Genomic DNA, 58,494 nt, shown 5'->3' with positions numbered 1-58,494 from the left:
GGGTCTGGCCAGGCCCAGGGTGGGCCTGGTCAGCGTCCCTGTGAGCCGCAGAGGCCCCTCGTGGGTCCCGCGCTCCCTCGGCGCGTCCCCGTGGTGTATGGAGTCGTATGCCGGCAGAGGAACGGTTGGAGGGGTGGCTTCACCCCAGGGCTCCCGGCTGCCACTGCTCAGGGTGTGTGGTCAGATGTCCCACAGGTGTCCCTTTCCCAGCCCCTCATCTCCACTCTCCGAGGAGGATGGTGGGATGACAGGCACACAGCTAGCGAGGGGCGGCACAGGAAGCGGCTGCGTCCTGAAATCCGGCCGGATCCTCGAGCTCAGGTCAGCAAAACCCCCTTATGCGGCCACACACTCCTACCAGCTCTCAAGACTGGACCTCCAGCCACTGGGGAAAATGGGGCACTGAGATTCACAGGAAAGAGGAGCTTACCCACCAGTGACCCAAGCGGAACCCTGGTGAGAACACCAGCAACTCCAGCTTATGGGGATAGAGCAGCCCAGGCAGCAAGAGAGGTGTGCCGAGTGCGTGAACTCCTGGGTCCCCCTTAGGAGATAGAGGGTGCAGGGCAGCGGATGCATTAGACCTTCAGTGTCTAATTGGCAAACTGTGATGTGCTTGGAAGCAAAGCATTAAGGTACGCGTGGGTTTTTCATTCTCCGCAGCTCTGTACATATTAAAGACCCTATTCTTGTGTGTAGATTGCAAATGTTTGTCCTGGACTTCTGTTTTGACTTCTCGTTCCGAGTGTTTTGAAATATAAATTACTGATACTTGTGTGGTCAAATCATCAGTCTTTCTTGCTTGTTTAATTAGATCTTTACCGTATGCAAGGTGAGCTCCATGAACCCTTCTTCAGCCTCCAGCTAGCTGTCCCCCACCTGCATTGTTGGGGTAATAGCACGTACATGCATCATATAGTGTGAGGTTTTTAAAAAGTGCCCCCCACTTTTTTTTTCTTGCCATGAAAAAACCCTCCCTTCGGAGCTTAAGGGCGAAGTGGGACATGTAACAGATTGGCCGGGGGTGGGGGCGGGGACAAACACCTTCTGCATCCTGGCAAGCCCTCAGGGGAGAGGCGTGTGCCCCAGAGCTCCCATCCTTGGGGATCAGAGGGACAGTTATTCCAGGTCCTTCCAGGCGAACCCACAACGCACCTCTCCTCTCCAGCATCCAGGTCCTGCGCTTGGGATGGGCCAGCACAGCTGTTTGGGAGAGCAGGGAGAATCTAGCGCCCCTCACCCTGAGCCCGCTCGAGTGTCCAGGCATTCCCCGGATGCGGGAGGTGCTCAGGGGACGGAAGGCACGGAAGGACAGCCCTGCCATCAGGTGTGACCCTGGGTGCTGCTTTCAGGTGGGGACAGGCCTCACAAAGGGCCCTTTGTCCTCAGCTTCCCCGGCCGAGTTGCATTGTTCTCCCCAGAGAAGGGCACAATGGGGCATTGTGCAGAGCAGAAAAGGGCCCTTGTCCAGCATCCAGCTCCCTGGGCTCCAGGCTCCCTCTCCGGGTTTACCCAGGGTGGGCGAGGCCATCAGAGAGGTCTTCTGGGAGCTCATGTTCTATTTCCTCCGGGACCCGCCTTGCTGGGAGCTGACTGCAGAAGTCCAGCGAGTCTGAGGGGCCAGAACCCACGTGAGAGTGGACCTCACAGAGCGGGGCTCCGTGCTTGCCTGTTTCTGCCTGAATTTAATCAAAAGTGCACAAGTATATTATTCGGCATCTACTGCAATCTAGATGAACCTCAAAAACACCATGCTAAGGGGCGCCTGGGTGGCTCAGTTGGTTAAACGTCCGACTTCGGCTCAGGTCTTGATCTCACAGTTCGTGGGTTCGAGCCCCACGTCGGGCTCCGTGCTGACAGCTGGGAGCCTGGAGCCTGGTTCAGATTCTGCGTCTCCCTCTCTCTCTGCCCCTCCCCTGCTCGCACTCTGTTTCTGTCTCTCTCAAAAATGAATAAACGTTAAAAAGAAGTAAAAAAATATATCATGCTTAGTGAGAGTACCAAACACACAAGGCCACATATTGTCTGAGGCCACTTACACGAAATGTCCAGGGCAAGCAAATCTGGAGACAGAGAGTAGATCAGTGGGGGCTGGGGGCTGGACGCAGGGGGCAGGGGGGCAAAGGGAACGACTGTTCATCTGTTCACGGTTCCCTTGTTTGATGACGAAAATATTCTGGAGCTAGACCGACGTGATGAAGGCTCAGCATTGCGAACGCGCTGAGTGCCATTGACCCGTACGTTTAAAAATGCTTAAATGTGAGGCCATGTGAATTTCGTTTCAATAATAATAATAATAATAATAATAAACCCTACGTTGTATCAGAATCTCCTAGAAGGCACCCTTTTTACATTTTGGAGTAAGTCCTGTCATTTACAGCAAACTTACCTCTTCAGCTAGATTAGGGGGCATCTTAGGGCTTTCGCATATTTAGATGTGGGTGCATCTGATGGTCCGAGGAGGCACTCCACTCAAAAACACATCTTGTCTTGTAAACCCTGAGGCTCGTGCTGGGGAGGCACAGGATGGCTCCGGCACACGAGGGTCTCTCCAGAACAACCCTTCACCCACACCAGGAGCCCGGGGCACGGGGCTCCTACGCCTACATTTGCAAGCCAAAAACTATACGAGAAAAAGTCAAGGTGGTTACAGAGGGACGGGTACGGAGCCCCGCGTGGCCAGAGCCAGAGAGGAAGAGCCCAGAAAAAGACGAGAGGGGAGACAGGGAGGCTTCCCTGAGAGGATCCGTCAGCTCAAGACCGGGGCTGGTGTCAGAGAGACCCGCGGACAAGCCAGAATCCCTGCAGGGGGGCCCGTCCGGGGGGGCCCATCCACGGCTCCTCCGGTACAGCCCAGAGCCGAGGCGCACACAGGCCCATGGGCTGGCCGGACTCCCAGCAGCTGCGGGCGGCTTCACGGAGGAATGAGCCCCGCGTCGGCACCTCGTCCAGCTGTCCCCAGGCACCCTGGCTTGGCAGCCCCCGCTGCATCGGGGCAATTGTCCCCGATGTGCATCTGCAGCTGTCTCTGGCACCCACGAGGACCCAGCTTGGGCCCGACCGAATCACCCACCCTTCATTTACCCCAATTTTTCATGTCCCGACATCTGTTGATGGGGGAACAGAACCCACGGGCGCAAACATCTGTCACTTTCTCCTGGAGGGGTGGTCAGTTTGGGCGGGTCCCACCCTGACTGTGCAGCGGCCAAGACCCCGGGTGATGCTGGCAGGTGCAGGTGGGGGTGGGTGAGCAGGTGCTGGGCCATTTGCTGGTTTTCTGGAACTGTGACTCACGGACGGCTGTTCCGCTTGGCTCGCCCGTCTCCTCTCCTGGCACCCTCGGCTCCGGGCCACGAGCACTGTCACGCCTGCACCCCAGCGGGAGAGGTGGCCCCGCGTGGCCCTGCACGCTGGTGCGCCGTGACTGCGAGGCGAGAGGACAGCAAAACACCCCGGTGCCGTTACATTCCGTGGCCGTAGAGCCCTATGGGGCCAGAGAATGTGCCGCGAAGTGTTTTCTCTCAGAGTGGGGTCCTGACGAGGAAGAAGTTTTGGAAACCGCCCGGGCCGGGGGTCACAAACAGGAGGCCTGCAGGCCGAATTCTGCTCCCAGAGCTGTGTCAGTCATCAGTCACCACAATAACGCCGCGTAGCAAACAGCCTTGAAGCTGTTGTGTTGGCCGGAGGTGCTGCCCGTCGAGCGGGGCTCAGGTGTGCATCTGCGGTCAGCGGGTCCCTGGCTGGCCCTCGGGATGACCGGGGCCTCTTTCCAGCCACCCACAGGCCGTAGGACTCCTTACGGCCTCACCCACAGCGGATTCGACGCTCCCCTCCCGATTGGGCTCCAGAAGGGACCCACATCCAAGGCCCCCAGTTTGGTCCCAACCTTAGTTCGTAGGTGAGACTGAGGGCTGGGCTGGGGGGGCTTGTCCCCAACACCGTCCATCGCTGGGTCTCACCTTCCTATGGCTCTCAGCCAGTGATTAAAGCAAACACTTCATTTCTGAACAGGATGGGTGGCGTTCTCCCTGAAGAGGGGAGGTAGGCCCAGCGGTGGGGACGGGCTCTGGAAGTTGCTAGCGTGGAGTCATGAGGGGTCACAAACGGAGAAACAATAAACACGAGGCGCTGGCTACCACAAGCCCCAGCACCCGTGCAACTCAGCTCATGCAGGGGCCACGCTGACTCCGCAGAACACACAGGCATTCCGGACCCCTCTGCTGCCCAGAGCAACCCCGGAACTCACCCGAAGTCAAAGGGCCACAGGGGACGTCATCAGGTCCCGTGACCTAGAACGCTCTCCTTTCCAGAACTCCAGTGCCTTCTCGGGGAGATCCCTGCAGCTCCCTCCTACCCCCTTCCACACCCTGAGGACAGGAGGCCGGGGCGGGCGGCCAGCTTTCACGCTTTGCTAGAACGCTTGGCCAGCAGGGGTCCTTGCGGGTTTGCAGCCAAGGAAGCGGGCCGGGTCTGTGCCAGCCAGAGTGCCAGGCCCCAAGGGACTGAGGCAGAGCAGCTCCACAAACTGCCCCTAACCTCGAGCTTCAGGGGGCAGACCTCCACCAGTCCTGCTCTGAGTCTCCCTGGTGGGCTCCAAACAACCACCAGCTCTCCCACTTTGCTCAAGTCTCCCGCCCGAGAGTGTCTTAATTCAACCCTCCTTCGCCAAGTTCAGAAAAATAAATACTTGGGAGACAGCGGAACTCTTTTGACAGGGTGTGTTTTAATTTGCCTCTGGCACCGCCGCGTCTCTGGAACCTTCCGCGGTGGCAGAGCCATCCGGGGCCCCTCGCTCTGAAAGAGGATTTTTCTCTCTGATATTTTCATTTCAAGCTAGCATTGGCCTTTTCCGGTCATAACGGACACAGGGCTCTGCTTCCGAGGGGTCCCGGCTTCGACATCTTGAACCAGAAGCCTCATTAAATCTGAAAGTTAAGTTCGGAAGGACAGGCATAGCTCCCGGCAGCCTATTTGGGCTCGAAAGCTGGTTTTCTGGAGTCACCTTCAACGTCCTGGCTCCCCTCCTGCATGGGGGTTGAGAAGCCCTCCCCCGGCCCCACTGCCTCTCAGAGGAGCCCAGGGACCAGAACCCAGAGGCGCTTGGTGCACAGGGGTTGGGGCTGGGGCCCAGGTGGTGGGGAAGGGCAGGGGGCCTGGGGACTGAGGTCCAGGGGCAAGAGCCCATAGGAGCCAGGGGGCCCATGGTCCAGAATGAGGGTAAGGTCTGGGGCCCAGGGGAATGAGGGTCCAGGAGGAGGGTGGGGTCTGGGGTCCGGGGATCTAGGAGCCTGGTATCACACAATGCCCGTCTGCATAGACGAGGCTTACGGGATGGAAACGTCCAGAGGAAGGCCCAGGCAGACCCCAAGCCTCTAACACCTCAGCGGACTCAGTTTCCCCGCAGGTGGTATGCTGGTGCCTGGCCTAGACGCCTGGCACTCGCCTCTACCCAAGGAGGGCTCTGCATGCAGGCCCCAGGACCCTGCCTGAGGACGGTTTGGGCTGCGGAAGCAGTCTCTGCTTGCCATCAAAGATACACACTGAGACCCGAACGTCGCCGGTGGAGTCAGGCCCCCAGGCCCAGGACGGGGAGAGGAGAGATGGATGGGCACAGCCGGAGGCCGGGGGGTCGTGTCCAGCAGGGGGTGAGTGGAAGCCAGAGCAGAGCCCACAGCTGTTCCCGACACATCTGCACAGCACATGTCACTGGGCAGACAGCGTGCGCCGGGCTCAGCCCTCCGGGCTAAGCATTGCCCTCTCCCCCGATCTTCTCAAAGAACCGCCACAGGAGGGGGTCCCACTGCCCTGTCCTGTCCCCGGCCACCCCTGGGCAGGGTGGCTTTCCTGATCGGCCTCAGAGCCGGTGACAAGGTGCAGCCTGGAGCACATTCACCCCAACCCGGCGGTCGGGAGGTGTCCTGAGGACCAGCACCCCCCACGGGCTGGCCCAGAACACCCTGGTCCTGCAGGCAGGGGAGGGGGGAATCTGGGCACGATCTCCCGGCGGCCTCTGCACACACAGAAGGCGAGGGGCAGACACAGCCAGCTTCCAAGTGGACATCAGCCCAACCGAGGAAGGGCTTTGACCCAAACCAGAAGGTCCACGCCAGCTGGCAAACTACGTCGGGAGGGGTGTTTCAACAAAAAGCTTGGCCCGGAGCCCTGGGAGTCTGTTACTGGGGGCCACTGGACTCCTGGCGCCCCTGTGAGCCCCCTCGCCTCTCGCTCCGAGACCCAGCAGGGCAGGACGGGGCTGTCTTTGCGGAGCCACTGCTCAGAGCTGATCGCTCATCTTTGTCCTGGATGTTTGGTTTCTGCAGACCAGCCAGTAATTAAAAGCACCAATTAATCTCTGAGACCGAGCTGGGGTTCCCAGGATGTGATGCCAACTGCTTCAGGCTGGCTCGCTGAGAGGCCCAGGTCACGGCTGCAGACACACAGGGGACACGCCGTCCCTGGGGCTCACGGGCCCATGTGGCCCGCGCCCGGTGCCTTTCTCTGAAAGTCTGCACAAACCGTGGACGTGGCCTCCCTGGCTGTCCAAGATGCGGGCCAGGCTGAGGGTAGGCAGAGGGTAACGCAAGGAACGAGAGCGGGATACCGTCCTCCATGGTGGCCTCCTCAGCAGCCCTTCCTTCCCATTCAGCCTCTCCAGCGCCACACATGCACACACACGCGTGCACACACGCAGGTGCACACACACACACAGACTTCCTATGCACCCCTAGAAGCCAAGGGCTGGGGAGGTTGGGGGCCCTTTGCCTGGAAGAGGTGTCCCTGGGGCCCTCCAGGCCCAGACTGGCCAGGTCTTGTAGGCTCTCAGGGTGCACATCAGCCTACACTTCCTTCTTCCCAGGTGCCCTTGGAGCCTCTGCCAGGGGCCTAGGTCTAGAATCTTCACGTACATCAGCCATCCCGTGCTCTAGGGTCTCAGGGCCTTTGTACATGTTGTCCCCCACTACCCCCACCACGAGGGAGTGGCCTTTCCTCTTCAAGCAGTTGGAACCTTCAGGTCTCAGCTTGACGTCACCTCCTCAAAGGTGCCTTCCGGGACCCCCCACCCCCCAGCATGGTGAGTGTCTCAGCTCCATGGTGTTTGCCCACAAAATCCCCTGGCACAAAGCAGGTGCTTCATCAATCCTGGTGAAGACAGGAACCAACCACAGCCACACCCTGGGGCCCACCCGGGGCCTGCCTACCAGCTGAGGACATGAACTGAGGGCAGCACTAACGAAGGATGAGTCTGGAAAGCACACCGGCAAGTATTACAGGCCTTCCAGAAGGCCAGGAGGCTGTGGGGCACTCCTGGAAGCCACCCCATGTGTGTGCGGCCGGCCCTGGGCTGACGAGCTGGCACCTGGGTGCCGCCTTGTGGGGAAGTGCACACGTATGCTCTCGGCCAGCCGGGGGGTCAAGGCCTGGCAGGATAGGCGCCTCCCCAACCATTCTGCGGGAGCTGTGGGCTGCACGTAAATGACAGGCGCTCACCGGCACCCCTCCCAACCCCCAGGGTGCTCAGTGCAGCCCAGGGGACGTGAGGGTGGGTCCTAGGACCACACACCCCGCACCAATGTGTGACCTGGGTTTGGCACTCTCCCAGCCCGGCCTCTACCCTCCGAGGATCCCAGTGGCCACCTGTCCGTGACTCTCTGTGGGCCGGCAGGAAGCAGGGAGAGGCTACCTTACCTGGTGTCCCCAGTGCAGCCCCGGGTTTCATCGTCCTTGGAAAAGCAGGGCTCTTCATGAAAACCCAGACATGGTGCCCAATGTCACACTGGGTGCAAGGAGGGATGGGGTGGGGGGAGCGTGGACGGGGGAGAGAAGGAGAGTCTGGGCCAGGTCCGCCAGCCTCGACACTCCATGAAACTCCTGCTTGCACTGGCAGGGGGCAGTAAGTTCAAGTTCGGGGGGTACCCCCAGGAAACCTCCCCTTGGGCCCTCCCTGAGTCCTCCAGCTGCACAGTGGGGACCCCAAGTGGAGGGCAGGACCTCTGAGGGGAAGCCAGCACAGGCCAGCAGGTAAGGGTGTTCCCTGGAAGGTGACAGAGCAAAAGGAGACCAGACACAGGACAGGAGGCAAGAGGACAGGCCACTCCCAGAGGCTCTGCCTCTGCCATCAGGTGCCCCCCCCCCGCCCCCAGGGCTGTTCACCTTAGATGCAACACCCCCAGTGGCACTTTCCCGTAAGGCAGGAGATCAGGTTCCCTGGGCAGCAAAGCCCACTGAGAAAAAAAAAAAAGGAGCGCCTTGGGGTCACCTGCAAGTGGCAAAAAATCTGGGCAGGCAGGCACCCCCCTCCCTCTTAGGCCCTGAGGTGTCCCCACACAGGCACCTGCATGTTTTAGATGCAGGGCTGCGGGGTCCCTGGGCAGCCCCAGGGCCCGTGAGGCGAAACCTACGTCCCTAGATGGGCAGCTGAGATGGACAGGGCTCCAAGGCCCAAGTATGAAACCTCTTCTTCTCTGAAGAATCTGCAATCCAGGGGGGCAGGGGCTGGGGGGGAGGGTGTCTTGGGGGGGGGAATGAAAAGGGGCGCGGTCAGAGGCGCGATGGCGGCCCCTGAGTTGGAAAAGGTGCACAGGAGAGATGCTTCAGCCCGACCCACGCACTAACTTTCGACTCGGAGTTTTCGGGTAACAGACCAGCGCCTTCTGCTGCGGGAGAGACGGGGAGCCGGCCTTATTCCTCCGCTGCGGACGCCACTGGCCCAGGCATCCACAACTCCGAAGAGGGGCGCGCGCCTGGGGGACCCGGCTCCCTTGCCTAGGGTCACTGAGGGCGCGCGGGCCACAAGCTCGCAGCCGCACGTGTTCCCACTCGGCCACCCGAGGGCCTGTGGCGAAGCTCTGGGCGGCCGGTCCATCGTCTCCCGGTGGGTTTGGCGAAAGAATCTGAGCCGCCCTCGGGGAATGGCAGGCCCAAGGCCAACTCGCGGGGGCGGCCTCGGGCGGGGACTCGGAGCCGCGGCCCGGCGCTAGCGTCCGGAGAAATGTCCCCTCTCCGACCCCGCCGCCCCAAGCCGGGCGGCACAGCCCACCCCCTTCCCTCCTGGCTGGCGCTCCCATCTCCTCCACTGCAGGCGCCCGAGGCGGCCCTCACTTCTCCAGACCACCCAGGGCCGCCCGCCCGACGGCCTCGGCGCTGCCCACCCCCCCCCTCCCCGTCCCCCCGCTCCGGGTCACGCCCGGAAGGCCCGAGGCCCCCGCGTCCGGCCACGCCATCCGCCGGGCGGCCCCAGGGACTCACAGCTAGGGTCAGCCCAGTCCCTGCCCATCGCTCCCGCCCCCCCCCCTCCGCTGCCTGGTTCCTGGGGCCGCGCCCCCGCCCGCGCCTTCTCCGCTCACACCCGGACAGGGCGGGGGACCAGGGATCGCCCAGCTTCGGGGCGCGGCCTTTGGGCGCGCTTTACCTGGACGTGCGCGGCGCGCAAACTCAGGGCGCGCTGGAGGATCCTGTCCGGCGCGCCGGCCCTGCGGGCGGGAAGCCCGGGCTTTGAAGCTACGCGGCCGAGCCAACCCTGCCCGGGGCCGCGGGCTGGCGGCAGTTGACCCCGGCGCCTCGGGTTTGCGGGCGAGACGTCGGGGCTCAGGACCGGCTGTGGCGAGGCGCTGGCGGACCCGCCTCCCCGCGGAGCGGGCTTTCTCGGGCTGGGCGAGAGGGCCGAGGGCGGGACGCGCAGGAGCCGCCGCGCGCCCGGCAGAGGCACCCGGAGCGCCCCGCCGTTCCGGGTCCCAGACCCCTTTCCCTCCCCGCCCCTGCTGGAAAGGGGGCCCGCGGCGCGGGGCGGTGCCGGGAGGGGCGCGCGGGGGCGCAGAGGGAACCGCGGCACTTTCTTCGTGTGGGGGAGGGGCGGGCAGCCGGGCTCCGCCCCCCGGGGGCAGCGGGGCGCTCGCGGGCCAATGGGGACCCGGGCAGGGGGCGGAGCCTCGCGGCCGCCACTTAAAGAAACTTGTTGCGGGTCCTCCGCCGGGACGGAGCTTCGGCGGCGGCGGCAGCGGAGGGGCCGGGGTCGGGCTGTGGCGGCGGCGGCGGCGGCGGAGGGGGCACGCAGGTCGGGCCACCGCGCGGCGACCTCGGGTCCCAGAGCGGCCGCAGCGCAGTCCGAGCAGAGGCCCCGCGGGTCCCGGTGCGCGCCCCTCCGCGCGCGGCCCCGATGCTGGACATGAGCGAGGCCCGTGCCCAGCCGCCCTGCAGCCCGTCCGGCACCGCCAGCTCCATGTCGCACGTGGAGGACTCGGACTCCGATGCGCCGCCGTCGCCTGCCGGTTCCGAGGGCCTGGGCCGCGCGGTGGGCGCGGGGGGCGGCGGCCGCGGCGACGCGGCCGAGGCGGCGGACGAACGCTTCCCGGCCTGCATCCGCGACGCCGTGTCGCAGGTGCTCAAGGGCTACGACTGGAGCCTGGTGCCCATGCCGGTGCGCGGCGGTGGCGGCGGCGCGCTGAAGGCCAAGCCTCACGTGAAGCGGCCCATGAACGCATTCATGGTGTGGGCGCAGGCGGCGCGCCGCAAGCTGGCCGATCAGTACCCGCACCTGCACAACGCGGAGCTCAGCAAGACGCTGGGCAAGCTGTGGCGGTGAGTGCGCGGTCCCCAGGCCCCGGGGGCGGGGACGGGAGCCCCAGCCGCGCGGGCGGGCCGGAGGGGGTCCTGGGGTTCGCAGGGGCTCTGGAGGTGGCCCCGCGCCCGGCCTCGGCCCTGCTCCCAGTGGCTGTTCCCAGGGCGAGTTCCAGCGGACTACCGCCCTCCGGCCGCGTTGACTGCCCCCCCCCCCCGGGGTACGCAGGTGGTCGGGGCCACAGAGGGCTGCGGGGCGAGCACGCAAGCCCTAGCGCACTCCCTCCCGCCAACAGCCTGCGAGAGGGGGACCCCACCTGGGATTGGCCCCCAAGCCCCAGGCCTGTGCCTCCCTGAGGAAAGGTGGCTTCTGTCCCGAAGCGGGACACGGTATCAGGCGAGGTGGTGCTGGCTGGAGGCGCCCCTCTTTCTAAAGGGCTCCCCTCCACTCTGACCGCCATGTGCAAGAAGTCAAGGCAGACGGAGGGGGTGCACGTCTGCCCCGCGGGCACCTTCCCGACAGCTGCTCCACCGTCTGCCCGCGCTGCGCCCTTCGGCAAGGAAAGCCTGGGGATGCAAGAGTGGTCGGGCACAAGCATGCTTTGTGCTCACTTGGGCATGGTGGAACCGGACGCTTGTGCAGAAAGTAGGGCCACAGCAGGGCTGCTTGCTGCTCAGAGCAGCCCGTCCCCACCAAGGTGGGGGGGGTCTCCTTGGGTTCACATGGATGGCTTTGGGTTCCGGACGCCGGTTCCCGTCTCCTGCCCCTCTCCTCGTGAGCGGGCCCTGGGAGTTTGCACGGATGTCCTCTGTGCCCTGTCCCACAGGCAGTTGGAGGTGAGCTCCTGGAAGGGTTTGAGGGGCCCGGCGTGTGTTGTGAGCCTCAGCGAGGACCACCGGTTTAGCCAGTGTTCCCGGAGGTCTGGGAAGCCCAGATGCCCACGGAGTCCCTCCCCTCTCGTTGCTCGTTCCCGGGAAGCCTCGTCTGATCCACTGTGTGTTCTCAGCTGGGTTCTGCCTCCTCCCCCGCCTGCCTTAGAAAGCCCCAAAGGGAGGGGACTTACACAGTCTGGGGGCAGAGGGAAGTAAGAAGATGATGGAGATGGAAAGCTTTGGGTTTCGTTCCAGCACGTTCCTTTGACCCTCACCAGAAGTCCTCGCTGGCCCGAGCCCCCGTCCTCAGAAAGGGGGGCGCCCGCCTGGTGTCTGCTGAGGTGCGGGAGCACACACAGGCCTCCCTGTGGGCGTCGGGGGGGGGCGGCGTGGGTGCCCTCACCGTGCCACCTCTGCCCTTGGTGCTGCAGCTTGCTGAGCGAAAGTGAGAAGCGCCCCTTCGTGGAGGAGGCGGAGCGGCTACGGGTCCAGCACAAGAAGGACCATCCGGATTACAAGTACCAGCCGCGCCGCAGGAAGAGCGTGAAAGCAGGCCAGGGCGACTCTGACTCCGGAGCCGAGCTGGGCCCCCATCCCAGCGGTGCCGTGTACAAGGCGGACGCGGGCCTCGGTGACGCGCACCACCACGGCGACCACACAGGTGGGCGCCTGGGGCCCCACAGCATTTGCCTGCCTCAGCAGGAGAAGTGGGGGGTCTGGCATCCTCTGTGAGATGAGCAGTGGGGTGGGGAGCAGGGGCTCGCTCCCAGGGCTGGTGTCCGCATCGCCCCAAGGTCCCCCGTGCACACGGGGGTCTGCTTAGCCCCCTCTGAGCCCTGACGTCCTCACAACTTTTCCCTGGTCGGGTGCCGCATGACGTGGGCGTTTTCTGCTCCGCCTGGAGGCGTTTCTGCTTCCCCTGGCCTTTCTGCGGGTGCTGACCCAGCACTCACTCGTGTCCCCTGTGCGGTGGTCAGCAGCCCAGCCTCAAGATCAGATGGGCTGGAGGGGAGCCCCGGCCAGCCGAGCAGTCCCCGGGAAGCTGGCTACCGCCGTGAGCCTGGGGGAGAGTGAGCTTTGTGTGCGTGGCCTCGTGGTCACGTGCAAGGGGCCGGGCACTTCCTCTCCTTTCCCCCCATCTTGGTCTTCTGGGGTAGGCGTGGGGGCCTCCGTGGCCCAGCTCTTCCTGCAGAACAGCGCTTAACGGAATTTCCTCGGCCGAGCAGTGAGGTCTGGGTCTGGCTCTGCTGGAATTTCTGGGAAACGTACAGAAACAAAAAGCCGTTGATTTCTACCTGCGGCAGTCAGCGGGCTGGTTTTCCTCCTGGGTGTGCGTCGCCAGCCGGCCGGCCCCCCACAGAAGGGGCATTCATGCCTGAAATGTGCTCTGTCCCCAGGGCAGACCCACGGGCCGCCCACCCCGCCCACCACCCCCAAGACGGACCTGCACCACGGGGGCAAGCCGGAGCTGAAGCCGGAAGGCCGCCGTCTGGCAGACAGCGGGCGCCAGAACATCGACTTCAGCAACGTGGACATCTCAGAGCTGAGCAGCGAGGTCATCGGCAACATGGACACCTTCGACGTGCACGAGTTCGACCAGTACCTGCCCCTCAACGGCCACTCGGCCCTGCCCGCGGAGCCCGGCCAGCCCGCCGCCGGCTCCTACGGGGGCGCCTCCTACTCACACTCGGGGGCAGCCGGCCTCGGGGCGTCCCCTGTGTGGGCCCACAAGGGAGCCCCGTCGGCCTCGGCGTCGCCCACCGAGACGGGCCCCCCGCGGCCGCACATCAAGACGGAGCAGCTGAGCCCCAGCCACTACGGCGACCAGTCGCACGGTTCCCCGGGCCGCGCCGACTACGGCTCCTACAGTGGCCAGGCCAGCGTCACCACGGCGGCCCCGGCCGCGGCCGCCAGCTCCTTCTCCAGCTCGCAGTGCGACTACGCCGACCTGCAGGCCCCCAGCTACTACAGCCCGTACCCCGGCTGCCCGTCCAGCCTCTACCAGTGCCCCTACTTCCACCCTTCCCGTCGGCCCTACGCCTCGCCCCTGCTCAGCGGCCTCTCCGTGCCGCCCGCCCACAGCCCGCCCGGCAACTGGGACCAGCCTGTGTATACTACCCTGAGCAGACCCTGAGGGCGCCGTGGCCCGTGGGGGGGACTGGCGTCGGAGAGGGAGAACCTTTATCTCAGCAAAGACAGAGCCTCGGGTCTTCCGGAAGGGGTGCAGAGGCAGAGGGAGAGGAGACGGCGGCTCCGGGCAAGGGCCTGCTGACGTCTGCGGGCAGCCACGCTTGGAGCCCGACGCCCCGTTGCTTCCAGATCTCCCCGCTCCCTTCGGCCAACAAAGCCCTCTTTTCCTTGTCGCTGGCTCTTGGCGGTGACTGGTGACTGCGCGGGGGACGGCCGTCGGGCCTTCTTCCCTGCAGACAGCAGCCCCTTGGTTTTGCATCTCAGTGGACCCGAGGCAGCCACAGCACAAAACAAAAAGGAGGGACGAGGCGCGGGGGCTCCGGCCGCCCGTCTCCCGGGGTCCCCGCCAGCCTCGCGCCGGGAGCCCACGGGACCAGCGGCATCCGCAGCCTGGCGAGAATGCGTCTGTGGGAGCACCTCTCGGGACCAGCCCGTCAGCTCCGAGGGGCTCCCACAATGCAGGCTCTACCCAGCGAGGTTTGGCTGGGACTAACGCTTCCCTCGTTTTATTTTATTTTATTTTTTAAGTTTTGTTTTTGAAGCTTAAACACGTTCGATTTGTTTTTGGAAGCTGTTGAAACGTATTTATGTTCTGTATTATTTTATCTTTAATTAAGTAATTTGTGCAGAAAGTAGGATTTCAGACAAAACGGAGGCCGGGTTGCTGAGCTCCAGGGCCAGGAGGACGCGTGGGGTGGGGGCCCTGGGGCTCCAGGCCCCGGGGAGGTGGCCGGGACCCTGAGCGGGGAGAAGGGATTGCCTCGTCGTGTCTGTGCCCGGGTTGGGGGTGCCGTGGCACCCGTGTGAGGTCGAGGCTTAGAGGGCATGGGTGTCCCTGGGCCCCACCCCTGCTCACAACGGTGCCAAGCCGGGGACGGGGTGGCTGGAGAGGCACATTAATCTCGGCTCTTAGGACCCAGACGCCACCTACAAGCTGTGAAACTAAAACCTTCTCCACTAAGTGTTTAGAGTCTTAGCTTTAGACGAATAATACCCGATTGACGCGTACCTGCTTCCGCTGCGTGCCGACCAACGGTAATCGCCTACTTCATGGAAACTTGTGCCTTTAAAACTTTGTACATTTGAAGACATCCGAGAAGTTGCTTCTTTTTACTTTTTCTACTTTTTCCTACCTTTTTCTAGAAAAAAAAAAAAAGAATTTGTTTTGCATATCTCTTTCTGGGGGTGGGGGCAGGGAACTACAGCAAACTCATTTTTATGCAAAATCCGTTGTTCCGCGTGGAGTTTGGGCTTCCGCTGTCACTTACCTGCTGTGTTCGGCTACTTTCTGACCAAGCAACGCTAACTTTTGTACAGACCAATTTGATAAAATTAAAAAAAAAAAAAAAAAAAAAAGCTTTTTATCTACTCAGGCTGCGTTTTGTGTGTTGCTTTTCCGTAAACCTGGCGGACGGGGGCTCCGAGAGAACGGGGTCTGGTTCGAGGGCCTTGGCGGAGGCAGGAGTGCAGTCTACCCCGAGCCCTCCTCAGAGGATGTGGGCATCCGGAGCCCCATGGAAGGCAGAGACAACGCTTCAACCCTGGGGCACAGCCAGGCCCCCCCCCCCGCCCCCTGCAGGGGCTGTGTCTGGATTTGAACGGATCTCAGAGGCCCCAGGAAGCCGGCCATGCCGCCAGTGTCTTCTTTCCCCAGGGGCCTATTCAGTAGGCAAAGCGGGTCCAGATTCGGGGCCATGGTTTCCTCCCAGGCGAATCCCAGAGCGGGTTTCTGGGTGGCTGGCGGCATTTTTTGGGCGCTGGCGCGGAGCCAAGCTGGGAGCTGGGTGAAAGCTGTCCTGCGAGAACCAGGCAGGGCCGTCTGGTTGGCCGAGTGTCTGCAGGGAGGGATGGTTGTGGGGGGCAACCGCAAGCAAGGGGGCAGCCTCACCCCTTGGCGGGGCCTCCCCGCAGCTGGTTCAGGGGCTGCGTGGGGCTGGGGGCACCCACCTCCAGGCCCTGCAGGTGCTTCTGGGGCATCTCCGGGCCCGAGAGGAAGCTCACACTTCTCGCGAGAAGCCAGCTACTTGAAGCAACTCCCTCTGTGATTTTAACGGGGTGGTCCGGGTAGGGGGGCGCCCTTCCCGTCCCCTCGTCTGCCAGCCGCCCGCGTGGCTGCGATCCAGGGCGCGTCCCTCACCCCGCGCTGGAGAGCCACGTCCGGGGCCTGCCAAGAGTAGTGTTTGGGAAGAGCTGCCCGGATTTACGAGGGTTCGTGAGGTCTGGGGCGTGCCAAGCCTCCGGGGCGAGGCGGGGTCTGGGAGGGGGCTGCAAGCCAGGCTCACGGATGCCCCTGTGGAGCCAGTCCAGCACATCCTGCATCCAGCCAAGGGCCGTCCGGGTCCATATGGGCCTCCAGGCTCTCACGTGGACACCCCAAACCAAGGAAAGCCCCTGCAGCCGGCTCCCTGATGGAGGGAGTGAGGCCGCCCCGTTGCCGCTCTGGGGTTGACTCGGGCCCTGCCAGGTTCCTGAGGGCCGGGGTCCCTCCCGGTTTGTTTGGGCTCGGAGGGGCTCCTGCGTGTTAACTCCCCAGAGGCCCGGCCCCTCTTCCCACCAACCTGATGATGGTGCGAGGGCCCTTTTGGCCCCTGTGCCCCAGGCAAGCCTCCCTGGGGGTTCCCTGCGTCTGAGCTCACGGTGACAGCCATCACCTGTCCTCTCCTCTCCAGACGCCCCACCCCTCCCCGGGGGCCAGGCTGGTGGCCTCCCCTCCACAGCACTCTCAGACGTTGGAGGCTGAGCCCACAGCCAAGCGTTCTGGGGTTCACGGGGCCCCTGCTCCCCGAAATCTGGGTCCCCAGTGGCCTTGTGAGGAGGTGGTGAGGCGGACACCCCCGGGGGTCAGGGCAGCTGGGAGGGGTCCCTGGGACTGCCCTGGTCCGCAGGCTCGTGAGGGTTTTTCCAGCCAGCTCCCCCCAGACAACACTGTTCACAAGGCTGGCCTCACCCCTCCGGGCCCCAAGTCCAAGCTTGTCCAGAGCCCAGTTCCCACTGAGCGCGCTCCGTCGGCCCATCCTGGGGATGAGCTGGCGGGAAAAGTTCCTCATTTTTCATTTCCTTCCCCAGAGCTGAGTGCGTTGCCTCTGACCTCAGCTGAACAGAATGCCCTATTCAGAGACAAAGGGGAAAGGGCGTTTATGACCCAGACCCTGCTCTGATAGATTGGGAAAGCCCCTCCTGGTTCCGCGTATAATTGCTCTTCCTGGGACGACGGATCGGCTTTCAGGAGCAGACTTTGTTTGGATGTGAGTTCACGGCCGGCGTGGCTGTCAGCTCCGGGGAGGCCTGTGTCTCTGAGCCGCTGCCTGGGGGAGACCCGGGGCCCCCCTCCTCAGGCCTGCCCAGGGGAGAGGGGGGCAGTTTCCACACCCACCCTGCCTGCTTCGCATTTAGGGGACAGCACCCCAGGGCAGGTGTGAGACTCAGGGTCGTGGCCTGGTGCATGGACCCCGATCTTTCCCCCTCCAATGTCTGGCCCAGGGCCTCCAGGTCAGCCCTGGACAGAGGACCTTTATGGACCTCGTCTCTGGCTGATCAGGGCTGCAGGAGCCGTGGGCCACACGGCAGGGCTGAACCGACTTGTTTCCAGGCCACTGGACACTAAAGTCTTTAGCACCCTGTGTGGACACCCGTCTGGGATACATTCCACCAGGCTTCATGGAAAACTGGGGCTGACCATGAGCCAGTGCTGCAAGATCCCCTCCTCCCACCCCTAGGGAGACCCCAGGTGCACACCCCAAGGCTGGGGGTCAGAGCTGCTGCCTCCCGGGACTTGGTAATGACCCATTCCCAAGGGAGGGCAGTGTATAACCACCCCGGTGTCTGCTCCTCTGTCTCCCTCTGGGCCAAAGCGTGCCTGCATTTGGGGTCCTACATCCTAGAGACAGCAGATGTGCAGACCAAGTCCTCCCAGGATGGGGCCGTAGAGGCCCTGGGCGCCCCGGGGGCTGCAGGAGCCTTCCGAGGAGAAAAGTTGGGAAGGGAAGGAGCAAAAGGGGGAGACACGCGAGGCGTGGATCTGCCTTCAGGTGAGGGTCCTCCAGAGCTGCGAGCTCAGCACTGCCCACCCCCAGCCCATTTCTGTCCCAGGAAGAGTGGGGATCGGGGCCCTGAGGGTTTCCCTGTCTCCTGCGTTCCCTGCTGGCCTGGGGGCTCCTGGCTGCCCGGCGGTGTTTGGGGGCGCTCTGTGAGCTCAGGACCTGGCTGTGACCCAGTGGCTGGAGGTTCTGCCACTCGCCACTGATCTCTACGTGCCTCCTCCCGTGACCATGTGACAGTGACGGCCGAGGATGAAGCTGGCATGGCCATGGCCAGCACACAGACACGTGACAGGTCCCTCCCTGCCCCGTCCTGCTGGCGGGCTTGTCCCTGGAGCCCTGGGGTCCTCGCTCCCTTCCCTCGCGGTGACCTGTTGCCTTGGCTGCCCCTAGCGCAGCCCTCCTGCCTCCCCCACCCACGCTGGGCTGCCCTGTGTATGTGGGGGGGTCCCATGTGCACCCCCCACCAGCAGCCCCACCAGCCCCAGCCTTCCCAGAGGGGCCGGGGCCAGAATTCAGTCCCGCCGAGGCTGGCTGCCGTGGGAAAGCGCAGGACACTTCCCGAGGCCTTTCCAAGAGGCTCCCCGACAGGACAGGAGTGGGAACAGCCTGGGCGGCTGCGGGAGCCCCCCCCCCCCCCCGCTTACCAGGTCCCCCCAAAGCCGAGGCGGGGCCACACGCCCGGCCGGTCGCCAGGCCCGCCGGTCCCTGCAAAGGGTTAAGGGGCGCGCGGCCCGGTGGGAGTGCGGCGGTAGCGCCTGCGGGCCGGGCAGAGCAGCCGGGCTGGTGCGCGGCCAAGAGCAGCGGGCGAAGGCGCTGCATTTTAATGAATCATTATTGCCGGGGAGGCCTTTGTCTTTCTTTATCCGGTGCACAATAAAAGAATTAATTAGACAGAAAATGGCAGGGCAAGGAACTGACAAGTCATTAAGGGCTGCTGAATGACCGATGAGGTGCGGGCTGGGGTGGACTTCGGCTCCGGAATGATAATGGCCGGGCCGGGTGCTTTGTATGCGCGACCAGCCGGCCCCTGTGCGGGCATTGTGGGCCCTGCCATTGTGGCCCACGGGGCGGGCCGGGCCGGCCCGAGTCCCCAGAGGCGAAGCGGGCAGTGGGAACCTACGACAAAATTGCCGTATTAATTTTTGTGGGCAGACACAGCAGTAAATATTTGGATGCGTGGGGACTTGGGGATGGGTGTTCTGCTCCTCAGACCCTACTTCCTGGCTCGGGGGGCGGGGGTGGAGGGTGGCAGGGGGTGCTCCCCACACTGTGAGACCAGAGACGCAGAAGGCAGGGGTGGGGGGAGGAGAGGAATGGGAGAGGAAAGAGGGGGAGACCCAGAAGAAGCTCTTCCCGGAGCCAGGCTCAGCCACACTTAGCTGCTGTCATGGTTATTCAGACGTCACCAGGAGAAAAGTACCACCCACAGATCCGGCTCCCCCCCCCCCCCGAAAAACTGGGTTCCTCAGCGGGTGGAGGGCAAGAGAGGAGCGACGGTGAAGTAGGAGTTCATCGGGGCTCCCGCTGCCCACAACGCCTGGCCCACGGGGTGGGGGCTGGATTCGAAAACCGGCCGGAGCCCCCTCCCTGGTTTCCTGCTGCTTTGCAGCTCGTCTGACCCCCTTCGGTTGTGGTCTCAGGGTCCTCGCGGGATGGATGGGGGTGAGGGGTAGAAATCCCAGACAGGTGGGGAGAGGTCTCCCTCGCCCCAGGGGTGATGAGAACGTCAGAGAAAAAGCAACGTTTGTCGCTGAGTCGGTCAGCAACCCTTCCCGTGCGGGATGTGAAAGGACGGGGCCACGACACCTGGAGTGCCTTCAGCAGGGCTGTGCCCGCATCCTCTCCTCTGGCCCGCACGACATTCTGGAGGGGCCCGACTGACAGATGAGTCCCTTGTTCCAGGACTTGAACATAGGGTTGGGCGGCCAGCCTGGGTCCCAGTGCTGTCCCTGGGCCGCTGAGACCAGAGGACAGCCTCTCGGGCAGCAGAGGGCAAGTGCTGGGCGTCCCTGGGTGGAGGGGGCTCCACCCCAAGTCAGGCTGCATGGAGCAGAGGCCACACTGGTTTCCAGGTGACAAGTGTCTGTCTTCACCACTGGGAAGCACTGTCACTGTCTTTGCAACTCACGGCCTGAAGTCCCCTCTCAAACTTGTGAGTGAGCCTGGGTGGACCAGCATGCCATGGGCATCGCCCCTGAAGAGGGGAGCCCCCCCTCCTACCCACTTCCTGAGGCCACTCAAGTCCTTTGAGGAACTCATTCACTAATGGGGGAGAGATGACGGTGGCCAGAGGGCCTGGGTGACTCTGGCTCTAGAAGCCCGAGTCTCCCACCTTTTCCCAACAGGGACAGAGGGTCAAGGCAGAGTCAAAGTTTACCCTGACGCACACTGCCTGATGCCTGGAGCTTGGGCTTCCCGGGATGCTCAGCTTTGGGCAGGTTACTGGCCTCTCCGGCCTCCGTGGTCCATCTGTAAAATGAGAAGAAGAACGCCCACCTCCCCAGAAACGGTGCTCAGGGAGACAGGGGATGCACACGGGTGTATGTAGCACATCACCCAACATTGATGTTGAGCTAAACCGATAGGGCTCACACTTCCGCAGGGAGTTGGCCTGCCAGCCATGACAACCAGCTCTATCTGTCCTTCCATCCATCCATCCATCCATCCATCCATCCACCCATCTATCCATGCACCCATCCATCTATCCTCCATCCATCCATCAATCTATTCATCGGTCCATCCATCCTTTCATCCATCCAGTGATCATCATACAGCAGGTACAGGGTTCAAAGGAGAGGGAGACTGACCTGGAGAGCAATGAAGGGTCACATAGGACAAGTGCAGAGACTGGGAATCCATACAGGGACCCAGCCTGCTCCGCGGGCTGCCAGGGAGGCTCCCTGTGGAAGCTGCATCTCGTGAGATGTTCCCACAGAGGCTTGTCCTTGAGCAGCGGCCTGTGACCTCGGCCCTCATCCAGTGTCGGTCCTGGCAAACAGCATCATCCTTCGCTCTTCATTCAGCCCCCAGGATCCATCTGGACCCCTGGGGCCAGTTCCTTTCTCTCTGGTCCTGAGCGAGCGGCAGCACCGAGGGGCCGCAAGGGCAGGTCTGAGCCATGCGCCAGGCAGGCAGAGCTGGTGGGCTTGGACCCAGGTGCAGCCCCTCACAGCTCTGGGTCCCAGGGCTTGGCGAGCAGTGTGCCCAACTGACACAAAATTTCCCCGGGCATTTCCAGTTCTGGCCCCGGCAGTCACAGAGAGCCGGGATGGTAGTCACCTGGTAAACGGGTGTGGAACGTTCCACACGGTTCGCGCCTGTCTGTGGTGTGGGTGGGGAGCGAGTGGAGGGCAACCCCATCCCCACATGGGCAGCGTGCCCCCCAAGTCAGGGCCGTGGCTGGACCTAACTTGCATCCATGACCTGGGCCATCCTGGACACAGCCAGGCTCTCGGTGAGTGTTTGCTGGATGAGCAAACCCGTGAGCGCACGAAGGTGCCGCCACGGTGTGCGTGCTTCAGATGGGGTCCAGCGCCGCTCCTCTCAAAGAACTAGAACCACACAGACAGAGGCGGGCAGAGCAGCCGCGTGGCAGGAAGCTCGGGGTTATGACGTCCCCGTCAGGCGGCAGTGGCTAACGCTGACGAACGTGACCTTCAGGTACCAAGAAGCAGCTGAGGTGTTTGTCAAGCTCTCCCGCACAAGGTGCGGTACCTGCTAGGGTCGTCAGAGCTGAGAGGGGGGAGGGAGAGTGTGGAGCTCTGCAGAGGACGTGGGCCTCGCCCTTCAGGGCAGTTTCCAAACGGGCTGGCACGCAGGTGCCCTATAAGCTGCAGGTTCCTCCCGGGCGTGTATACACTCATCCAAAATGGGCAGAACTGGAATGTTCCTTGGAGACTGCCCTTCAAGTGAAATCGACGAACTATGACCTTTCACGCATCGGGATCCGACTCAGCAGTGAGGAGAGTGGAGGCAACGTGGAGCCTCCCGTAGACACAGGACATTTCGAGACTCCGTTTATGGGAAGTCGTAAAGTTTTGCTTGGGTTTTGATTTTGTTTTTTAAGGCAGGGCAGTGAGAAAAACACTTCTGGGAGATTTCTCCCCGAATCGGTCCAGAATTATGCGGATCTGCCACGTGGAAAGCTACGTCCCTGGAATGTCTCTCCACAGACTCGAGGTCCAGGTGCCCCAAGTTCCACATTCTGGAATGTTCCTCTCTATTCAGCACATGGGAAGAAAACATCCTGAAGCAGGTGCACGGCAGCGACGATGGCCTTCTGTTAATTACTGGGGCACCGGGAGCACTTGTCGTCCCCTGAGGGGGAGGAGGGGACAGGGAGACGGACCCACTCACAGCTGCCCCCAGATCCTCCAGGAGCTGGAAAGTCATCCACTCCTCAGGAGGCCATGAGCACCCCAGCGTCTGGGCTGGGGGCAGACAGGTGTGCAGGGGGCTGGGGACGGGCTGACCTCGGTGCCGAGCCGAGCACGGAGGGCTTCCGGCCGGGCCCCTGCCCAGCCGCCGTGATCTCAGCAAGGGCTCGGAGGCTTGCTGGGCTGGCGCCAGTCTTTGCCCTATTTAATACATGAGGGGACACGGCCTGACAGGTCTGTGCTTTCTCCACAGTGCCCCTGCTGGCTGAGACCCCAGGCCGAGCCCTGGGAAGAGGACAGGGCAGGGCAAGGCCCCGGGCGGCGAGATGGGCTGGGGGCTCTGCTGCAGTAACCGGGGCGCCCCACACCTGTCCGCCCTCTGCACGGCGCAGGGTCGGGCTCTCTCTGGGAAGGAGAAGGGACCCTTGCCGTGTCCGCCGATCGGAAGGGAACTTCCTCCTGGGCTCTGTCTCCCCAGTGGTCCCATCTGCCAGTGGCCAGCCCGCAAGAGCACACTGGCCGTGCCCACAGAGGAAGCATTCTTGGCTGTTCCTGAGGTTGACTGGACCTGAGGCTCTGGACTCCGGCTGGACTCCCCCGGGAGGGCAGTGGGCACACTGGGACGCCCAGGGCAGCCCCGAGGCCAGGAAGGGCCCGCAGGCCCCCTTAGGGTGCAGGGGGAGGGGGGGGGAGGTTGCTGAACACCACGACTGGCCCAGCCCCTGCCACCGTGATCGCCTGGCCCCGCGGGAGCTGCAGGGACGCCAGGCGACCCGAGCAGGAAGCGCTGGCGGGAGTATTTCCTTCCCCAGCCCCAGGCCCAGCCCCAGCCCCTCCGGCCCGCCCAGGGAAATGGATGTCACAGGCCCGCTGCTGCAGGCAGCCGAGGCTGAGGGGGGCTCTCACCGCTTCAGGAATGCATGCCGTGTGGGATCCTGCGGGCTCTGTCGCCGGAGCTGCGGGGAGGTGGGCGTCCTGCTCCCATCTGGCAGGGAAGTCATTTTCTTGCAAAGCGGGGACGCAGCCAGCTCGGTGCCTTTGGAAAGGAGACAAAGTACATCTTAATTTGCAATGGGGTCTCGGGGCCCTCGCCCCCGCCTCCTGCTTCACACACCTCGGGTGTGAGATGGGAGGGCTGACGTCCCCAGAGCAGGCGCCCGTCACCTGTTCCTCCCATTTGCGAGCTAATTCCGCAGGGTCCGTGGGCGGCAGCGGGCGCGGCAGATCCGGAGTGTGGGCGAGGCGCTCCCTCTGTCGTTACAAAACAGCCCACGGAGCCCCCAAGAGTCCCCAGCCAGATCCTCCTTGATTTCGAGTTTCTGAAGCTCGGGTTTGCAAGATGCAGCCTGCCGCTCCTGGACGTCGGGTCAGAGGGATGGAAGGGCCCCAGCTAGAAGCAGCTTCCGTGGTCCCTGCTGGCTGCCCCCGGCTGGGTGCATCAGGGAAGGCACAGACTCAGTTTACCCACCTGAGAAACAGGCACTCGTGTGCTGCCTGTCTGGGCCCTCGAGGATAAGGGCGCCAACAGGGAAGGAGGTGCAGGGCGGGCGGCCAGGGGGTCTGTCTGAGTGAGGACAGGCTTGGACCCAGAAGAGCTGGAGGAGAGGGATTAAAACGCTGTCCCTTGGAGCCAAAGGCAGGCAAGCTAGAGTGATGAGTGCTGGTGGCCCGCTCTGAGGCGGGGTGGCCCCCGGAAGACGCCCGTGAAATGAAGGACACGTGTGCCCCGTGGGCCCGCCACGCACCCAGCCATTGCCTGGAGACCCTGCCCCTCGGGCCCGGGGGTCCAAAGCTTCTCTGCCACTCCCCGGCCAGCACCTCTCATCCTCAGCTCACATGCCACCTCCTTCGAGAAGCCTTCCTCGACTGCCCCAAACGATGAACCCATCGGATTATTTCCTCTGCAGCTCAGGTCTCTGTCGGCGATCACCACAACAGGTGGGACCTACATGGGGCCCGGTCGCCCCACCTGCACATCGCAAGTCCCACGAGAGCAGCAGCGGGTTCGTTCTCGTTCCTGCTGACCCCAGCGCCTCCTGCCAGGTGCATGGAGCTGCCCATCAGCAGCTGTGAGCAGCCGAGGGGCTTCAAGCAAACAGAGGGATGGGGGGGCCTCACTCCCCAAGCTGAGCACGTGGTATCTCCCCGATCCCGTGCCTGGGCCGGGGTCCCTCCTGTTCTGCCGCCGGGGAGCCGGGGTCTCCTGGGTCACAAGGCTTCAGAGACTGGTGAGGCCTCTCAAGTTGTCGTCTGCCAACGTGGGGTCCAGGGAGCTGTGTAGACGTCCAGTGACCTCCAGGAGGGCCTTTTCCCCACACCCCCAGAGCTGGGAGGCTGGTGGGCCTCCCCACGTGTGCTGCCCCAGGCTTCCGAGAGCCCAGCCTGGGACGGTCAGCAGGAGCCTCCCAGCAGCAGGTGACCTCTCACCACGGCCAGACTCTCCCTGCCGGTGGGCTTGGGACCCCCAACCGCGGGTGGGCATGACCCACACCTCTGACCTCGGGCCAGACAAGAAACGAGCCCAGGTGCTCATGAGGGCCTCACCTTCATCCTGTTCCTCCCTGGAAGCCTTCTTACCCAGGGAGCTCCCCGTCTCACGGGCAGTCCCAGGCCCAGCCTGCTGCCGGGCTGTGGGGTTTGAGAGAAGGGAGCTGTACTGGCCGGGGTGCCCACCCCACCCCACCCAAGTTTCTCGTGACCTTGACAAGTGCCTGTGCATGTTCAGAGGGCTGACTCTCTCCGAGGCCGGGACCAGAGCAGGCAGTGCCCTCCGACAGGAGCTCCAGGCCCTGGAGAGAGGCCCCTTGTCAGCACGCTCCCGCTCAGCTCTCTCTGGGCCGCGCTCTGCAACGCGCCGTGTCTGGGGGAGAATCTGAGAGACCAGCTCTCGGACCACGTGGGCCAGGTTTCGGGGGTCTGCGCCTGCTCCACGAAATCAAAACCATATTTTCTGTCCTGGAGCTTCCCAAAGTGTGTCAAAGCAGACTCAGAAAACTCATTTGGACAGATGCCGTTTCTACCCGGGAGGATTTGATTTTCCCTGGAATGCCGGCAGAAACATCAGCTTCAAGTGGAGTGAGGGGTGGCGGGGGAGGGGACGCAGAGACCGGGCTCGGGCCCTGGAGCCGGCCGGGGGCACGGCCTCCCTGGCTCTGCCCACCTCCACGAAGCCTTGGGCGCACCTCTCCGTGCCACTGGCCGGTGGCTGTGCGTCACCCGCACGCGGGGCCCTGGACGAATTCGGTGAGGGGACACAGACGGCCCCTTCGCACCTGGCTCAGCCAGCTTCTGGAGTGACGGGGGACGAGGGGGGACGGTGCCCGTCAAAGGGAAGGACAACAGATGTGGACCAACCTCCCTGGATGGGAAATCAGGGTCCCTGGACAGAGCCGGTACAGGCTCCCCAGGACCCTGTGACACCTTACACCTGGGCTGTTAAAAACTAGTAAAATAGGGGCACCTGGGTGGCTCAGTGGGTTAAGCGTCTGACTTCAGCCAGGTCACGATCTCGCGGTCCGTGAGTTCGAGCCCCGCGTCGGGCTCTGGGCTGACGGCTCAGAGCCTGGAGCCTGCTTCCGATTCTGTGCCTCCCTCTCTCTCTGCCCCTCCCCCGTTCATGCTCTGTCTCTCTCTGTCCCAAAAATAAATAAACGTTAAAAAAAGAAATTAAAAAAAAATTAGTAAAATACACACAGTCCTCAGATATCACCCCCGCCGTGGCTGCCCGGCGATGCCTCCAGGACGAACCACTATGAGATCGACGGCCGGGTGTGAGGTGGCCACGTGTGGGCCGGGGCCAAGTGTGGAGGCTGGCGCGGGCTCGCTCGTGCGTGGTCCTGGGAGAGCAGGGTGACGGAGGTCAGGCTGGGGGGTGAAGGCGTGTGGCCCATCCACACAGAGGGACGGGGCTTGGCCACACTCAGAATAGGGCGAGGCGCTGTCACCTGGACCTCAGGCGTGGGAGAGCCTGGATACACCTCGACAACACCGTGCTCGGTGACAGAGGCCAGTCCCCAAAGGCCACACGGTGTGCGACTGCACACAGAGAGCAGATTTCCAGCTGCCGTGGGTGGGGAGGGGTGGGCAGGTGACTGAGGATAGGGGCGGAGTCGTATTTAGGGGGGGATGAAAACGTCCCGGAACCTGATGCACCCGATGGCCACAGACACTGTGAAAGTACTAACTGCCACAGCACCACTCACTTGAAAACGGCGAATCTCACCTCCACGAAGAAAATGAATTAAAATAGAATGGTTCGCAGCAGATGACTCCGATTTGGGGTGACTCATCCAGACCGTTTGCATGGTGGTCACTTGAAGACAAATCTGACCTTTTCCAGAAAGTGGAAAGGCCAGAGTGAGGTCCCAAGGGCCCCGGAGGGCGGGAGGCAGACTTCGTGTGAGGGCAGAGAAGGGCCTGAAGCTCAGACCTTCCCTCTGCCAAGCGGTGGAGGCCGGCTCACCCTGCTGGGTCGGGTCGGTGGGGGGGGGGGGACTTTGGGTTTGGAGAAACAAAGGCCGTTGTCAAGTCCCGGCAGGTGGAGTCCAGGGGCCTGGACCATGCTGGGGGTGCACGGTGAGGAGGGGGGACGGCCCTCTCCTTTCCTGGAGAAGCTGGCTTGGAGAAGAGGCGGTGGGAGGCCAGGTGGCCTCCCTGGGGGCATGGGTGACAGCCCAGTGGGCGCCCTGGGGACCCTTTGTCCTCACTCTAGGGCCCCGTGCACTGTGTGAGCAGTGCAGACACGCCTCCACACTCCTCCACGGTGGCCTGTGTGGCCCAGGGGTTCGTTCCTCCCCCCAGAATCACTTACCACTCTGCGAGCAAGGGGCAGGCCCCGGAGAGATTTTCCAGGCTCCATGGAAAGAAAGCGCGTCCAGGGCCAGAGTCTGGGAGGGGCCAGGCGGGGCCGGGAGCCCAGACACAGCCCCCAGAAGGGGCTGGAGTGCCCGCCGGTCACCCAGAGCCTCACACGCCCCAGACAGCAACACCTGGACGCCTCACAAGGGAAACAGCCTCTGGAAAGTCCACCCACATAATATCCCTTTTCACTCTTCTTTGGCGATTGCGCCTCGTTAACCAGCAGCGACCGAGGGCCATTTCTCCAGAGGCTGGTGGATCCCCAGGGGGAGTGGGGAGTCCGCGGTTCCCCAGCAAGGCGCCAGCCTGAGCAGCAGCCCCTGGTGCCCTGGGAGGCCGTGGTGTCTCAGGCAGGCTTCCCCGTCCCCAGCTTTCCCCGGGTGAGTGTCTGGGACTGGGGGCCCGGCAGGCACAGGGTGGGCCCTTGAGGCGGAAGGCAGGGGAGGAGAAGAAGCTTGCGGGGGGCGAGGGGACGGCACTGGTCACTCAGGCCTCTCGCGGTGGAGGGGGGCTGCCTCTGGCGGGGGCCACACAGCCTCTGCTCGCCTTTGCTCCCTGGGTGTGATTTCTCGCTCTGTCACCTTGCAGGCACTGATGACAGCGGCCACCCACAGGAAGGACACTCATTCTGCTCAGGCACAGGCTTCTGATCTCCAGGCGGAGACTCTGGTCGAGTCCATTTTATGGGTGGGGAAACTGAGGCTCAGAGAGGTGCTGCATCAGGACTCCTGTGCAGTGGAAAGAGTTAAGAATCATCTCTCTAGGGGTGCCTGGGTGGCTCAGTCAGTTAAGCATCCGACTTTGGCTCAGGTCATGATATCACGGTTCGTGGGTTTGAGCCCCACATCAGGCTCTGTGCTGACAGCTCGGAGCCTGGAGCCTGCTTCGGATTCTGTGTCTCCCTCCCTCTCTGCCCCTCCCCTGCTCACACTCTGTGTCTCTCTTTCAAACATAAATAAACATTAAAAAAATTTTTTAAAAACTCATCTCTGCATCTTGCATGCATTCCCGCCCCCGCCCCCCCCCCCCCCCCCCGCAACCCAGCATTCAAACAGACAGGAGGTCCCAGGTCCCATCTGCCTGCCCCATCTCTGGGCCTGGGGACAGGGGGAGAAAATCAGGGCAAAGGAGTAATGGATCTGGAGGTGTTTGCCAATTGCAAAGCTCTAGCACCCAGGGGGGGATTATTATTCCCACAACACCTCAGGGCGATGGTCAGGGACAGGCGCTCTCATGGGTCGAGTGTGTCCCCCAAGCCCCATGTAGAATCCCTAACCCCTAGTTGCACTAGGAGGTCACTGGGGTGTCTGTAGGAGATTCGGGCACAGGCACACAGGGAAGACCACGCAGGGACTCGGAAGGAGCCGGCCCTGCCCACACCTGGATCTCGGACTCCCCGCCTCCAGAAGAGTAGGGAAATACATTGGTTGTTATTTAAGCCCCTCGTCTGTAGTGCTTTGTCTGGCTCCCTGAGCAGACAGAAGCCACTAAATATTTTATTAAAATATTTGCAGGTCAAGTGCAGTGTGACTTAAGGCAGCCTGTGGCCCTGCTCCGGGAGAGATTCCAGAAGCTTCTGTGTCCCTGGATGTCTACCCAGCAGCCCCTTCCCGGGGTGGGGGCGGGGGGGGGGTGGCCCATCAGGGCGCCACACCACCGTCTACATGGAGCACAGCGTGGACACACATAGTGGCTGGTCCCACGATCGGCCCTCCCCCAGTCCAAGCCTTGGCACGGGAACCCTGGGCGAACGGCCGCGGGGAGGAGGAGCCGCCAGGGAGAGAGGTGGCCCCGGAATGTTCCGCCTTTGGCTCCGTGCCTGCCCGGCAGCGAGGCGAGCACAAGGTGAGTTTCACACTCCTGGGAGGTTTTGGTCCCAAGGCTTCTCTCCCCCCCAGAAGCCATGAATGGACGTTTCATGGAGAAAGGCCCCATTATCTTTCCCCATGTAAATGTGACCGCTCTGCGTGGGCTCCAGGGTGGCTCACAGCCCTCCACAAACATCTCAGGGGCCCGGGAGCACGGCAGGCGCGTGTGAACAACACTGCAAGCCCCCTGCGGGCCAGCAGGCCCCTGCCCCCCAGGCTGGGTCAATATTGATGCAGAGCAAAGGTGGCGCCAGGCCACGAGTAAGGAGCATGCAGAGCTACCCCAGGGCTGCTGCCAGAGGCTCTGGCACCTGGGCTGGACAGAGCTCTCAGGCTGGGGCAGAGGTGGAGGCTGGGGGCAGAGGTGAGGACTGGGGGCAGAGAAGAGGCTGGGGGCAGAGATGGGGGCTGGGGGCAGGGGTGGGGGCTGGGGGTAGAGGGGGGCTGGGGGCAGAGGTAGGGGCTGAGGGCAGAGGTGGGGGCTGGGGATAGAGGGGAGCTGGGGGCAGAGGTGGAGGCTGGATGCAGAGGTGGGGGCTGGGGGCAGAAATGGAGGCAGGGTGCAGAGGTAGAAGCTGGGGACAGAGGTGGGGGCTGAGGACAGAGGTGGGGGCTGGGGGCACAGGTGGAGGCTGGGGGCAGAGGGGGGGCTGGGGGCAGAGGTGAGGGCTGGGGGCACAAGTGGAGCCTGGGGGCAGAGTGGAGGCTGGAGGCAGAGGTGGGGGCTGAGGGCAGAGGGGAGTCTGGAGGCAGAGTGGAGGCTGCAGAGGTGGGGGCTGGGGGCAGAGGTGGGGGCTGGGGGTAGAGGGGGGCTGGGAGCAGAGGTGGGGGCTGGAGGGAGAGGTGGGGGCTGAGGGCAGAGGTGGGGGCTGGGGATAGAGTGGGGCTGAGGGCAGAGGCAGGGGCTGGGGCAGAGGGGAGGCTGGAGGCAGAGTGGAGGCTGCAGAGGTGGGGGCTGAGGGGGGCTGGAGGCAGAGTGGAGGCTGGGGGCAGAGGTGGAACCTGGGGGCAGAGGTGGAGGCTGGAGGCAGAGTGGAGGCTGCAGAGGTGGGGGTTGAGGGGGGCTGGAGGCAGAGCAGAGGCTGGAGGCAGAGGTGGGGGCTGAGGGCAGAGGGGGGTCTGGGGGCAGAGTGGAGGCTGGAGGCAGAGGTGGGGGCTGAGGACAGAGGTGGGGGCTGGGGCAGAGGGGAGGCTGGAGGCAGAGCGGAGGCTGCAGAGGTGGGGGCTGAGTGGGGCTGGAGGCAGAGCAGAGGCTGGGAGCAGAGGTGGAGTCTGGGGGCAGAGGTGGAGGCTGGAGGCAGAGTGGAGGCTGGAGGCAGAGGTGGGGGTGAGGGCAGATGTGGGGGCTGGAGCAGAGGGGAGGCTGGAGGCAGAGTGGAGGCTAGGGGGAGAGGTGGAGCCTGGGGGCAGAGGTGGGGGCTGAGGGCAGAGGTGGGGGCTGAGGACAGAGGTGGGGGCTGGGGGCACAGGTGGAGGCTGGAGGCAGAGGTGGGGACTGGGGGCAGAGTAGAGGCTGGGGTCAGAGGGGGGGCGGGGGCAGAGGAGGACTGGGGGCAGAGTGGAGGCTGGAGGCAGAGGTGAGGGCTGGGGGCACAGGTGGGGACTGGGGCAGAGGTGGGGCTGGGGGCAGAGGTGGGAGCTGGGGGTAGAGGGGGGCTGGGGGCCGGGGGGCCTGGAGGCAGACGTGGGGGCTGAGGGCAGAGGTGGGGGCTGGGGCAGAGGGGAGGCTGGAGGTAGAGTGGAGGCTGCAGAGGTGGGGGCTGAGAGGGGCTGGAGGTAGAGCGGAGGCTGGGGGCAGAGGTGGGGGCTGAGGGCAGACGTGGGGGCTGGGGCAGAGGAGAGTCTGGAGGCAGAGTGGAGGCTGGGAGCAGATGTGGGGGCTGAGGGCAGAGTGGGGGATGAGGGCAGAGGTGGGGCTGGGGGTAGAGGGGGGCTGGGGGCAGAGGCGGGGGCTGGGGCAGAAGGGAGGCTGGAGGCAGAGTGGAGGCTGGGGGCAGACATGGAGGCTGGAGGCAGAGGTGGGGGCTGAGGGCAGAGGCAAGGGCTGGGGGCACAGGTGGGGACTGGGGCCAAGGGGAGCCTGGGGGCAGAGGTGGAGCCTGGGGGCAGAGTGGAGGCTGGAGGCAGAGGTGGGGGCTGAGGGCAGAGGGGAGTCTGGAGGCAGAGTGGAGGCTGCAGAGGTGGGGGCTGGGGGCAGAGGTGGGGGCTGGGGGTGGAGGGGGGCTGGGGGCAGAGGTGGGGGCTGGAGGGAGAGGTGGGGGCTGAGGGCAGAGGTGGGGGCTGGGGATAGAGTGGGGCTGAGGGCAGAGGCAGGGGCTGGGGCAGAGGGGAGCCTGGAGGCAGAGTAGAGGCTGCAGAGGTAGGGGCTGAGGGGGTTGGAGGCCGAGTGGAGGCTGGGGGCATAGGTGGAACCTGGGGGCAGGAGGCAGAGGTGGGGGCTGAGGGCAGAGGGGGGGCTGGGGGCAGAGTGGAGGCTGGAGGCAGAGGTGGGGGCTGGGGCAGAGGGGAGGCTGGAGGCAGAGCGGAGGCTGCAGAGGTGGGGGCTGAGGGGGGCTGGAGGCAGAGCAGAGGCTGGGAGCAGAGGTGGAGTCTGGGGGCAGAGGTGGAGGCTGGAGGCAGAGTGGAGGCTGGAGGCAGAGGTGGGGTGAGGGCAGATGTGGGGGCTGGAGCAGAGGGGAGGCTGGAGGCAGAGTGGAGGCTGGGGGCAGAGGTGGAGCCTGGGGGCAGAGGTGGGGGCTGAGGGCAGAGGTGGGGGCTGAAGTGAGAACTGCAGGCAGAAGTAAGGCTGGGGGGCCTGGGTGAGCGCCCTGCCACCCCCCACACCTGGTTTTGCTTTGCCAAAGTCAAGGGGGGAGAATTTTCCTACCTTATTTGCCTAAGGCTCAGTTTGCAGAATATGCTTTTCAGGTGTGTAAGCGGAGGGTGGCCTCCTTCCCGCTGCCTCCAGGGGCCCAGCCCGAAGGGTGCCCCGCTGGTCCGGACCCTGCCCCTGCAGCAGCCCCTGACGGCTGTGGAGGGACGGCCTCTCTAGGGGGTGGGCATCCGGGCCCGAAGTGTGCGTTGGAGCTGAGAAATCAGTTACAACCCAGGGTCGTGGGGTGGCCGGCCGGGCCTCTGGGTGGGCGCTGGGTCTTCAGGGTGGACGTGTGTGTCCGGTCAAGTTCCCAGCTTCCTGGGTCTGTCCACCTCCTCCTTGCACATCTTTGCCATGGGTGGGAGGCGGCGGGCCGTGGCCCGAGGCTGCAGACCCAGGTGTCTCAGAGCAGGGGGAGGAGCGCCTCCTGGAGAGGCCCCAGGTTCACCCGGCTCCCCCTGCTCCCTGGAGCCTCCTGAACCCAACAGCTTCTCAGTTCCCCTTGCTTACTTATGGAGACGGAGGGCTTGCTCCCTGTGAGGGTGGCCCAAGCTTAGTAGGATGGCCTGAAGGGAGGCAAAGTCTCTCTGTTCCCACCTTCCTTCCTCCTGCTTTCTGGGGGCAACGGAGCTGAGCGTGTTACAAAGCCCCCCACTCTGCTTCGCCTGCCTGCAGCGCCATGGTGGGCAGGGGCTGGGGGGCAGGGGCTGGGACTGGGGACAGGGGCAGGGGCTGGGGCTGGGGGCTGGGGGCTGGAGGCAGGGGCTGGGGGCAGGGGCTGGAGGCTGGAGGCTGGGGGCTGGAGGCAGGGGCTGGGGGCAGGGGCTGGGGCTGGGGACAGGGGCAGGGGCTGGGGCTGGGGGCTGGGGGCTGGGGGCTGGAGGCAGGGGCTGGGGGCAGGGGCTGGGGCTGGGGACAGGGGCAGGGGCTGGAGCTGGGGGCTGGAGGTAGGGGCTGGGGGCAGGGGCAGGGGCTGGAGGCAGGGGCTGGGGGCAAGGTCTGGAGACAGGGGCTGGGGGCAGGGGCAGGGGTAGGGCTGGGGGCAGGTGCTGGGGCTGGAGACAGGGGCTGGGGGCAAGGTCTGGAGACAGGGGCTAGGGGCAGGGGCAGGGGCAGGGCTGGGGGCAGGTGCTGGGGCTGGGGACAGGGGCAGGGGCTGGAGCTGGGGGCTGGAGGCAGGGGCTGGGGGCAGGGCTGGGACTGGGGCAGGGTCTGGAGGCAGGGTCTGGGGGCAGGGGCAGCGGCTGGAGGCAGGGGCAGGGCTGGGGGCTCGGGGCAGTATCTTTCGTGGTCTAGTGCAGAAGCAACCACCCCTGGTTAGAGAGGGAAGTCAGCCTCGAATGAACGAGTGAATGAATGAAAAATGAATGAATGAGTGGGTTTGCTGCGGAGACCTGAGAGGCTTCACAGTGTCTTCTGAGAGGGGGCCAGCCAGCGATCGAGCCCACCCCTGCGGCAACTCCTATTGGCGGATTTTCTCGTCTCCAAAGTGGCCCTGCCAAGTGTTATAAAAATACAGCCGAGCGCCAGAGCGCTCATCGACGCACTTACTGCCTCGGGGTGAAAGGTTAAACAAATCCCTCCTCAGAATTTACTGCGCTGGCTTCTGCTTCGGCGGGGCCCTGCCGAAGGAGACGTATTTCATGCAGAAATACCTCCCCTAAGTGTTGGAGGAGGCAGGGGCCCAGCACGCAGAAGGCGGCTTCCAGATTTTTATGGAACAAAGGTAGCTATATAAACTCGCCAAAAACAAGTCCTTTACAGAAACCCGTTTGTAAAACTTACTTTCCAGTAACCAGTAAATCAGAGGGTAGGCTGGGAATTGCTAGTTGAAATGGGCAGTGGTACTTTTATTTTCTTGATTCTGTGCTGATTTGAATTTTTGGAAGACGGTGTGGGGAGGGAAGGGGGTGGCCCTCGGGGGGGGTGTCTGTGCCCAGCCCACTGCCCTGTGAGTCCGGCTGACCTGCCCTCTGCCCTCCATGGGAATGGGGGGCATTGGTGAACCACATACGGGATGGATGCGGCTCTAGCTGGGTGTGGGGTCACCCTGAAGGGCGCACTCACGGGTGGCGCGAAGGGCTTGGCGTGTAGGGTGGCCAGGGAGCGGCTTCCCGCACCCACTGCCCAGCCCCGGGTGCCTGTGGAGGGCCCAGGTCCCGGGACTCCTGATACGAACATGCCCCCGCCCAAGTGACACAGGACCTTGGAAGGTGTTCTTGTCCCTGTGGCATGAGTGGCCGGCCTCCCCGGGCAGGACGTGAGTCGCCTCCTGAGCTGGTCACTCCTGTCCCCACCTACACAGAAAACGTCCCCCTGGGCTGTCCCGGCATTCTAGACTTGGCGGGGTGGCTCCCCAAAGCTCCCTGGGCCCTTTGCTCAATCACCAGTCATAAGGGGGCTTTGAGACCCTGGCCCAGAGCAGATGCCATGGACCAAGAGGGGAGGGTGGTAGAGACCCCGAGGGGGCCAGCCAGGGGGACTGGTGCCACTGTGATCTCCCCCATCTGAGTGGGGACACGCCATGGTGCCCGGGCAGCAGCCTGGGCCCGGGAGGCCAGAGAGGTCGGGGGGCTGAGCCACCACATCACGCCCCAGGCCTCCAGGGGACCTTCCTGGTGGGGTCTCACGCCTAGTGGGGAACAGACGTGTGATGATGCTTAGGTGGGGCGTCGGGGGGGGCTGCTATGGGGCTGAAGGAGGCTCCCCCAAGGCCTGGCCCCGACCTGCTCTCTGTAGGGCAGAGCCTCCTCGCCACAGGGGCTGGGGGAGCAGAGTCCCCGGGGGCTGCCCTGCACTGAGGCGGCCAGCGGCCCCACAAGGGCGTGAGTCATCACGGGCAGGCAGGGCCAGGGTGGCCTGGCAGGGAGGGCCCGGTGGGCGGGGGCCGTGCCCCTGTCTGGCCAGACGGGCCGAGTCTCCGGCAGGCGCCTGAAATAACTCTCGGGGCGTCCAGCAGCGGGAGGAGGGTGTGGACGCCAGCAGGACGGACGCGCCGGTAGCCGCGAGCACGGGTGCCAGGCCAGGTAACCAGAGCCTGGCCCGGGGACACCCTTCTGGCCCAGGCGCAAAGCTGGGGGGCAGCCCCCCTCCCCCGGGCCTCCACATCCTCCTCCAGCTGCCGCAGGAACTTCTGGGCCCTGATGGAAACCTAGCGGCTGTAACTCCCTCCTGCCTCCTTCCCTGGGGCCCTGGGGGGAGAGGCCCTCGACGCTCTGCACCGTCTCCTGGACCCACCCTCCGGAGGCCGCAGACTCTCAGCAGGGACCTCCAGCCTGGGTCCCGCGGACCCTGTCACCCAGTGCACCCGTCCCCATCCACAGCTGGCAGGTCCTGGCCGGCGCCCCGCCCTTGCCCCTACCTCCCGGCACAGGGCATTAACGAGGGGCCTGTGTCAGTGTCCTGGGGCCACCGTAATCATTCCACACAAATGGGGCAGCTGAAACAACAGCAAGCTGTCCTCTCCCCGTTCTAGAGGCTGTCTTCCCTCTGCTTGTCTGCGTCTCCCTTCTGACAAGGACCTGAAACATTAGATTCAAATCCACCTAAATCCGGGATGGCCTCATTACGCCTGTGAAGACCGTTTCCCGGTGAGGCCACATTCTGTGGTTCCAGTGGACACGAATATGGGGGCACGCTCCTGAACCCAGTGCAGCGCCCGGTTGTGGCCCCTACACTTGAGGCCCAGAGGGGTGAGCTCCCCGGTGCACAGCCAGGTCCACAGGGGCCTGTGGGTGGGAGGGGCCCCCCAGGCGCTCTGGGGAACTAGGCAGTTGGAGGTTTGGCTGAGCGCTGGAACAGGGGCTGACCAGATGGGGAGAGGGGGCCGTGCCGGGAGGCTCCTGACGGGCCAGGCTGGACCAGCACCCCCAGAGCCGGGCTCGGAGAATGCCCACGGGAAGGCCTTTGCGCACCGAGACAGATGTTGGCGTGAGGTTGGCCCAGGGCGGCCCCAGTGGCTGCTACAGTTGTCTGAGCCTCTGTCCTTCTGGAACACCGTGGAGGTCACATGCCCATGGCCGGGACGATGAGGATGTGGCCTGTGGGGAGCTCTTGGACAAGCGGGCAGGACACCCATCAGGAAAGTGAGGGTACAGGGGTGGGGGTCCTGGCTGGCACCTCAGGCTCAGCTGTTGGCCAGCCGGGCTCGGCTCCTGTCACACTCCTCCAGGTGCTCCAATGCCCCTGGCAATGCCCCTGTTGCCCATGGGCCTCCCTGGGGGAGGGGGCATCCAGGGTCTCTAAGTCGAGGCCACAAGAAGGCCAGTAAGAGGCATCCGTGATGCAGAGGGGCCTCGGAGGACCCTCTGGCTGTAAACGCAAGGTGCCGGGGGCCAGACAGAGGTAACCCTGTGTTAAATACACTGCCCGCCAGCAAGGGGTGGGGGACACCCTGTGGAAACATGCCAGGGCTGTGACCCTGAAACCAGGAGGCCTACAGCAATCCCACGGGTGGTGGCAGGGAGGGAACCAGGCAGGCACCACCAAATGTGGGGCATGAGCATACAGGCCACGGGCAGTTTCAAAGGCTCTGTTAGGCCAAGGGTGTTTCCATGTGGGGACCACCTGTGTGTCCCCGTGGCCCCTTCCATTGGCAACAGAGCCCTCACAGAGTTCCTCAAAGGAAGAGGAACGCAGACAGGTGAGGCCAGCGTTCACAGGCTCTGGCCTTACTGGCCTTATAGCCTTACTGGTTTCTGGGCGTCAAGGGGAGATGGCAAGAGCCCAGTTTGTCCCAGTCTGGCTCTGAAGACGGATCCCAGAAATATCGGGCAATGAGCAGACTAGAGCCATGGGTAGCAGGCCCTGCCCTGTAGGTTCCAGACTCTGCCTCCATGGATACAGGCTCTGCCCCATAGGCACAGGCCCCGCCCCCAGGGGCACCAGGCCCCGCCCCACAGGCACCGGGCTCCTCCCCCATGGGTACAGGCTCTGCCCCATAGGCACAGGCCCCGCCCCCATGGCACCAGGCCCCGCCCCATGGCACCAGGCTCCGCCCCCAGGGGCACCAGGCCCCGCCCCACAGGCACCAGGCCCCTCCCCCATGGGCACCAGGCTCCACCCCATAGGCAGCAGGTTCCGCCCCATGGGCAGCAGCTGTCAGAGCCCCCAAGGGGCCATGGAAAAGTCACAGGGGACTGAGGACAGAGGCCGGAGAGATGCAGCTGACAGCGGGTTTAGACCCTCCTGCCTCTTGAACATGGATAGAGTAAGTTGCTGTCATTCGAAGCCCCCGTCTGGGGGTCTTGGTTACTGGACCCTGGTCTTACAGTCTCCTACGGCTGCCGCTCTTGCCAGCCCTGCTCTTCTCGACCACATGCCTCCAGTCCGCCCTCCACTGCGGGCTCCCCGACGGTCTCCACCCACATCCAAGGCCCGTCCTGTCCCGTGCGGGTGGCTCCCACGTGTGTCTGTCCCGGAGGGCGGAGGGAGAAGCTGGGGAGAAGCCCTAGGGGGGGAGGTGGGTGCTCAGGGGGCTAGGGGCCCTGAGGGAAGGAGCTAGGCGCCGTGGCTGGGTCAGGTGTCTGTGAGGCCGGTGCATGACCCCACCCCCCCTCCCCGCTGGCCGGTGGCCTAATCCTCCTCCCGCCTTGGGTCGGACAACCCAGTGGCCCGCCTTTCCCCAATGGGGTTGCACCTCTGGGGCGACAGGCACCTGTGTCTTCTCTGCTTGAACCCACTCAGCCGGCCGCACAGAGCTAGGCGCGCAGTAGGGGCGAAAAAGCCTATTAACCTGACTTCCCCCTCAGACGCGTATGTAGCGGTGCCCACACCGAGTGCCAGGTGCCCGCGCTCAAGGGGGATGTTTACAGCACTGCCTGTAAGCGGGCCCCATGGTTGAGAACTGTCAGCACAGAGCCCGACGCGGGGCTTGAACTCGCGAACCGTGAGATCGTGAGCTGAGCCGAAGTCAGACGCCAGGAGCCCCTCAAGTCTGTTTCAAAGGGAGTCTTCCCGCGGCAGGTTTCCAGCGCTCGTGGGGCCCTCTTCCCCGGACACGCGGGGAGAACACAGACCTGGGGCCAAGAGAGATTCTCCTCCGAGGCCCCTGAGGACCTCCGGGGGCCCCATTTCTGGGTGATCGGGACCACGCTCGCGTCCGCCCTCATCTTGCGCACAGCCCGGAGCCCCTCACCGGCAGGCGGGAGGGGGACAGCCCGGGCAACTCCCCAATGGGGGCCGCGCTTGGAGGAACAGGGGAAGAAGGTGAACTCGGGTGGAAAATCGGTCCTCGGGGCTCTGTGGTGGCCGTCACGTCCCCAGGAAGGTGAGCGTTACCCTGGCACCGCCAGGCAGCATCTGTCTGCCTTTCCCCGAGGCGATTCGATAGCCAAGCAGCTGCTTGCACGCTCAGGGAACACGGCAGCGACACGCGTGGGGACGCGCACAGGCGCACGTGTGGGCCACAGATCAGCACGCTCAGCTCCTACTTGTCCTTCCTGCCCGCTAATCTGCCTCTGGCACAGGTGCGGGCCAGCAGCGGGGCGCCTGCTCTTCCTGCCCAGAATGCCACAGGCCCCCCACTCCCCTCTCGGCGTCTGGGCCACCTCAGCACTGCTCCCAGGCTGTTCCAAGCTCCGGGCAGCCCAGCACAGCCCCATCTTTGCTGAGGACCTGTAGCTGTGGGTGGAGCTGGCCTGGAGCTGGGGGGGGGGCGGGGGGGGGTGTCCAGACTCAGCAGGGGTCCCGCCGGCTAGGGGTGGGGGGCTGCAGCTGGCAAGAAGTCCCCTACCGCACCTGCGTCTGACAGGTGGCGCCTACCGTGCCCTGGGCTCTGGGGCCGTTGTGCCCGGAGGCAGGGCGCTGGGTCTGGGGTCAGCTCGAGCTCTGAGCAGCTTTGAGGCCCCGGGGGGCCTCTGTACCTCTCTGGTCTTGGTTTCTCCTGGTGACCCAGGAGGGCTCTGGGGTGAGAATTGGACAGTGGCTGGTTTGAGGGACCCGTCCACCCTGCAGGGCCCTCAGGGCCCCCAGGAGAGCCGGTTTTCACCTGATGAGGTGTGGGCCCAGGGGATGCACCCAGCTGGGCCGCCAGGTGGGGGTCACAGCGGCCCGAGGGAGGAAACCAGCCAGGAGCCTGGATCCCTCCGGGCCTGACACTGTGGACGTGGCTGTGATTTATGGTCCCGGCACCCACCACGCACAGTTCTCCTCAGCGGCCTCCTGGCTCCAGGGAGAGGTGCAGGTGGGGGTCTGGGTCCAGGCTGGGTGGGTGTCCCAGTCCCCTCTTGGTCCCTCCCTGCGTTTTGTCCGCAGAACTGAGTGGGCGAGCCGTCCCTGCAGGGCCGGGTCCCGGTGTGAGCCTCGAGCTGGTGACTGCTGGCCCCTTTTAGCCTCAGTCTCCCCAGCTGAGCGCTGGGGTTGTATGGAGCGCAGCACAGGCTGGAGGGCAGTGTTCGGTGAAGGCACGACCCCAGCCCGTCCCGGCGCCTGAGAGGACGCCGTGGTTGCACTCGCGGACACAGCTCTGGGGCGGACTGTGCCGGGTCCGGGCCCACTGCCTGCGGCCACATCTGCTGCCCAGGGTCAGCGGAGGACAGCTGCCTCCAGGGCCTGGCGTGGGGCCGGCAGGCTCGTCTAGCCCTGTTGAGGTCCCGCAGGCCCCCCATGAGCCCTTGGGCCTCGGGCCACAGTGGACAGGCAGCCTCAGAGCTCTGGGCACCTGGTCGGAGCCAGCTGTCCATCAGGGCGCGGCAAGCAGGGCGCGTGGCCCCTCCGGCCCCTCTGTGGAACCTTCCGTGGCTGTTTTCCTGGATGCACACCGTGGCCTGGGGCTCTGGCCACACGTTCCTGGGGAGTGTGGGGAGACGAGAGCGTCTTAGTTTCCGACCACTCCTGTAACAAATCCCCGCAAACCCAGTGCCTTAAAACCGCGACATCGTGCTCCCTTACAGTCCACGGGTCTCCTGGGGCCAAGGTCAAGGTGTGGGCGGCACTGGCTCCTGGAGGCTCCAGGGGAGGATCCTGTGTCCTGCCTTTTCCAGCTTCTGGAGACACCGCCTCCTCCGGGACCGGGTCCCCCCTCCGCCCCCCCCCCCCCCGCCACCGTGTCTCCCTGGCCCCTCCTCTGCTCTGAGGGTCCCCTGATGGCCCTGGGAGCAACCGGATGACCCGGGTGAACCCAGCTTGCTCAGCTGACTAGAGAACTCAAGCCGTCTGCCGCAGGACGCCACGCCCCCCAAGTGGCAGGACCCCCAGCCCCTGTCCTCTGTGCCCTCTGTGCCCTCAGGGCACAGTCCACGGGCCTCGGTACCGTCAGAACTGCCTCCTTCTCCCCCAGCTGAGCCCTGGAGACCCGTGCTCACGCCCAGAGCCTGCACTCAGGCCAAGAGTGGTGTCTCGTGCAGCCCCTCCCCGGCACAGGGCCGAGGCCTGAGGCATAGCCTCCCAGCACTTTGGGGGAGTCCCCTGAACTTCCATTTGCCCTGGGGCTCCCCATTCTCAGGCTGGGGGGCGGGGTGGGGAGCTGTTAGGAGCGCTGCCATCAGAGGCCAGAGCTGACCATCTGTCTAAGCTCCAAGTGTGGTCACCGCGGGGCCAGGGTTCAGCTGGTGGGTAAGTTCTGTGCATCCCCTCAGCAGAGGGGAGCTGGGTACAGCCAGCAACGTCTCTCCCTCTGGGAAGGGGCCTCAGGACCTTCGAGTGTCAGGACTCCACCTGGGAGGCCCCGGGCTGGCACATCGCCTGTGGGCTCCTTGTGATGCTGGATGTGTAAGAATCCCAGTGCAGAAGTTTCTAGAAAGAAAAGTCAAGCAAGATGCAGGCTGCAGGGGAGCTCCATCCACGCCCAGAAAGTTGGGTCCGCACCCCAAGCTGGCGGCTCTGAGGCCTCCAAGTGGCGTTGGCCACGGGACTGGGGAGAGTTTGTTCAAACCCCCAGCGCGGGTTTGCTTCCGTGTGAACCGGGTTGACCGCTTGCAGGTTCAAGGGCCCCCCATCCAGGCCATCAACAAGCTCTAAACCCATTTCACAAAATCACGGAAACACTCTTCAAACTTGAGTCAGGGAGCCGCGTCCCTGTGGGATGAGCCCCGAGTCGTCCCGCGGGGCGGCCCCCCCATCTCCCCTCTGTCTACAGGGCCGCCCGGCTGGGCCTGCTGAGCGTCACCCCACGGGGACGCCCCCCACTCTGCCCCCACCCCTCGGGGCTCTGCCGTGTGCCTGCCGGTGACCTTGGGCCCACCTCCTGTTCACGTCCCGGATGTGCGCGGCGCAGCAGGTGGGAGCCAGCGCCAGTGTTACCGTGACCTTCCGCCAGCGCTCCGCCTGCGGCCGGGCACTCTCGGGACCTCTGGGATTTCTTCTTCCCTTTTCACACCTTATTCTCCTCTTTTAATTTTTTTTTTAACGTTGTTATTTTATTTTTGAGACAGAGAGAGACAGAGCATGAATGGGGGAGGGTCAGAGAGAGAGGGAGACACAGAATCTGAAACAGGCTCCAGGACCCGAGCCGTCAGCACAGAGCCCGACGCGGGGCTCGAACTCATGGACCGCGAGATCATGACCTGAGCCGAAGTCGGCTGCCTAACCGGCTGAGCCACCCAGGCGCCCCTATTCGCCTCTTTTGAATACTCATTTTTGTTTCCCTCTTCTTAGATACCCTGCACATACTGTAAGATTTGCTGTTTTAAAGCGTGCAGTTCAATGGCGTCTGGAATTGTCACACATGCGTCACCCTCAGTCGTCGCGCCCTCGTCCCTGCTCTGCACAACCAGTGACCCGCTCTCTGTGTCTGGACACGTAGGTGCAACCACACAGCGTGTGTCTTTGTATCCGGTCGTGTCACCAAGCGCCCTTTCCTCTTCATGGCCGAACATTATTCCATCGAGTGGATGGACCGAATTTCATTTATCCGTCCGTCTGCTGAGGGACAGTTGGGTTGTTTCCACCCTGGGCTCCTGTGAGCAGAGCCGTGAACATTGGTGCGTGTTTCTGTGCGGACAACTGTTTGCAATTGTCCCTGGTGTTTACCCAGGACGCGCTGGGTCACCAGGTGATTCTGCGTGTAACCTTCTGGGCAAACACCCAGCTCTTTTCTGCCGTGGCCACACCAGCCACGCACGGGGTCCCACATCCCACGTCCTCGCCAATGCTGGTTGGCTTGTTGGTGGACCGTGGCCGTGGTGGGCGTGGAGTGGCACCTCTCGGCGGGTTTGCTGTGCGTCCTCTGACGGCCAGTGACGTGGAGATCTTCCCATGTGCTGATTGGCCGTTTGTGTATCTCCTTTGGTGGTGAAATGCCTGTTCAGATCTTTTGCCCATTTTTAAAAATAAGATGGTTTATCTTTTGGTGGTGAGTCGTAAGGGGTCTTTACATATTCTGGACACTGGTCTTTTATCAGACAGGTGATTTGCAAATATCTTCTCCCATTCTGTGGGCTGTCTTCTCACCGTCTTGGCGGTGTCTTTTGAAGGACGAAACTTTTTAACTCTGGTGAAATCTAATGTATCTATTTTTTCTTTTATTGCTTATGCTTTTGGAATCTTTATTCATTTTTATCCAAGTGCAAGGGATACATTTTGCAAGGTGCCCGAGCCCTTCATGAGCAGGGTGGCGGGCAGGATGTGCTCAGCGTTGGCACAGACCATAGTTGTCTTCGAAGCTGAGGGAGGCCAAGGCAATCAGGGAAGACTTCCTGGCGGAAGAGGCTGGTCCTTCACGTTGCCGGGCTGGGACCTTGCTCCTTCGGCACGGTGGGGGCTCCTTGGTGTGGAAGTGGGGCCGAAAGCCCCCCGCCCTTGGAGCCCAGATACTGGACAGTGAGCAAAGAGCGGCAGAATGCGGGGCTGGACGCACACAGGGTAATTAATGTTGACTTACAGAAGCTGTATTAAATTGGATAGAAACTGGCGAAAATGGGATTAGGGAAGCAGCCGAGCCAAGAGCACACAGAAGGAGAGCACCCGGCCGCACTCTCGGAGGCGGGAGAGCGGGAGCAGGCGCTGGACATTTCTCGGTGATCACGTCATGTCCGAGGCTCCAGGCTCGGCCTCCCCACGCCCCCGGAGGGGCGGCCAGCTCTGGGCCGGGAGGATGGGAAGGCGGCTGCTCCCCTCCCTGTGACCGGCTTATCTGCGCTGAGCTCACTCCAGTCGGAGGATTAATTTGGAAACAATTAAAATTCTGTGCGAAACCAGCAGCAGGCCGGCAGGCACGGAGAGCTTTCAGCACCGAGGCGGGATCCAATTAGTGTGGGTTAAGTCGGCCGCAGACCAGCAAGCAGGGGACGGCTCCCAGGCAGGGCGGCCGGGGCTGGCTCTCCGGTGCCTGGGGCCCCCACGCGCACCGACGGCGGCCCAGCCGGGCCCACGGCAGGGTCACTGCGGGCCACGTCCGCGCTGGCGCCTCGTTCGTGCAGCTGTCCCGTGCGGTCGCCCATCCCGCGCGGGCCTGGCCTCCGGCTCTGTAACGGCTGGTTCGGGATTTCTGGAGGCATGGTCAGTCTTTGTGGGCCCGCTGGGACGCTCCCGGCTGTCTGGCCAGCAGGCGGCAGAGGTGACGTATGGTGAAAGGCGCGGGTCCTCAGGCTCACCTGCGGTCCAGGTGTGTGAGGACCCAGCGAGGCCACCATGGAGCTGAGTCGTGGAACCTTCCCGGTTCGAGTGAGGGCCCGCCGTGCAGACACAGCCAAGGGGGTGTGGGAGCAGCTGTCCGCGACCAGTCGTCCCGGAGGCCCCCCCGGGGCCACGGTGGCTCGTCCATGTGCCCCGAGGCCCCGGGGACTTGGGCCGGGCACCGGGCTGGGGGCTTGGGGCTTATCCTGTCTGCGCACAGGAACCCCACGCAGCCAGGTGCCGGCCCCGCCGAGGGGCAGTGGCCGTGTCAGAGCCACAGGCCCACGTTGGGGAAAAGGCAGTGGCACGGTGTCTATCCTGCCAGGCCTCCACACGCCTCCCGGACGTCAGGGGCCCGGGTGGCCAGCTCTGTGCCAGCACTGGCCGGAAGCACAGGAATGCCCTCCGACGGCATTTCCAGCCCCACGCTCAGCGCGCACAAAGCGGGCGCGTCCGTGTGTCGGGGTGCACGAACACACGAGCTGGTGGTGTCGGGGGCCAGGCAGGCTGAGGGTCTGTGTGCACATGCCTCCTTCCCACCGCAGGGCCTGACGGCATCATGTCTCGGGGAGGGGGCTCCGCAGGCGAGGCATGTGGGCGCAGAGGGCTGGGGAGCCCAGATGCCGGCCTCCTTCTTGCTGTCCCCCCGCCGCCCGTAGGGGACCACAGAGCTGGGAAGGGGCGCTGCTCGTGGGTGCGGGGGGAGCCAGGGCTTGGTGGCGTCACAGCGACCCGAGCGGGGAGGGCCGGCGGGCGACCCATTCGCAAGCGGAAGACAGAGGTGGAGAGGTCAGAGCGGGAGGGCCTCCTTGGACTGCAGTTCTGCGTGTGCTAATGAGCTTGAACTCTGGCCCCACTGCAGCCCGCCTGGCGGGGTCGTCCTGAGGCGGTGGCATTATCGGTTCTCCAAGACTCCGGCGACCCCCAGCCGTCCCCGTGCTGTTTGGGGCCAGACGCGGACGCCCGCTTCCAGCCGGAGCCGAGAGGTTAACACTGCTGGCAGCCTCCGCAGCCAGTGCGGGCGCTGGAGCACGGAGGGCCGACCTAGCAGCCTGCCCCCGAGGTGGGGGAGGCCCGGTGAGCTGGGGGCTCGGGGAGGCTAGGCGACTGGCCCAGGCCATGGGCAGCGGGGGTGCTGGGTGGGCCAGCCACCTCCTCCAGCCTCGCTCACGGGGTGGAACTGGGCCATATGTGACCTGGTGTCTCCCTGAACCCAGAGGGAAAACTGGGCTCTGCTGCTGGGACCCCAGGATTTGCCTCCGAGCCGGGGCATCGGGGGCTCCCCCAATTTCCACGGGTGTCTTTGCCCCCGGGGCCGTTGAGGCACCTGGGCTGGAAGGGCTGGTGCCTCACCTGGCCGTGACCTTTCCCGGGGGTTTCAGGTGAACTTAGTAAACTTCTCCTTCTGGGTGAATTCCCCAGCAAGGTGACGGAACTGGGGTTTTCCTGGCTGGAATGCAGGGCTCGTGCAGGGGTTCTGGCGACAGCATCCTGTGCCGCAGGGATGGCCTCCGGTGACCGATGGCTGCCCTGAGGGCTTCAAGCCCCCCAGATCTGCATCAGGAGGCTTGAGGCAGCTTGTCCTGGTCCCAGAAGGTGCCCCACGCTGGCCAGGCCCCCTCAGTCAGCGCCCCCACCGTCTTCCCTCCCAGTGGGAGCTGGTTGCCTCTGACTCCCGCCCCCCAGAGTCAGGGTCTCTGTGCACCCCCTGGGTCTGACGGACAATCCAACCCCCCGGTCAGCTTGTGGCAGCCTCAGCTCTGGCTCCTTCCCCCCTGGGAACGGGCGCTGGGCGCCTGGCCACGGGGCCACGGGGCCTGGGTCCCAGGGGCTCAGGGTCAGGGAAGGGTGTGTGGTTCCTCCCCAGGAACCCCTCCCAGGAGGCTGGATGAGGAGCTGAGTTCACTTCCTGATTTGCCTGGAAAATACCCTTGGAATCCACTTGGCAAGTGGCCGCGGTACCTTTGCGGGAGGACATTTCTTCCGCTTGCGGTGAGAGCACACACAGCGCGGAGGCCCCTCCCGGCTGGACACACAGGCTGGACTTCCCTGGGGTGACTCATGGGTGCCCGACTTCCCCTCTGCCCGGGCCAGGGGCGAGGACGCACAGTGGGTGCCCAGGCGGCTTCCCCGGGGGCAGGAGGGACCGCCGTGGGGACACGCCAGGCCAGAGATGGTGCTCTTGCTTCCTGGGGGACACGATGCATCTGGGGGCGTCCCGGAGCCCCTCCCCAAGGGGCGTCTGGAGCGGGAGGGCCTCTCGGAATAGTCTCTTCTTGTTCCTCCCTCAGCCCCGTACGTGGGGCTCGAGCTCCTGACCCAGCACGGCGGCCCAGCTTCCGACAGGATGGCCTGGCGGCCGAGATGCAGGGGACAAACGCAGGGTGCGCCGTACAGGGACTTCTGGAGCCTCAGCCTGAGGGGCTCTGGGGGAACGGACAGGGGAGGAGCCATGCCCTCTCCCCGAGCCTGTTTCCTCACCTTCGAACCCCTCACCGCAGCGTAGGAATCCAGGCCCAACACGGGGAGGTGGCCGGTGCTGTCTTCAGTGGGTCCCTTCTGTCTCTGTGCCTCAGTCTTCACCCCTGAGAAGTGGGCGCCTACCCTCACGGAGGGCAGAAGATGCTGCGTGATCGCCGCGTGTGCAAGAGGCACTGTGCACGAGGGATGCTCTCGTTAGAAAAGTTAATGAGGGAGGCAGGGGGGACTGAAGCCCGGGTCTGGGGGCAGCCTCGCCCCACCAAGCTGGCGAGACCCCGGACCAGGGGCCTGGGCCCTGAGCCTCTGTCTCTTGATCTGTAAAAGGCGATAGCTACATCAGTTGTCCACAGCCCGCCTGGGATCCGGCGTGATGGACACGTGCTGGGATGACATTTGTATGTGGGTGATCAGGCCGCGAGGCACCAGCGTTGTCTTTGCCCGAATTTCCCCCCCAGAATGTGGGCCACGGGCCAGCTGGACGTCACCTGGAGGGGCCCTGGACGGAGACAGCCTCGGAGGAAGGCCGGGCCTCTGTGTGGAAGTCCGCTCCGCCCCACAGCGCGTCCTGGGCTGCAGTTAGCTTCTCTGTCGCTGCCCCGAGGAGGGCAGATGCTGGGCGGAGATCTGCCCTTCCGGAGCTGGAAGCGCCAGGATGCGCAGGTGGGGTTTGGGATCAAGGCACAGCACGAGCTAAGTGCTGTCACCACTGACGTTAATCAGGAGTCGGAGAACCCCAGCCGGGCGACAAGTGGCCTATCGCTGTGCCTCAGTGTCCCCTCCTGTGAATGGGGGGCAGGGTCCACAGGCCAGAAGGACAGCCGTCTCGGCTGGCCGTGCGCACGGTTGAGGGCACCGCGGTGACCCGAGTGCAGGGGCCCGGGGCGGGGGTCCCAACGTGGCCGTCAGCCGCTCTTGGGGGAGAAGTGACTCCCGCTGTGTCTTTGCTTCCCGGCAGGGCAGCCAGAGCAGATGATGGCATCCGGCGGCTAAAACGAGCCCATCGGGTGAGGCCCAGCTGGACGCAGGTCACAGGCCCGGACGCCTGATACCCCTGAGAAGGCCACCTTCCCCCCGCCGTCACTGAGCCGTGTTGCCGTGGAGACGGCCCCCGCCGGGCACAGAAGACGCCTTCGGAGCGGGAGGTGGGCAGGCGAGGGTGGCAAGGGAAGCTGGGGGCAGGGCGTCCGCGTGTCTGGGGAGCAGGACAATGGCTGCTGGCCGCTGGCCCCTTCAGAGCAGGCCTGCGGCGGTCAGTTTCCCTCCCAACTTCTCCCAAACATTTGAGCTCGCTTTGTGAGAGAACCAGACACAAGGATCCTTTTTCAGAGGATCACCTCCTTTCTTTCTTTGTGAAAAGTCAGAGGCCGCGGGCGCCCGGGTGGCTCAGTCAGCCAAGCGTCCGACTTCGGCTCAGGTCACGATCTCGCGGTCCGTGAGTCCGAGCCCCGCGTCGGGCTCTGTGCTGACGGCTCGGAGCCTGGAGCCCGCTTCCGATTCTGGGTCTCCCTCGCTCTCTGCCCCTCCCCCGCTCCTGCTCTGTCTCTTTCTCTCTCTCTCAAAAATAAACAAACATTGAAAGAGGTCGGAGCCCTTCACTTTTCCTCGTTCTGTGCGATTTCCTCAAGGCGCGGTGGTGGCGGGCTGTGGGCGTGCTGGGGCTGGCAGGGCCCACGCCCTCGGGCCCTGCACTCACCAGCCGCCCCGGGCCACCCAGACGGGGTGTCCCAGACTGAGAAGGGGTGTCACGTGTCCATCCAGACAGGGGCACATCACGCTACCCCCACGCGGACCTCGCGCCTGTCCCTCTGCGACAGAGGCCAGTGGGGTCAGCCTGGGGGAGAGGAGAGGGCCATGGGGCTAGCGGGCTGCTTCTCTCCGCGGGGACGGGAATCTTCTAAACGCTACCGTGGGGTGGTCGCGTGTACCTGTGAGGATGCTGGAAGCCCTTCGGGTGAGCGCTTCAAATGGGTGAATTTCTGGCCCGTGAGAACCGTTTAACGTTGTCAAGCGTCTCATCGATACTTCCTGCACTCAGCACGCGCTGCGAGGTCACTACGTTGGAGGCGCTGGGTCAGGGGTCCGATTTGGGAGGATTGACAAGGGCTGGCCCCGTAACAGCGGGAACGTGCTTACCACCGCGGAGCTGTGCGCCGAGCAGTGGTTAAAATAGGACATTCCGAGTCGTGTGTGTTTTACGCACCGAGGAAGGAAACACACCTGCCCTGAGGAGGGCTCCCCCCCCCCCCCCCGCATACGTGCGGCCCTCACCTGTCCGCATCCGGACCTCTGGGCCTCCCCAGGCCTGAACTCGCGGGCGGGTTACGGAGCCACTGAGCACAAGAGCACAGCCCCTTCCTGGGGGCCTGGGGTTGGAAACCAGTGCACCGAAGGGCCGTGCCGTGGGCTCTCCGTCGTGGAAGCAGGGGCCCTGCGTGGGGCCCACAGCCCCCCTCTGGACGAGGCGCCGGCCTCTCGAGCCTGAGGGGGGCCTTTCTCCCAGCGACGTGGGGGGAGAGAACAGGAGCCTCCGTGAGAGACCCCGACCAAGGCCAACGACTGGTCTGCAGAGGGGCCGGCGCAGGAAATCAGGGGGACCTTGCTGCCCCCCTGCTCTCCCAGGGGGCAAACCTGGAACCTTCTGGAAGGCTTGGCCTCCTTGCCCCGTGGGGTTTAGCGAGGACAATACAGACAGCCTTGGCCAGCCGAGCTGCTGTGGTCATGTTCCCATTTCCGCATGTTGGGGGACAGCTGGGGGGCTCGCAGGCACCCCACCTGGAGCGGTGGGCCCCCCGCCCGCCGCGTGAGCCGCAGCCCCAGACTATCCACCCGACAGAAAACAGATGGCCCTTCTTCCTCCGGAGCCCGTGGACCGCGAGCCCGGGGAGTGCTCTGCACCGGTCCAGGGAGGCCGGGACCCCCGCTCCACAGTCTGAGACGCATCAACGTCTCCGCCCAGGAAGGAAGTCTGTGCGCCTCCCCCTCCCCCCCTTCCTGCCTGAGGCACAGCTATTGCCCCCCAAATGCAGCTGCCTTCTCCGCAGACCCTCGGCGACCCCCTTCCCGACAGGCCAGGGGAGGCTGGCTGCCGGGAGGGTGGGTGTGGTTGTCTCCGCTTGGCACTGTGGCCACCGGGTCCCCCCCGTCACACGCCTGGCCCCAAGCACGGTCGCCTCTAACCCCAGGTCCCCCAGGCTCCCCTCTGGGCTGGCACGTGGGCCCCTCACCTGCTGGGTCCTGCCATCCCAGCTTCTCCCCCGGGGCTTCTCCCTTCTGACCGCCCCCCGCCCCGGCCGCCTCCCAGTCACCCCAGGAGCATCTCCTGAGCCCGGCCGTGTGCCCCAGGGAGAGGGCCTCTCTCCCTCCATCCACGCCTGCCCCGGGGTGTCCAGCGGCCCCCTGCCCCCTTTTTGCATCCTTGGTCTGGACGCAGGACCCCGGACGCCACCAGCCCGCCCGTCAGGCGTTGCCGACGGTTTCCTGACGCCAGCCTTCCCTTCACCTCCTGGGATGCTGGGCAGGGTCTCTGCAAAGTTCATGGCTACTCAGAACCTCAGAAAGTGACCCTGGAAATAGGGTCTTGGCAGATGTCACTGTGTGATCGGACGGAGTGGGGCAGACCCTAAGTACAGAGATCGGCTTTGTCACAAGAAGAGGAAAGGAAGGCGTGGAGGCAGAGGCCGGGGGGATGAGGCCACAGGCTGAGGGTGTCGGCCACATTCGAAGCTGGATGGGCGGGAGGGACCCTCACCCCTCCCCCGGGGCCCCAGGAGGGAGTGCGGCCTCTGACTTCTGGTCTCCAGGCTTGGGGGGGCGGTTCGCCACGGGACAGGAGGCCGCTTGGTCCACCGGGGTCTGTCCACACGGCTGGACGGGATCTGGGCCGTCGGGTCTGAGCGTGTCCATACTCCGCTGGGCCCTGTGACGCAGGCCGGGTGAGAGTGGGGGCGCGTGAGGGCCTGGGCGTCACCCCCGCGCCCCTGGCAGCGTCTGCCGGGCCGCTCCAGACCTTGGCTCCCCCCACCCTCTCGGGTCCTCTTGGCCTAGACGGGGCCTCCTGAGGGGCGCCCAGCTTGGCCCCGACAGCCCACTCCCTGGGCGGCGGCTGAGCGGCCCCTCCTGTTTTAAATTGCCGCCTGGTCAGGTTCCCACCGCCCCCCACCCGGCGGCCCCCCTGGCTTGGCAACGAGATTGTCCTGGTCTGTTTTTCCAGCGGGCGTGGGCCGGGTGGAAAATGACCTCAGAGGGTGGGGAGGCCCGGGAGGCCTGGGGGAGCTCAGAGGGCATCCTGGGGGGACGGCGGGCTCCCCCACGGCGGGCCGGGCCGGGGTCTGCCTTCCAGCACTGTGCCCAGGGTGACGTAGGGGTCACCCGCACTCTCAGCCGCCCCGGAGGCCCGCTCGAAATGCAGCCGTGTCCGGCTCCTGTCTGGCCCTGTCCCCCGGGCCGTGTTGACGGAAGTCTGTCCGGAGGAGGCGAGCGGTGGGCTCTACTCCCACAGCCTGGACACCCGAGCACCAGCCTCAGCCGAGGAGGAGGGATGGACTGTGCCACCTGCTCGGCGGGGCTGCGGGGCCACTTAGCCATTTGGATGGTGGGGTCCGAAGCCGTGGCTCCGGGCGGTGGGTAGGGGCCACACGGCTCGGGGACAGAGTGATGGCATTGATAAGAACGGCCCTCAGTCAAGGGCCTGGCGGCAAAGAGAACTCCCTTCCCCAGGCATCTGCACCACAGGGAACCTAGTGACTCCGTGGTGGGGTGCAGAGGAGGGGCGGGGCGTGTAGAGACGGGAACGAGAGAGGGTGGAGAGGGCGTCCCCGGCCTCCCCCATCTCCAGGCTCAGCCCTCCGGGGCCTGGGGCTCAGAGAGTCTGCGGGAGACACCCAAGAGAGGGGCCTGAGGTGAAGCCAGGAGTTGAAGCCAGGTGCCCAGCCTCAGTTGCCAGGTGGACACGGAAGGAACAGACCGCCCTGGCGGAGGGAGGTAGCTCCCTGGGTTGGCGGGTGGCAATCTTTGGCGGTCCTTGGCGTGTGGCCGCATCGCTCCAACCTGTGCCTCCTCCCCTGGGTCTGTGTCTCTCTTCTGTGTCCTATAAGACCCTGGTTTAAGGTGCATCCTGGGTAATCCGGGAGGACCTCACCTGGGAAGCCTTAATTACATCTGCAATTGGGCCTTTTTCCAAATACAGTCATAGTCACTGGCTCTGGCAGACTCCGTTCAGCCCCCTGCAGCTGGACACAGAGGCAGGTCCCAGAGATGATGGGAATTGAGATCTGCTATGTCCTTCCCCTTGGCATCGCTGGACAGAGGTTGTTGCATGACCTCTGAGTCCTTGCAAGAAAGAGTCCAGGGCAAACTTTCAGGTCCTGTGGGATGTGCCCACCTGTAGAATCATCACCAAATTCAAAGGTCAGGGTTAGGGTAATTTAGGGTTTGCTGTTTTAACCCTTGACTGGTAGGTTTGCTCCCATGAGCCCCTAGGAGCCTAGAGAAGGGAGTTGAAGGCTGTCTGCCCTCCCAGATCACTGCTTCTCAGACCCTTTTAACTCTGTTCATCCACCCATACATCCAACCCCTTCCATCCATCCATCCATCCATCCATCCATCCATCCATATGTTCATTTACCCCTCTATTTGTCTGTTTTTCCATCTATCTGTCCATCCCTCTGTGTGCTTGACCTTGGGCAAATGATAAATGGGAGGGGAAGTGAGCTCCAGCAAGCCTCACAGTTCACCCTCCTCCCCAGGGCTTCAGCCTCTCTGCTGGCCACCAGGCAGGCAGCCCAGACCACAGCTGGGGGCTCCAGTTGGGAGTCTGGACCTGCTGACTCCTATCACTGCTGCTGAGAAGCGTTTCCAGTTTATAGCAGTGTAATTACTCACCCTCTTTGGACGGGGGAAAGCTCCAGGAGGGAAGATGTATCTGAGGGTCCAAGCTGATTCAGACCAGAGAGAAGAGAACAGCTGGACAAAAGGTGGTTTGGGCAGGAGAGGACGGGCGAGGAGGTGGGTGTGAAAGGGTGGGGGTTCCAGGCTGGGGAGACCCCCACGTGCCCCCAGCAGCCATTGGTCCAGACTGTGCTTGGGTCTGAGGATGAGAGCCAAGCCTAGATGGGCCCCTGGGGGCTGAGGCGTGGGCTTGGCCGTGGAGTGGCCGCTGCGGGCCAGGGTGGCCGGACTGCCAGGGCCCTAGGAACCCAAGGAGCAGTCACGAGGCCCAATGCAAGGCCAGCTCCACGGTGGCGGTGCGTGACCAGAGCATCTGGACAGAGGTCTAGAGGGGCCTGGCCCTGAGCGGATGCCGTCCAGGGTGCAGGGATGGACACCCTCCGACCTCAGCTTGACGTCATCTGTGTGGGCTCCTGAGGCCAGTGGGGATGGTCTAAGGCTTCCGGCTGTGGAGGCGGACTCAGGGTGCTATGAGGGGCTGTCTGGGGCTAGGGCGGGGGGCTTGGCCACGGGGAACTGCAGGGAGGCTGGGGACCTTGGATTTGACGGGGCCCTGCTTTGTGGAGTTTCACAGGGAGGAAGGGGTCGTTTGGCGAGCGCCTTCCTCACACTCCCAGCCTCCCTGGGGGGTGCGTGGGGGTAAACTGAGGCTCAGTGTCACACAGGTGGGAAGTGGTAGGGCCCACGTCCTCAGCCAGCCCAAGCTGCTGCTGTGGACAGAGGCCAATGAGGAGGCAGGAGCATTGGGGCTGGGCCAGAGCCCGGTCCTGGAGACCCCCAAGGCAGCCACCGTCCCTGGGAGCAAGTGAGCGGAACGGGCCTCTCCCAAGGTCCTGCTAAGCCCACGTGAGCTTGAGGCAGTGGCCTGACATCCCCTACCCCCTGGCGTGGGCTGCGGTGGACAACGGGGCCCTGTTTAGAGCTGGATGAGTGGGCGCTGGGGGGGGAGGGGTAGAGCTCGGAGGGGTCAGAAGGGGCCAGTGTTGTGGGGAGGGGCTCCCGCATTAACCCCCGAAGGAGTCCAGCAGGGTGCACACAGCGGGCCCTGGGGCGGGTCTCGGCTCACCCATAGTGTGCGGGTTAGTGCTGGGGCTGGGCTGTGTCCCCAGGACAAGGGCGCCACGAGGCGTCTGGGCTGGGAGGGGAGCAAGGTTCCCTGGTTCACTTCTGTGTTCCCAGCTGAACGACCCGGAAGTCCTGGGTCTCTGCCCTGCACAGGGGTCCCTGAGGGGACACATCCGGCCCACGTCAACTCTTCCCCTCCTCCCCTGCTGCAGCCCACCTGGAGGTCCCCTCCAGGAGGCACATAGACACCCTGGCTTCACTCACGTTGGCTGCTGTCCCGTCTCCACCCCCTCGCGCCCCTGCAAATCAGCCCTGGGACTCCTGCCTCGTGTGGGGTTCCGGGTGGGGGGGGGGGCGCCTCTGGGACTCTCGCCCAGGGGCTCACAGGGCTGAGCAGGCATCCCCACTCCCCCCGGAGTGGCTGCGCTTCGTGGGGTCCTGGAGTGGGGAGGGGGCTAGGAAGGCACTCCGGCGGTCAGAGGGGGCTCAGCCCCGGGCTCCATGGGGGCCCCCACCCTCAGGAACCCAGGGGAGATACTCTGGCAGAAAGGGACGTCAGTTCTGGGACAGGCGTCTGGGAGAGGTGGACCCCGGGAGGGGGGGGAGCTGTGATGGAGAGTTAGGGGGGAGGACCCCCTGGCAGCCCTCATTCATTTCAGGCTGCACCCCTTCTGGCCGCCACCCTGGAGCCCGGGGCCGCCCCGTCTCTGCCAGCCCTGTGAGTTCTGCACACTTGTAATGATCAGGGCCCCCTCCCCTCGCCCGCACCAGCTTGGGGCCCCGTGGCTTCCCAAGGAAGCCCCCCCCCGCCCCCCCGGCCACCGTCTGCGGGAACAGCACCGCTTCCTGCCAGGAAAGCTGCGAATCCTGGAGGCGCGGAAATGAGGAGGGGGCCCAGGAAGCCGAACACCCCGTGGGCAGGGGGCCGGCTGAGAGATAAGATCTGCCTGGAGACGGTCCCAGCAGCGGCCTCGCCCTCCCTGTGCCGCGGTTTGTGCGTTCACTGCCCTGGGGGCTCGGGGACACCAGCGTGAGGTCACCTGTGGTTTTCCTCGGCGGTCGCCGGCTGCAGCCCGTGGCTGAGAGGGATGCAAGTCAGGGGGTCCAGGAGGGTCCTGGTTCAGGCCAGGCCTGAACTTGCCCCCAGCCAGGGGGCCTCGGCGAGCACCTTTGCCTCTGTGCGCTGGCGGGTCCTTCGCACCCACGCTCGGCCATCGGCTGGCGGGGTTCTCCGAGCTGCTGGGATGGGTGGCCCTAGTGACGTGTCCAATAACACGGCCACTGTGCTGGAGTCCGAGGCGGGCAAGTCGGGACCTGGGTCAAGGGGCACGGGAGTACCCACCGTGTGCTCAGCCCTCGTCCTGGGGCCTGGGCTGCTGTCATGGGCACCAATCCTTGTGACCCTGCCCGGGCCCTCTTCATGAGAGACTTCTGGAGGCCCGGGCCCGCCGTAGCCCTGGGGGTGTGGTCCGTGGGAGGAGGTACGTGTCCAGTCAGGGGAGAAGTCAAACCTGAGCCCAGCTCTGCCGTGCCCGAAGCTTGGCCCTCGTGACTTTTACTGGGAGCAGGGTTCAGTCAATGCTCTGTGTGTAGACTCATCCCGGTGACAGCAGAGCCCCCTGGAAGGAACATGCCCTGATTCCCTCACCAACAAAGGAAAGAGCGGCCAAGTTCCTGACCCACCGTGGCCATGGTGGTGGGAACTTTCTCACAGGAGGACGGCGAGGCCCGATTTGGTGGGGCCGGGAGACCCCGGCAGCCAGACTCTTGCCTTCTCAGGCGGTGGGACCCAGGAAGGGTGGTCTGACCTGCTGAGCGGCCTTCAGCTTCAAGGTCAGGACTCCGAAATCTCCGGGAGCCGGAACCTCTTGGCCTAGTTGCTTCCGGATCCGTGGGCCTCAGAAGCTGCGTGAACAGTAAATGTTGACAATTGTTTTAAGCAGCTAAGTTCTGGGGTGATTTGTTACACAGCTGCCCCAGTCTGCTCGGGCCCCGTCACAAAGCCCCACACAGCAGGGGCAGCTGATATAGCAGAACGCAGCCTGCGGAGGGGGCCTCCAGGTGGGGAAACCGAGGCAGGGGGCCGAGCGGCGTGTCAGGGCCGGAAGGCTGTGGAGCCAGAATTCAAGCCAGGCTGCCGACAGGTCAAGGGTCTTTTTTTTTTTTTTTAATTTTTTTTTTTTCAACGTTTATTTATTTTTGGGACAGAGAGAGACAGAGCATGAACGGGGGAGGGGCAGAGAGAGAGGGAGACACAGAATCGGAAACAGGCTCCAGGCTCTGAGCCATCAGCCCAGAGCCCGACGCGGGGCTCGAACTCACGGACGGCGAGATCGTGACCTGGCTGAAGTCGGATGCTTAACTGACTGCACCACCCAGGCGCCCCAGGGGTCTTTAGCTCCATTCCTTCCCAGCAGACTCCCTGGGCCTGTCCCGCGGAACCGGGCGGAGAAGTCGGGTCTGTGGCGGCTGGACGCCCCCATGAAAGCGCCGCTGTGCTCTGGGGAGGCCTGCTCTACCCCCCCCCCACAGACCCGGGTCAGCAAGTGTGGGGACGCCCACCCCACGCCCTTGTCTGCCACGGCCACAAGGGAGGTGCACGCTCCTTCCCGCACGAGCCTGGGACAGGACGGGCCTCGGCGTGGCCCCGAGAACGAGAGTGTCCTCTTTGTCCCATGACCTGTGGAAGCAGGGCTCAGAGAGGTTAGGCGCCCTGGCCAAAGCCACACAGCTGGTAGTGAAGCTGGACTTGAATCCAAGTCTAACGAAACCGTGTCTGTTGATGGACAAGGAAGGCTCCGTGTTTGGGTTTTAGGGAAACCGAAGTCTCGTGATGGGAGGTGCGGCCCGCACACCGGGAGCCCGGCCGCGGGACCTCACGGGGCGCAGACGTCCCGCTGCACGAAGGGTCACGTACGTGCACAGCGCCACGGCCGCCCCGCGGCCCGGAGGGTCTCGGGTCTCCCGGGGCCCTGAGGCTGGAAGCTTCCTTCTGAGACCGCAGCCAGGCTGGCCCCACCGAGGGCCCCAGCATGTAATTAGGGAAGCGGCCTCGCAGCTGGGGGACCGCAAGCCCCAGTGTCGTAAGCCAAGACGACTTCAGCCAGCCGCTCTGCCAACCCGAGGGTGCCTTCCCCCAACACCCGGGCTCCGGGGCCTGGGGACCTGGGCTCCCAGTGGGCGGCCAGCCCTGTGCTTGCTGGACTCCGCCCTGAGGTCTAGAAGCCCTTCCTGCCCTGAGGACCCCCAGCCCCCACCTTGTCCCTGCGGACTCCCAGCCCCCACCTCCTGCCCTGGGGACCTCCCAGCCCCCACCTGTTTTCTGTATCCCTGGACTGGACTCTCTCGGGGACCTCATGTGAGTGGAATCAGACGGGATTTGTCCTTCCACGGCCGACTCACTTAGCGTCAAGTTCTCAAGGTTCACCCGTGTTGGGGCCGGTGTCAGAAGTCCCTCAGGCTGTCACGGTCCCCGTCGGATGGGCCTTTCATCCATCGACGAGCGTTGAGGTTGCTCTGCCCAGGTTTTTACTAGTAAAATCCCCTTCTAGTCCTCAGGACCCACCTGTCCAAGGGGTGACGTTTTTATCCTCAAACTAATCAAAGGAGATCAAGACCGAGAGAGGCTGAGAAGCTCACCGAAATGGCCGGAGAGCGAAGGGAGAAAGGGCACGTCCACGGACGGCCCTCCTGGCCGCCAGGACCCTACCTCATCGTGCCCTGCTCTGTGCCACTGCCCCTCCCTCCCTGTCTGTCCCCCGCCCCGTGTCTGTAAGCCCCAGGGACGGAGGGGAGCGCCCGGCCTTGCTCTCCGCTGCTCCGCTCAGCTGAGGTGTCGGCCGGTAAATCAGACCGGGTCCCGCTCCCTTGCCCACACGGTCCGTCCTGATACATTTTCGAGGCTCCTTGTGCTCTGCACCGTGTGGCTACTGTCCTCCCAACCACCGTTTTCAGTTTCTCTCCCTGTGATCACTCGGTGTGACCGGAAACTAGAGGCTGCCCCCCACCCCCGGGGCACCATGACCGGTGGTGACGCGGGAGCCGGTCCCCCAGCCCGGGTGTGCGAGCTGGAGTGGGCGCGAAGCCAGGTTCTCCCTGAGGCCCGGTGGCTCCTGGGGACGTCACGCATGCCCTGCGAGCAGCGGGAACATGCCGCACGCTTAATGGGGAGCGCTCGTGTCCCGGGCCGGCCCTCCGCTCTCTGTCCTGAGCCCCAGGTTCCTGCAGGGCCCCAGGCTGCCGTCCTTTCACGTTTTGACTGACGGCCAACCCGCAAGGACCACGCACCCCACATCTTCTCAGCTCAGACCGCGTCCTCCCTTTCCGGGGACTCCCTTGTGACGGAGGCAGGGTCAGGCCGTCCGCCGCCTGCTGCCGGGTCCCAGCCTCGTCCGGGGGCGGATGCGCCCCCGAGCGAGCCATTCTGGCCTTGGTGTCAAGCTTCCGTGAGATCCCTCAGCATGTTCCACCCCCCCCACCCCCCCCCCCCCGCCGGGTCCCTCAGGGGCCCTCATGTGGCGCTTCCCTTTGGGCGCTCACGTCCCACACTGGTCCCCGTGGGACTCGTGCTCCCCTCTCGCTGATGCCCGGGACGCCAAGGGCCCCTGCATTCGAGGTCCGTTCTGAGCTCCCTGCTCTGTTCCGTCAACCCGAATCAACCCGCGAGAATGAATTTAATCAGCCTGGTTATGCACGACTCCGAAACAGCCGGCTAATTCAGTGAAAAGAATCGCCCGCCAGATGTTGGCAGATCATGTAACCAAACGGCCGGTTCTCGACGCCCCGTTCCGGCCGGGGACCCTCAGCGCCACTCGTTTGCCGACTCGGTCAGCAACACCAGCTGAGCGCCCGCGAGCGTCGGGAGCGGGGCTGGGCTGGTGGGACGAGCAGGAGGCGGATGCACACGCCGCTGGGACAGGACGACGCACTGTGGGCACGCGCCGTGGTCGGGGAGGCTCCTCAGACGAGCCCGCAGACTGAACGTTCACGCTCCCCACAGATTCTCAGGTTAAATCCCAACTCCCAAGGTCATGTGCTAGCAGGTGGGGACTCGGGGAGGTAACTGAGTCATGAGCCTCATGAACGGCCGCTCTACAAGAGGTGCCTCCCACGAAGGGGACACAGCAAGGGGTCTGCTGTCTATGAGCGGTGAAGCAGGTTCTCATCAGACACTGACCTTGGACTTCCAGCCTCCGGAACGTACCAAATAATTGCCGTGTAAGCCCCCAAGAGTGTCATACCAGCCCAAACAGACCAAATCAGAGGAGGCGGCCGCTTCGACTGGATTTGCTGGATAAGACAGAGACCACGTGCAAAGATCTGGGGTGGAAGAATTCCAGGAAGGGCAGGTGCAAAGGTCCTGTGGCAGGGATAAGCCTCCTTTGCCATGGTCTCTGCGGCTGGAGGGAGGGAGGCGGGAAGGGTGTTTGGGGGAAGGGAGAAGGTTGGAGCCCACGCAGCAGAAGACCTGAGAGGGGGACAAGGTTGCTGAGCCATCCTGGTCACCAGGTAACACCCCAGGTGTGGCTGCATTGACCCCAGAGCCCCTCCTTCACACTCAGGAACCCCAGGACAGAGAAAGGTGGGTTTCCTGCCCCAGGGTTCCACTGACCCGGGTGCGGGGCTCCTCGCTGCAGCCTCCCCAAGAAGCTTCCAGGCCCCCCTTTGCTGTCCGGGGAAGCCAGAACACCTGAGCCCTGCCCCCCAGTTGGACCCCAGCCCACCCCCCTGCACGTGCACCCCAACGAGAGGTTTTCCGAAGCTGCCGTCTGGCGCTGAGCGCGTCTACCTAAACTTCTGACTCCAAAGCCAAACCCGGGGCCCACCCTTCGCCCGGC

The 58,494-nt window shown here is 64.2% G+C and overlaps 2 protein-coding genes and 1 long non-coding RNA gene across 3 annotated transcripts; 2 read left to right on the top strand and 1 right to left on the bottom strand.

The window, feature by feature from the left end:
- Positions 1-9,863: 9,863 nt before the first annotated feature.
- Positions 9,864-14,759, top strand: SOX8 (SRY-box transcription factor 8). Its single transcript, XM_023246502.2, has 3 exons — positions 9,864-10,575; positions 11,859-12,088; positions 12,825-14,759. Exons 1-3 carry the CDS (start codon positions 10,154-10,156, stop codon positions 13,559-13,561), a joined length of 1,389 nt encoding a protein of 462 aa, XP_023102270.1. The 5' UTR covers positions 9,864-10,153; the 3' UTR covers positions 13,562-14,759.
- Positions 14,760-18,510: 3,751 nt separating this feature from the next.
- LOC109495364 lies at positions 18,511-23,917 on the bottom strand. The gene is made up of 5 exons (XR_002150795.3): positions 23,148-23,917; positions 22,940-23,069; positions 20,465-21,974; positions 20,035-20,126; positions 18,511-18,773 (listed from the first exon to the last, which is right to left on the bottom strand). It is a non-coding gene; the product is annotated as an uncharacterized LOC109495364 (long non-coding RNA).
- Positions 23,918-35,500: 11,583 nt separating this feature from the next.
- On the top strand, positions 35,501-47,093 carry LOC102901851. Its single transcript, XM_045047654.1, has 7 exons — positions 35,501-35,697; positions 37,363-37,433; positions 42,694-43,048; positions 44,028-44,242; positions 45,033-45,157; positions 46,102-46,306; positions 46,602-47,093. Exons 1-7 carry the CDS (start codon positions 35,501-35,503, stop codon positions 46,634-46,636), a joined length of 1,203 nt encoding a protein of 400 aa, XP_044903589.1. The 3' UTR covers positions 46,637-47,093.
- The last annotated feature ends 11,401 nt before the right edge of the window (positions 47,094-58,494 follow it).

The sequence above is a fragment of the Felis catus genome, chromosome E3 (assembly GCF_018350175.1).
Source record: "Felis catus isolate Fca126 chromosome E3, F.catus_Fca126_mat1.0, whole genome shotgun sequence".
Taxonomy (NCBI): Eukaryota; Metazoa; Chordata; class Mammalia; order Carnivora; family Felidae; genus Felis; species Felis catus.
Note: the sequence above shows the minus strand (reverse complement) of the source record. Positions and strands in the feature narration are given on the sequence as shown.

Excerpts from the sequence above, each read along its gene's own strand:
- SOX8 (XM_023246502.2), top strand. The coding sequence starts at position 10,154 with ATGCTGGACATGAGCGAGGCCCGTGCCCAGCCGCCCTGCAGCCCGTCC. Across the intron at positions 10,576-11,858 it reads ACGCTGGGCAAGCTGTGGCG|CTTGCTGAGCGAAAGTGAGA; the intron begins GTGAGTGCGCGG and ends TTGGTGCTGCAG. Across the intron at positions 12,089-12,824 it reads CCACCACGGCGACCACACAG|GGCAGACCCACGGGCCGCCC; the intron begins GTGGGCGCCTGG and ends CTCTGTCCCCAG.
- LOC102901851 (XM_045047654.1), top strand. The coding sequence starts at position 35,501 with ATGCCCACGGGAAGGCCTTTGCGCACCGAGACAGATGTTGGCGTGAGG. Across the intron at positions 44,243-45,032 it reads CCCGAGGTGGGGGAGGCCCG|GAACCCCTCCCAGGAGGCTG; the intron begins GTGAGCTGGGGG and ends GTTCCTCCCCAG. Across the intron at positions 45,158-46,101 it reads GGACATTTCTTCCGCTTGCG|AATGTGGGCCACGGGCCAGC; the intron begins GTGAGAGCACAC and ends TTTCCCCCCCAG.